The sequence below is a fragment of the Benincasa hispida genome, chromosome 9 (genome assembly GCF_009727055.1).
Source record: "Benincasa hispida cultivar B227 chromosome 9, ASM972705v1, whole genome shotgun sequence".
NCBI classification, from domain to species: Eukaryota; Viridiplantae; Streptophyta; class Magnoliopsida; order Cucurbitales; family Cucurbitaceae; genus Benincasa; species Benincasa hispida.
The window spans coordinates 87319769-87391857 of record NC_052357.1 but is presented as its reverse complement, the minus strand read 5'-3'; the positions used below and the strand labels follow the sequence as shown (position 1 = coordinate 87391857).

The window sequence follows — 72089 nt, the reverse complement described above, 5'->3', positions numbered from 1 at the left end:
CAAAAAAAGATCTTTTAGTCATTTGACCCTCAAGACAAGATTCACATGACGGTAATGAATTGTCTTCTAACTGATTTAGATGACTGTTCTTAATCAATCTCTCAATCTTGTTGATATTGACCCAGTCTCAAGTGTTAAAGATAGAAATTTGGAGAAACTTTAATTTTCTTATTACGAGTCTCAGTTTTTTTAAATATCTCTATGTTCAAAACAGCTTTAACCTCAGTCGGTTTTAACAAGTACAAGTTATTTTCTAATTTTGTGGAACAAATTTTGATATTCATTGAAGTAATGAACACTTCATCATTTTTGAAAGAAACCTCCAGCAAACAAGAGATAGATATTAGATTCCGTTTTCATAGAAGGAATGTAATAAACATTCTTAAGAAAAATGTATTTATCTTCTATAAATAACTTCATATCTTTCACTGTTTTAGCTGAAACAACCTCTCTGGTCCCTACCTTAAAGATTGCTTAGTCTTCTGTAAATTGTCTCCAGGAACTTGTTTCTTGTGAGAAAGTACAAATATGCTTAACGGGACCTGAATCCATTATCGAGGTTTTATCGTTTTCCACTAAACATGTTTCGATAACAAGTAAATTATATTTATCTTGTTCTTCAAATTTTATATTCTCATTTATTGAGTTTAAAATTTTAGATGAGTTGGGGGATAGAGGTCAATCCTCTGTTAAAACTCTTTTAGAACCATCAAGTGCTAGTAATTTGTACATTGAATTTATTTTACTATTGACTAACTCGGAAGCGAGTATTCTAGAAGAATTCGACAAGCCGAAACTTTAAATAAATTCTAATTTAGTAAAATTGCATCTAAATCCAAAATCAAGTTTTAACAAAACAAGTAATAATGTACCTATAACCATTATTTATTTGCAACGATACTATAGTGAGTTAGAATAAGTACTATTGAGGGGCAGTCAAATACTCCTTCACTAAAGCAAAACAATTTTGACCAAACACTATCTTTAGAATAACTCTTATCCCTATAGTCGTTTAGTTACCATTTTCGATCAGAAATTACTAATACTTTAGTAATTCTGTAAGTGTAACCCTTTGTTTTAAGACCTCAGAGGTCAGTCGGCCCCAACGATGCTACTAAAATGAAAAGTCAAGGTTGTGAATGGACCTAAGAAATCCTATCCATTTCTGGAGTTTGACTTGCTCCGAATCCTATGTTACAACCCTCCGAGGGGATAATCGTCGTTAAACGACTAGAAAAGGCTGCCTAAAGCAAACCAGCGAGCGCAACATAGAAATCTCACAGTCCAAACTAATGGAAGAGGCTGCAGGATACATTGACACACATCCTTCACCCACTTACTATGAACTACTTCCCCCATTCAGTTTGCTCTTGACTCATACAAACACTTTCCGAATTGAGGTCACTCCCAGGGTGACACAAAGCATCATATGAATCTCACGGTGTGAACTTTGTAGGGACATGAAAGTTGAAATCAATATATCATATATTTGATTTTTGTTTGAATGACTTCCTCTTATTAACCAGAATCTTGATTTATGCAAATACTTTTCGATGGAGGTCACTCCCAGGGTGAACGAAGTACCGTGTAAATCTCGATCGTGAACTCTTAGGAACTTGAGAGCTAAAAATAATGTATCGTATATGTTACTAATCTCTCTCTAAAGTGTTCTAATAACTTTATCATATAAGTGAAGGAACTCTTATCAAAGAGTACTTATGAGTGGAAGCAAGATCGTTCTAAATTCATTGTGATAGAATTACAAGCATTCGTAAACATACATATAAGTTATGCATTTCAGAACAAATTACGACATGCTTTGAAAACTTAAATACAAAGAAATGAAAGACTCACCTTTAAAGAACTCTTCCTCTGTCTTTCTCTCGCTCTCGTAAAAAACAGTACCTCTCGCTGTCGCTTCGCACACGAACAATACCTTGGTATTCTCGGAGTGAGAATCCAGTTATGCATGTTAACTTATTCGTAAACATACATATAAGTTATGCATTTCAGAACAAATTACGACATGCTTTGAAAACTTAAATACAAAGAAATGAAAGACTCACCTTTAAAGAACTCTTCCTCTGTCTTTCTCTCGCTCTCGTAAAAAACAGTACCTCTCGCTGTCGCTTCGCACATGAACAATACCTTGGTATTCTCGGAGTGAGAATCCAGAAGGTATGGGTTCTATTGGATTTGGTAGAGGGCATGAGGAAAGAACGATCGTCTTCAACGACCAAGCAAGTGGGAGAGGTTAGTCTATCGTATAGACTGGTGCTTGATCGTTTAGAAAAGGTAGACGATCGTTTAGGAAAAGCATCTTGATCATTTACACGATCGTTTAATAAATCTAGCTCAAGCGCGCAATTGTTTAGTAAAACAACACGATCGTTTAGACATATGCGCGTGTACACGATCGTTTAGGAAAACACTTTGAGCTGTCATGTAGGCTCTCGTGAGCTAAATAATAGGCAATGTACAATTATGAAGCGATTAAACAATTCACTTTCAAAATGAAAACATTTTTCATTCTATCCTTTCAGTTATGAAAATTGAATGTAACTTCTCACTTTCACGCACGGTTATGGAGAAAACCACCAACAATTATCTCATAATTGTTTAACTATAAATAAATATAATAACTAACTTATCATATTATATTTATAACATATAGTTTTAATATCACATCATATGCAACATTTAAACCATAGCCTTTTTCTCCTTTATTTGATATAAATCATATTTATATCATTTTCCTCCAAATAATGTATCTCATACATCATGTCAACTATATCGTATATAATTGACTAGTTTAATCATATCATATATAATCAAACTCCCTCTTGTCAATTTGAACACTTCAAACTGAAACTGATTCTCAACTTAAATCCATTGAGCTACCAAGGGGACCTTATGGACCTGTAGCTTGAAGCTTCAACGGTACGTGAATAGCTGACTAAACTCTTTAGCCACGAGTTTCACCATCCATTAACTATCAGGAACTCCACTAAAGATCGAAAGTTGTACTCTTCTCACCACATATATATTTATGTGTCCATCGAATATAACCAGTCAACAGTACGATAACCCTTCACATATGCTCGTATGTACAGTTGGGTCAATTTACCATTTTGCTCCTGTAGTTTCATCTAACTTCTTAAGTACCACTGATCCCTCTAATGAACAATACATCATAGTTCTACTATGAGTGGACACCTCTCGGGCCATGAAAAGGTGTGTGGCGCCACATTGTTCAAGCCCCGAAATCAGCCCTTAAGGGAGCAATCTATCTACTTACCCCTGCTTCGGGGAAGGAGTGAATTCCATCTTGTGTACCTGAGTGAATTCCATCTTGTGTACCTGAGTGAATTCCATCTTGTGTACCTGAGTTCCTTGCTCCCCAATCATACGAATCCCCAAAGTAGTAGGTTTGAGTCGGCGATTTGGCCACTCACACCCATGCAAATCAAAGGACCGTCCTCAAAGGCAGGAGTTCCCAACTCACTCAGGATTAAGATCATGTTACCTATGCTCATCCTAGTGAAGTGAAGTCTCTGTCATGAACGATGTTATATAATGAGACTATACATTTCGTAGTCCAGTCTTATACAAACTCCTTTGTATAGAACGCCCCTGCTCGCATGTCTCCGCATGAATTATTATGATCAGACCATCTGTAGCACGTCACAACACTTGTAACTCTCTACAAAGCGGGCCGCATTTGTAGTGTCACCTGGATAAGGTTTCCCTCCTACATCCATATACTACAGACCATTTTGGTTATCACTTAAGGCATGATCAACTTGTATATCTCCACATACATGCTTAAGTTACAACGACAACCAGGGATCTTAATTTATTGGTTTGTGGTAAAGCAAAATAAACATCTCATGTTTCATAGACAACAGTGAAGAAAATATCTCATATTATTACATCACAAGCGTTTGTTCAATACAAGTGTTTATAAACTATAGGACCCAACGAGAGTTTAAGGAAAGACCTCCAACGATTTGAGATTAATTGGCTAAACTCTTTAAACTGAATTGACAATATTCATTAACTACCGTGACATACCACTATAGCTCAGTAGTTGCACTCTTCTCATTGTAGATATATTTCTGTCCACTTAATTTAACCATAATCAATAAATCAATCCTTTATAGATCGTTTATATTTACAGCTAGATCAAAATTATCATTTTACCCTTGTAATACATCTTGCTTCTCAAGTTTCCACTGATACTCTAATGAACAATTAATTTATGGTCATACCAATAAATCGAATTCCCTCTCAGCCACGAGAGGGCGGGGTCCCTTTGTTTAAGACCAGCAGTCAGTACTTAAGGGAACAACCTATCTACTAACCTTGAAAAGGGTAGGAGTAAATTTCATCTTGCAGAACTATGTCCTCAACTATCTAATTGGTCTTACCCCTAAAATGGGAGGCTTATTGAGCGATGATGTTTAACCACTCTCACCTATGTAGATTAAAGGATAATCCTGAATAAACAGGAGTTCATAGTTAACTCAGGATTAAGATCGAGTTACCTTAGGTCATCAAATTGAAATAGTCAGTTTTAACAATAAGCGGTCGTTATAAAGAAAAGCTTTATGCAAACATCTTTTGCATAGGATGCCTCTACTCACATGTCTCCACATAGGATCATATCGTTTGTATCAATATACAAAGCGAGTTGCATCCATAATGTCCCCAGGATAAGGTATCAAACCTTATCCATATACTTATAGACCTTTTGGCTATATACTAAAACCCGATCATCTTTTATGTCTCTACATAAACTTTAAGTATTCGTGTTATAGCCATGGGTTAGTTTATTGGATTTAGTAATGAATGCAATTCAATAACATCTTTGTTGAAATAAATCTCAATAGTATCTTTATTGTGATTAAAATATGTTTAAACTTTATAAAATGCGGGTTTTAGGACATTCTCAACAAGGGATACCTTACATATTGGTATGAGAGCAAGTTCATCTTGCGAAATTTTAGAAGTTATGGTGGATTGACGTTGTCGATCGTGAGATAGAGTCGATCAAAGACAGAAAGAAGTTACCAGAGATAGAGGGAACCTTATGGGAAGTGGCTGAACATCAGCAGAAACGGTTCGGGGAGACTCAAAACATATTTGTGAAGCTGACGCCAAAATGATACTAAATCATCGAGGGGGAGAATCATCAATGATGGAAGAATTTTCTGTACAATCGAAGTCGGATGGGGAAGAGGAAACCTCTCTACGATTGAAGGCGGTGCTGAAGTATGTGGTAAAGGAGAAGTTAGAGGAAGAAGAGGCGATTCAGAGTAAGTTTAATAAGGTAGAGATGTCGATGTTTAAGGGGGAGGATTCGGACGCCTGGCTTTTCTAAGCTGACAGGTATTTCCAAATTCACAAACTCTCTAATACTGAAAAAACTTAATGTTGCAATCATTAGTGACTTTGGACTGGTATCGATCCAAGAGGAAAGCGAGCCATTCTTTGATTGGAAGGATCTTAAGATGAGGTTGCTGATACGTTTTCGATCATCTCGAAAAGGAACGGTATGCGAAAAATTCTTGCGTATCAAACAAGAAATGACAGTGGAAGAATATCGAAATTTATTTGACAAGTTGATGGCACTGTTGACGCAATTGACAGACGAAGTGTTGGAGGACACGTTCCTAAAAGGGTTGAACCTGGTAATTTGGGTTGAGCTCTAGAACCCAAAAGGGTTGACCTAAATGCGACTAGCCTAGAAAATAGAAGACTAGTACCTATTGTGTAAGGAAGAAAAGAATAATGGGTCGTTTGGGGGAAAGACCCATGATTAGAACTCTAAAACCATGCTGTCGGGGGTGATGTAAGAGACATCTAAGCCTCAGGATTCATTCTTGATGAGAATGATTACGTTGTAATCGGCGAGAGCTTGAGGGGTTAAGAAAGAAGGACCAAATGCCGACTTCCAGACGTAAAGTTCCAAGTGAAAAGAGAAAAAGGACTATGTTTCCGATGCGAAGAGAAGTTCACCCCAGGTCATCGATGTAAATGGCAGGCAGTTCATGAACTAAGGTTTTTCATGGTGCAACCAGAAGTTGAGAAGTTAGAGTTAGATGATGAAATGAGTGAAGAAGGAGGAATGGTAGAGTTGTAGGCCGCTAAAGTAACCACAATAGTCGAGGTTAAAGATGTGATGGAATTATGTTTGAATTTGACGATATGGCTATGTAATCTGGGAACCCTAAAGTTGAAAGGTACCATTAAGGACTGATCTATGATCATTCTAATTGATTGTGGAGTGACTCACAAGTTTGTTGGTAAAAAAGTAGTTGAAAAAATGGATTGCCAATATCGAAGACGACCAATATGGAGTTATCTTGGGAACTGGAAAGGTAGTTAGAAGTCATGGTGTGTGCAAATGAGTGGTGCTTAAGGTGGGAGAGTTGACCATAGTGGAGATATTTTTACCAATACAGTTGAAAAAGGTGGATGTAGTGTTGAGGATGCAGTGACAGTTTACTCTTGGAGTTATGGAAGTGGATTAGAAGGGATTACTGATGACCGTGAAGATAGGGGACGCAAAGGTAGTTCTTAAAGGTGATCCTGGCCTGACAGAAACCCAGGTGACATTGAAAAGATTGGCCAAGTCTTGGGAAAGCGAAGATCAAGGCTTCTTCATTGAATGTCGGACACTAACGATTACCGAACTAGAGAGGAATGGCAAGGAACAAGGACAATTGGGATCCCGGCTCATCCAGATTTGGAAACTTTACTAAAAGAATTTACTAACTTGTTCCAATGGCCCAACACCTTACCTCCTCAACAAAAAGTTTATCATTGGATTCATTTAAAAGAGGAAAAACCTCCAGTGAATGTCAGTCTGTACCGTTATGGTTATACATAAAAGAAGAAAATTGAAAAGCTAGTGAACGAAATGCTAATTGTTGGGATTATAGCACTACCCCGTACTCCTAGTGCAAAAGAAAGATGGAGGTTGACACTTCTGTGTCGACTACAGAGCCCTGAATCGCGTCATAATACCATATAAGTTTCCTATCCTTGTTGTAGAAGAGTTATTTGATGAATTACATGGTGCTAACTTATTTTCGAAGGTAGATCTCAAATTCGGCTACCACCATATTAGGGTGAAAACAACTAACAATGAGAAAACAACTCTTCGAACCAATGGAGGCCACTATGAATTTTTGGTGATGCCCTTTGGTTTGACCAACGCACCGGCCACCTTCCAGTCATTGATGAACAGAATTTCCAAGCCATATTTGAGGAAATTCATCTTGGTATTTTTTTTTTTATAACATCCTCATATACAGCACAATTTTGGAGGATCACTACCAACACTTACGAATGGTGCTTGGAGTGCTACAAGGTAATCAGTTATATATTAATCAAGCCAAATGCCAATTTGTGCAAGATAAGATCGAATATCTGGGGCACTTTATGTCGGAAAAAGGTGTAGAAGTCGACCCTGCCAAATTGAAAGCTATGATTGAATGGCCCCACGCGACAGATTAAGGAGGTGCAGGCATTTTTGGGTCTCACCGGTTATTAATGTAAGTTCGTTGAGGGCTATAACAGTCGTGCACCACCGTTATATGCTATGTTGAAGAAATAAGTATTTGAATGGACGACAGAAGCAATTGAGGCATTCAAGAGACTAAAGAAGCAAATGGTGTTAGTATCGATGTTAACTCTACCAAATTTCGATCAGCCTTTTATAATCAAAACTGATGCTTCGGGAACAGGCCTGGGGGCAATGTTGTCCCAAAACCATTGCCCGATTTTTTTTTACAACCAATATCTATCAGCAAAGGCACGAGTTAAACCTATATATGAATGAGAATTGATGGCAATGGTGAATGTTGTGCAGTGCTGGCGTTATTATTTGTTAGGGCAATTTTTCATTATACGAACATATCAACGGGCCCTTTGATTCTTATTAAAGCAAAGGGTGGTTCCATCCCAATATCAAAAGTGGCTATTGAAGCTTATGGGATATGTTTTTGAAGTTCAATACAGACCCGGGCTAGAGATTAAGGCAGCTGATGCCCTTTCCTGTCTTCCTTGTCCAGTGTAACTAGTTGCCATCTCATGTATTAATTTGGTTAATCTTGACAAGGCCCATGAGAAGGTGCTCAACTATCCAAAACTAATGAAGATCATTAAAAGATTGCAGGAAGATGAGGGAGGTGCACCCAGATTCTCTCTTCAGCGAGGTCGATTAAGGTATAATGGACGAATTGTTATGTCCAGTAAATCTTCCTCATTCCAGCAATTTTACATTATTATCACGATTCAATAATGGGAGGCCACTCGAGGGTGTTACAGACTTATAAACGTCTCATTAGTGACCTGTTGGGTTGTGTATCCTAAAACTTGTGGTTTATAAACATTAAACATATTCTATTTGACAATAAAGTTGTTATTAAGTTATTAAGTAAAAATGTTATTGAATATATGAATTGCACTTTTTTCAACTATAAATCCAATAAACTAAGAACCCTTGACTATAGTATGAATACCTGTACTTTATGTAGAGACATAAAAAGATCAAGTTCCAGTAATAGCCAAAACGGTTTATAGTATAGGGATAAGATAGTATACCTTAACCTGGGGATACTATGGATACAACACATTTTGTATTTGATATAAACAATATGATCCTGAATCGTTCATATGGAAATATGCGAGTGGAGACATCCTATGCAATGAGTTTTCATAAGATCGGACCACGAAATAGTCACTTTTACTTTATAAAACCATTTAATGTTAAGATTGACTATTTTAATTCAATGACCTAAGTAACTCGATCTTAATCCTGAGCTAACTATGAACTCCTATTTACTCGGGATTATCCTTTAATCTGTAGGGGTAAGAGTGGCTCTATTAGAGTTATTGTCCTAAATCTCGTAAGGTCCTGTAGTTTGTAATTGTATTGTACAAATATTTTATTTATTTAATAGAATATAAGATGTTTTATTTAACATTTATTAGTATTAAAACCATAAACCAATAAACTAACATCAAAAGTTATCATCTGTAGCTTAAATGTATATGTAGAGACATACAAGTGGATTGTGTTTAAGTGATAATCTAAATGGTCTATAGTAGATGAATAAGGTTGGATACCTTATCCTAGTGACATTATGAATACGATCCGCTTTGTAGATGTTACAATTGTTGTAAAGTGCTACAAATGATCTGATTCTGATCATTCATATGGAGACATGTGAGTGGAGGTATTATGTACAAAGGAGTTTGTATAAGATTAGACCACGAAATGACTGGTCTCATTATATAATGCCGTTTATAATTGAGACTTACCTTTCATCAGGATGATCATAGGTGACATAACCTGAATCCTGAGTGAGTTGTGAACTTTTGCCTATGAAGGTGATCCTTTGATTTGTATGGGTGAGAGTGGCCAGATCGCTGACTCAATAAGCCTACTATTTTGGGAATTCGTCTGATTGTGGAGCGGGGAACACAACTACACAAGACGGAATTCACCCATTCCCCGACGTCGGGGTAAGTAGATAAATTGCTCTCTTAAGGGTAATTCTGGGGCTTGAACATTGTGATGTCATATCCTCTCCTGGTCCGATAGTTGGACTATGACTTGTTGTTCATTAGAGGGATCAATGGTACTTAAAAAGTTAAATGTAACTACAAGGGCAAAACAGTAATTTTGTTCCAGTTGTACTTACGAGCAATTTTTGAATGGTCATCACGTTGTTGACTGGTTATATCTAATGAACACAAAAATATATTTGTAGTGCGAATAGTGCAACTATCAGTCTTTAGTGGAGTGCTCGACAGTTAATGGATGTTGAATAATTTGGTTAAATGAGTTTAATTAATTATTCAAGTACCATTGGAGCTTCAAGCTACAGGTCCATGAGGTCCTCTCTATAGCTCAATAGGGATTAATTGAGAATCAATTTTGGATTATTTGAATTGTTCAAATTAATTGAAAGAATTAATTATATATGATATAATTAATTTAATTTAATTTAATTATATATGATAATATAATTATAATGTACATGATACATATAATATAAAGTTTATTTGAGAGAAAATAAATATTTGAATATGATTCAAATATTAATCATGTGAATTGGATTCATATAACTAAATTTAGTAAAATGATATTTATATTAAATAACCATGCATTAAAGAGAGAATGAAAACTATAGGTTATATTGTATTTGATACAATTAAAATATAGATTATATGTTATACTTGATATAGCATAAAGTTTAATATATATTGATAAAATGGTTATCATATAATATATATTTAAATGTTTTAATAAAATTCCTCTCAGGATTACCAAAGTTTATTTGTTAAAAAGGTACGCCGAACAATAAGACAAACTTATCAAGGTACAATTCCTTTTGATAATCTAACCTATGGTGAACTAATTACTTTATCAACAATGAAAGTTTAACCTTATGTACAGACCTTAAATTAAAGGCAAAAATGAAAAATGAATTTCATAAGCAAATGTAGGAATTTGGATTATTTTTGTAGTCAAATTGGTTATGAGAAAATACAAGCTTCAACAGCACAAATCAACCCAAGAAATTTAAAAAGAAGGTTTTACAAAAAAAAAAAAAAAAAAAAAAAAAAAAAAAAAAAAAAAAAAAAAAAAAATATAGAACCCAAGGATATTTTCAAAATAAACAAAATAAACAAAATTATAAATCAAAACCAAAAAGAAGATTTAAAAATTATAAAACTACTAAGAAGAGAAAAGAAATTAATTGTTATAAATGTAGGCAAAAAGAACATATAGCTCCCAATTGTCCGATGAAAAAAAAAAAACTTAGAAATAGAAGAAGACTTAAAAATTCAATTATTAAAGACCCTTCCTCTTCGTCAAACAACAATAAAGAATCTTCTTATGACCAAAATTTTGAAATCCAATAAAATACTGATAATTCTTATTCTAAAACATCATTATCTTCTAGTGATAATCAAATAGAAACATATACATATAATAAAACTATAAATATCATTTCAAGAGATCAATAAATTCTTTTTAAAGCCATTAGTCAAATTGAAGATCCATAAATTAAAAATAAATATTTTGAAAAACTTAAAGACTTGTTATAAAAGAACCTAAACAACAATTTTTTCAACATTACAATTTTAAAGATACATTTTCTCGCTTTGAACCTAAAACAAACCGTAACTATTCCTGACCTTCAAAAAGATATAAATACAATAAAAGAGAAAATATCTAACATTAAAAAAGAAAATTCTCAAATTAAATTTGAACTCTTATCACTTCAAACTCAACAAATAATTGGTCAACCTTCCACTTCTGAAAATCCTGAAATCATTGAAATTGATAACAAAGCCCATGAAATTTCTCATGAATCTTTTATCAATCTTATCAATAAAGTTCAATTACAAAAATGGTAATCTATTATTAACCTTGTCATAAATAAGGAATACCATTTAACGTCGAAGGTTTTAATCGACTTAGGAGCTGATCAAAATTGTATAAAAAAAATGTTTAATACCTACCAAATACTTTGAAAAAACCTTAGAAAACTTACATGGTGCCAATGGTCAAAGATTAAAAATCTGCTATAAACTCTCGATGCACATATTTGGAATCAAGGATATTGTTTCAAAAATACTTTTATATTAGTTAAGGACTTAGTTGAAGAAATAATATTAGGAACTTCATTCCCATCCCAACTTTATCCATTCTCCATAAATGAGAAAGGAATAATTTCAAAAAATTTAGATCAAGATATTACCTTTAAATTTGTAAATCTCATATCTATTAAAACAATAAATTCTATTCAATATTCCTCAATATTTAAAACTGATAATTCTATTAAAAGAAAGACACAACAAATACAATTTCTAAAAGAAAAAATAAATCATAAAAGAATTGAAAAACAATTAAATGATTCTTATATTAAAAAAAATAATTCATTGAAAAAGAAATATATACTTCTATTCCTAATGCCTTATGAGAAAGAAAGCAACACATAGTTAGTCTACCATATATATTAGAAGTTTTTATGAATGAAAAATTTATACCAAAGTAAGACCTATGTAGATGAATCATAAACTATTAAAATACTGTCATAAAAAAATTCAATAACTTTTAGAAAAAGGACTCATACGACCTACTAAATCACCTTGAAGTTGTGTAGCTTTTAATGTTAATAATCAAGTAGAAATTGGATGAGGAGTGCCTCGTCTTGTAATCAATTACAAATCTTTAAATTTTGTTTTAGATAGATACGTTATCCCACACCAAACAAAAAGGATTTAATCAATCGAATACAAAATATCGTAGTCTTCTAAAAATTCGATATGAAATCTGAATTTTGGCAAATTCAAATTGTTGAAAACGATAAGTATAAAACAACATTTAATGTTCCATTTGGACAAATGGAACGTAATGTCATTCAGACTAAAAAATGTCCCTTCTGAATTTCAAAATATTATGAATGATATTTTTAACCCAAATCAAGAATTCACAATTGTTTATATTGATGATGTTTTAATCTTTTCACAATCCATAGAACAATATTTTAAATGTTTAAAAATATTTTACAAAATAATTAAACAAAATGGTTTAGTTGTTTCTCTGCCTAAACTAAAACTATTTGAACAAAAAATAAAGTTATTTGGATACGATATTTTTCAAGGAAAAATAAAACCAATCCAAAGATCGATAAAACTCGCTAACAAATTTACATATAAAATCACCAATAAAAATCAATTACAAAGATTTTTAGGTTGTTTAAATTATATATAAGACTTTATTCTAAATTTGAGACAAACATGTGAACCTTCATATCAAAGACTTGGGAAAACTCCCCCTCTATGGACTCATCAATATACATGCATTATTAAAACCATCAAATGACTAGTCAAGAGTCTTCCATGTTTATCCATTGTCAATCCACATGCATCACTCATTGTAGAAACCGATGCATCAGACATAAGATATGGTGACATCCTCAAATAGTTCGTCAATGGTCAAGAACAACTAGTTAGATATTATTCGGGTGTCCGGCTAGGATCTTAACAAAATTATTCAACCATAAAAAATGAGATTTTATCCAATTGTTTTATGTACAAACAAATTCCAAAGTGATTTAATCAACAAAAGCTTTTTAATACGTATTGATTGCAAAACAGCTATAGATGTTTTACAAAAGGATGTTAAAATTTGGTTTCTCGACAATTTTTTGCTAGATGGCAAATAATACTTTATTGTTTTGACTTTAAAATTGAAGCTATGAAAGGAAGTACAAACTCCCTTTCTGATTAGTTCATAAGAGAATTTCTTCAAGAAAAGAGTGAAAAAGAGAAAGAAAAGAAAAATAAATTCTACTTGCAGGAAAGAAGAAAAGAATGATCATGATCAACACCTTTGCAAACCAAAGTCTCGTACTCTCAAGCGTTTCAATTTCTCAAAGAAGAATCATCACAAGCAATGGAGATTCGAAAAGGGAAAAATCCTCAAACAATATCGTATCAAATAAATTTCAAATTTTAGATTAATGTATCCCTTCAAGGCCTCCTGCCTTGACAATCAACTCTTCTCTTATCAAAACTAAGGAGTTATCTATTCTTTCAATCACTTATGTCCAAGTCATTACAAACTCAAACTCTCGAAATATAGAAGTTATATCCTCAAACAAAACCTTTAATTATCGACCATCTTCATCTACCTCTTACCATAATAAAACCCAAACTTCATATATTACAACTCTTGAGCCAAAATTCCTATGTAAATTTATTCCCGAAACAATCCAAAAAATATTTCCGTCAAATTTTCATTTTATTTCAAATTATTCACAAAAAACTCATTTATTCTATGAATTTATTCTTGTCGATACCGTCTCAATTGAAATCACTCATAACAGAAACAAAGACGACCCTAATAGAATTGCCTTTTCAAAAGTTAGGATTCTTCGTGTTCTAACTTGGGATACTAATTGTTGATACCGAAAATTGCACCAATGGTAAATTTGTATTTGGAGGAGAATAACTGGATATCCTGTAAGAAAGGTGAGTAAAGCTAACACCGGTATGGTGTTGAGTCAAATCTACTCCGACGCTCAAGTTAGAATTGGGTTTGAATTTGAGTCAACTAGTAACAATTAGAATAGGTTGAAAAATATACCTCTCTTTGACGGTACCCCTTGAATTATATAGGTTGTCCATGTAATAACCGAACATAGCTCGTCTCTTCGACTTCCAAACCATCATTAATCATTACTTTATCCGTTTTCCACCTGAACCATCATTATCTGGGCTGTTACAAACTTCAACCCTTGATGTGCTCGACTTTTGGGTGGAAATATAACTTTTGATTTACCAATAGTTATTCTTAATGCGTTATGCTTCTTTAATAATGCAATAATTGAGCTCCACAAAGGGTAAATAAATAGTCTTTAAATTAACCATCTTAAGAGAGATTTCTATTAATTTTCCATTTATTGAAAGACTAATGCATGGCTAAAATTCCATGCAAAATTCTTAACAACAATTGGGGTAGTCCGACTGCCACCTCATCTCCTTCATTCTTTTATATATATGTATACATATATATTTCTTCAATATTTATTCCTTTATTTAAATATACACATATATATACTTGTTTACTTAAATAAATAAATATATATATATTCTTAAATATATATATATACATATATATTTATTTATTTAAATATATATTCCTTACTTATGTATATATCATTCTATATGCCCAAGATATAATATTGCTTTAGTCAAAAGTCATTTGAAAGTCTATTAGTTTGGCTTCTACTTTAGGATTGTCTGTCTAGCTTGACTGACTTTCCTTAACTCACCTTTTTATCTCAACTGTCTTTATCCAAACCTTAGATTTAATTATGCTATCGGGGTTTAATTTCACCATCCCCACTAATAAACTTAATTTGGAGGTAAAAGGGTTGCATAAATATTTGTAGTATCTATAAAATTTACATCTAGATATCATTTTGACCATCATATTTTATTCCTATAAAGTAGATTATAATTTATTGTTTTTTTATTACAAAAAAAAGTAATGAAAATTAGGAGGCCCAATATTGAACCCATACCTCTGTTCATCGGAAGTTCGGAACCACATCAATATCCAATGGGCCAAATCTTAGAGCTTCTTCTCACGTCAACAATGGCAGTGATCGTGTCCTTTCCGTACTGGAAGATGGAAGAATTTAGTGGCAAAAGGCGGTTCCCATTTTTCTCAAATTCAAGCTACTTCAACCGTGGCGGAATCCTTTCACCGTTGAAGCTGAGGCGGAAGACGGGAGCTAAGGAGCGTCGAGCGGCGGAAAAGAACGATGGGACGGGTTTTTGTTGTGGAAAGGGAAGGGAGGTCCTACAGATGCAAGTACTGCAACACCCAGTTAGCTCTCTTCGACGACCTTGCATCTCGGGTCTGTATTGCTATATGTTCTCTTTTTCTACATTTTTCTACCGCAGACTTTGTTTAAACATCAGTTGCTTGTATTATATCTTAATTGAACAATTGAAGTTTTAGATGCTCTCAACTATGTTAGTTCTAGTTCTTAGAGCAGAATCTTCGCGGGCTTTTGATTGCAATTGTTTTTTTTCAAATGAAATTGGTCGACAATTGCGAGTTATTCAATTTCTCAGGGTTGAAGATTCTTTGGCACTGCTAGATTTCGTAGCAGTTATTTTAACACTCAGTCTTTGAGCTTGAATTTACTCTTCATAGTCTTGTAATCTGAGATGGGAAAACGATTTCAATTGACGTTAACAGCCATGATTTTGATGAGAGTTTGTTATAGAAGATAGAAAGCTGTTTTACATTTCAAGCAGCTCCTCGTGTTTTGTTTTTCCGAAGTTCGTCTAACTTTTTCACTCTTATTTGATCAGGCCTTTCATTGCCGCCGTGGAAAAGCATACCTTTTCAATAATGCGTGAGTTCTCTGTCTTTTGGTCGGAACTGCTGTTCGTTTTTCTTTGTGGATTTACAATTCCTATTACTATGCACCCAAAGTGTCCGCAGATTGAACTAATTTATATATTAATGCCATAGCTCCTCAAGTATTTTAGTCATGGTTCATGTACACTGTAGGTAGCCAAAACATACCCCATAGAAATTGACCTTAATTGCTAAGGGCTTATTTGATGTAATTGTATTATTTTAGTGTGCAGAAGAATGAAACTACATTTATAATTTTAAGCGGCAAAACGGCACTGGTCAGTTTGTGTTCGATTAATTTCCTACTTGAGCTAGCTAAGAAAGGCAGTCATATATTCTAAGTTATGCGTGCTATCATCTATTTTGGATCATAACTACTTGTTAGAAGTCTAATATTAAGCATGTTTCATAATGCATAAGTGTGAACAAGGAGTTTCAGGGCCCTGACAACTGCCTAACCATTCTAGTAATCCAATGATCTGGTGGCGACACGTCTTCCTAATTTTAGTTGAAGTTAAAATAGTGATGACAATGTGTACAGATATGAATTTTGAAGTTTGTATAGAGACAGTGCTATGAAAGTGTGTATTGTAAAATTGAGTAGAGTGTGTTCAGAGAGCATGTAGAGGGATATTAGAGAAATAGTAATGTAAAAGTAGGTGGATACAATGATCTGACTTTTCTACAAATTGGGGTGGGGGGACATTGTTGACTACAATCTCTTCGAATTTTGGAATTTGATAGACTAAAGAACAGATAGAAAACACACCAACTAATTGTTTTTAGTCATTTTTCTCTAAGGCCTTGGGTCCAGGCATCTGGGTAGAAAGTTTGATAATTGAAAATCTTTAATATCTTTTGGAGCCAGCGTGTGAAGGTTTCTTGTGGAGTTGTAGAGCTGGCAATATCACAAATATGATAAATTAAAAACTACAGAAAGAAAACAGACCAAGCTATTGGCAGTGGCACATAATATTCTCTCTTAGAGAGAAATGGGGGTAGGAAATTATGTGATCCATGCATCGGAGGCAATCCTCCAAATAACCTCACTCCAAAAGTGTTGAGCCTTTTGGAGGCTCCAACTTCTCTGTGGGAGGTGAGCCGGAGAGAGAGAAAAGCATCTTTTCTTCCATCTGTTATGTACAAATTAGTAATGCCTATCGTTTTCCATGTTTTATCATTACAAAGCATTCCAATTGGGATTATGCTCACTTACATTTTGGAGTTCTTCATATAGGATAAACATTTCTTTTGGAGCATTGGAAGAGAGGATGATGCTCTCAGGATTGCATACTGTAGCAGACATATTTTGTTGCACATGTGGACAAATTGTCGGGTGGAAATATGTAAGCTTTCTCTATTATCCTCCAGACACTGCATAAGAAATTGCATTTAGTTACCAATATGTATTTTCTCCATTATGCAATTTGCCAAACATTTCTCTTTTTCTTCTATATAACTCATAGTTTCGTTCAGGAAGCAGCACATGAGAAGAGCCAAAAGTACAAGGAGGGAAAGTATGTTCTTGAAAGGTGAGACTCTCTTGCCTACAAGTTGGTTAACTTGTATTACTTTTTCTTCTCAACTGTTTTTACTTGAATATTTTATATACATTTCTTGAACCAGGGGGAGGATAGTCGACGACATTGAATTCTCTACGGGCTTCTTTATAGACTCTCGGTCTAGTATCAGTGATAGCGAAGATAATTAGAGTGCACTATTATCATGTAGTATACAGTAAACCATAATAACTACCTAATGATGATGTTCTGGTCTGCATATAATCTAATAATGTTTGGACCATGTAAATGCAGAGTTATCTAGATGGGCATGCTTTTTTCTTTCTTCCTTCTTCCACCCTTCTAGTTCATCAGTCCATTTCGTTAATTATTTTCAGTGCAACAATTTCACTAACTTTCCGTTGCTGGCTGATTCTCCCTTTCTAACTCTTTCGACCCATTTGACTCTGTAGTTGAGTGAATGCCTCTATAGTCATATAATGCTGCTGCAGGCACCCAAACTCGGCTGTAAGTTTTTGGTCATTGATGTTGTTGTTGAGACTTGAACTTTCAGAATGATGAATAAATGTATGAACTTGTTTTTAAATTTTGTTCAGGTTTACCAAATTCTTGAACAATATAAGAGACATTTAACTAAACCATCATGGTTTGGTTTAGTGATCATTTGTCAATAATGACCATAGATATAATAAGGACTTAAAGAGAATGAGTTAATTCATGTTGGCCATCTACCTAAGATTTAATATTGTTGAAATTAGGGTTTTGTATTCTAGGGGCATTTTTGTCTTTTTCATTGTACCCTAGGGTTTCCCTTTTTTCTATTTAAGCTGGTGGTCTGTTGTATTTCTTTGTATCAGTCTTCTAATAAGAATCCTTTTATCCCGTAGTTTTTTCTCCCTGATTAGGGTTTTCCACGTATAATCTTGGTGTGCTATTTTTCTTTATCCACTCTGTTTTTCATCATGGTATCAGAGCATAGAGACGAAACCCTGGCCACCATTGAGGAAAATCCAATAGGAGAATCCCAAACCAATAACCTAGATATAACCAGTATTATCCAAAAAGCCATTGACATATATTTTCAGTCTCTTCTTCCCCACTTTCGTGACGATCACCTAACCCATTCCAACCAGCCGATCCGGACGACCAGCCAGCAGACGAGCCGCCGCCGCCCTGCGACTTGCCGCCCGAAGAAGGAGCGACCAGCCGCAAGACCCAGCTGCGATTGACGCCCAGTCACGTTCAGACGGAGACGAACGGAGCTGCCCAGACACGATCAGATCCGGTCGCTATTAGACAGAGTCGAACGGCGCTGCCCAGTTCGTCTCGTCTGTTCCCGTCGCAACCTGTCTTCCCTCCTCAGCCGTTGCCACACCAAAAAACGGATGAAAGATGTGTAGGTGTCTTTCAGCCGAATATGAGCAATAGAATGGGACAGTTTTCGTCGATCATGGGTGAGTTTGGAGGGGGAGATTCTTCATCATACCACCAGGACCAAGGGAGTATAATCCAAGATCAAGTTACCCAGTTGCAGCTGCAGATTAAACGACAGAACGAGATGTTCCAGCAGCAGATAGCTGCTATTGGGGAAGCCCTGGGATCGATATCCAATATTCAACCAGATCTAAACCCATATCCTAAAAATTTGGTAACTTCGTTCCCTACTTACTCCTCAAATTTATGTTCTGGAGCTATAGGCAATTCTTCTAGTTTTATTATAGGAGAAAAGTTGAATGGTGATAATTACTTTTCTTGATCCCAATCCATTAAAATAGCCCTTGAGGGCCGTCACAAATTTGGATACCTGACAGGTGAAATACCAAAACCAAGGATAGGTGATCCCCAAGAGCGAATTTGGAAAGGAGAGGATTCTTTGTTGAGATCGATTTTGATTGAAAGTATGGAACCTCAGGTTGGAAAACCATTATTATATGTAGCCACATCCCGTGATATTTGGGATACAGCCCAAAAACTCTACTCAGGAGACAGAATGCCTCTCATTTATATACCCTACGTAAGCAGGTCCATGAATGTAAACAGGGGACAATGGACGTTACTGCTTGCTTTAACAAGCTGTCTCTCTTGTGGTAAGAGTGGATTTGTGCCGTGAAATGATTTGGAACTGTCCTTGTGGAGGAGTTTTACATTATCAGTCTGAGGAAACTGACCGCATGTATGACTTTCTTACCAGACTCAACTCTAAATTTGATACAGTACGAAGTCGTATATTGGGGACCAGACCTATACCATCCCTAATGGAAGTCTGTTCTGAAGTTCGCCTGGAGGAAGATAGGTCGAGGGCCATGAACAGTACACCTGTAACACCGACAGATTCCGCTGCTTTCAAAATATCTGGCCCTGTCCAAGATAAACAAAACAGTAAGCTGCCCCCACTATGTGAACATTGCAAGAAACTCTGGCACACGAAAGATCAGTGCTGAAAGCTTCACGGCCGACCGTCAAATGGTAAGAAACGACAGCCAAGCCGGGCTCTTGTAGGTGAATCTGTTACTGGAGATACTCAGCCTTAGAATCAGGAAACCACTCAGAGCACTACTACTACAATTTGAGTGAGTGCAATCGCTCAATCAGGTACTTTTCACTCCTTTGACCTTGTGAGTATAACCGGTAATAAACCATGGATATTAGATTCAGGAGCCACAAACCACTTAGCTGGTTCCTCTGATCAATTTTTGTCTTATCAACCCGGTATTGGAAATGAAAGAATCAGAATTGCAGATGGGTTCTTTGCCCCCGTTGCTGGAAAAGGACGGGTGTTGCCCTTTGCAGGCTTAATCCTCCAAGATGTGTTGCATGTACCAAAAGTTTCTTACAATTTGTTATCTATTAGTAAAATTATAAGGGATTTGAAGTGTCATGTTATCTTTTCACCTGATGCTGTTGTTTTACAGGATCTGAACTCGGGGATGACGATTGGCACTGTCCGGCATGACAGGGGACTCTATTTCCTCACTGAAGAAGCCTTCTTTAGGATATGTGATAGGACTAGTTTGTTTTCTTCTCATTTTTCTGTTTCTGAAACTGATTATATATTATGGCATTATCGCCTAGGCCATCCTAATTTCCAGTATATGAATTATTTGTTTCCTCATCTTTTTCACAATATTAATATTTTTAAGTTGAAATGCGATATGTGTGGCTAAGCCAAACAACCTCGTGTTTCCTTTCTTTTCTCAGCCTTATAAGCCTCTAAACCATTCACCCTATTCCATAAGATGTTTGGGGTCCGTCATCTGTTACTACATAACTGGGAAGCAGTAGTTTGTTTTTCTTCTCATTTTTCTGTTTCTGAAACTGATTAATATATTATGGTCGCCTAGGCCATCCTAATTTTTCAGTATAATGAATTATTTGTTTCCTCATCTTTTTCCACAATATTAATATTTTTAAGTTGAAATGCGATATGTGTGGCTAAGCCAAACACCTCGTGTTTCTTTCTCTTCTTCAGCCTTATAAGCCCCTCTAAACCATTCACCCTAATTCCATAGAGATGTTTGGGGTCCGTCATCTGTTACTAATACTGGGAAGCAGTAGTTTGTAACCTTTATTGACAATCATACTAGACTAACCTAGGTCTTCCTTCCGACAGACAAATCAGAAGTTACTTCGGTCTTCCAACAATTCTACAGTTCTATAGAAATCCAGTTCAACGCCAAAATCGCAATTCTCTTGAGTAATAATGGTTGAGAATACCTTAATAACGCCTTACGAGAATTCCTAATCTTAAAAGGAGTTGTCCATCAGAGTTCTTGTGCATACATCCCTCAACAAAATGGAGTGGCTGAACAGAAAAACCGTCACCTAGTCGAAGTTGCCCGATCTCTTATGTTGTCAACTTCCTTTCCTTCTTATTTGTGGGGTGATGCTATCTTGACAGCAGCCCATCTAATAAATCGCATGCCAATCCCGGATCCTAAAATTCCAAATCCCTTTAGATTTCTTCAAAGAGTCCTACCCAAATTCCAGACTTCTTTCTGATGTACCCCTTCGTGTCTTTGGCTGTGTGGTGTTCGTCCATACTCACGGCCCTAACCGTACTTGTGGGTACAAGTGTTATCATCCGTCTTCCAGAAAATACTTTGTCTCTATGGATGTGACATTCTTTGAAGATCATCCATTCTTTCCCAATGGTTCTCTTTAGGGGGAGCATACTAGTGAAGAAACCAATTGGGGTCCCAGTCTTTCTGTCTTACCTGAACCCATCCTTGATATTAGTGTCAGTACCAGATACTCTAGAGTCCCTTGGATCACATACTATAGGAAGAATCTCAAGAAGGAAATAGCGTCGCCTGTTATCTCTCCGGCTCCAGTCCATGAGTCTAAACAGAGATCAGTTCCAGGTACTAATAGTCCTATCCTTGATCATGATAATAAATGTGATAAAATTGATGCTTGTGTTGAAAATGTTGAGAGCAAAAGCAGGGAAGATAATGATAGCAAAGATGTAATCGAGGTCGGTGATGGTGCAGAGACAGATGATTGTGTGACTCTTGAGAACATGGTAGAACTTGGAAAAGAAGTGTCTCTTACTCCCGCTGAAAAAACCATTGAAAGTGGGAAAATAACAGAACGGGAGGGTGAGTGCAGTATGTCAGAAGGAAGTAAAGATAGAGATGAATCCCTTGATCTTCCGATTGTCCTAAGGAAAGGTATTAGATCATGTACAAAATATCCGCTGCAGAGTTACTTGTCCTATAGTAATTTGTCTCTTGAGTTCAAGGCCCTTACTACAAATCTAGACATAATGGTGATACCAAACAGTATACACACAACTTTGGAAAGCCTTGAATGGAAAGTTGCAGTCATGGAAGAAAAATCATACGTGGGATCAAGTCAATCTTCCAAGTGGTGTAAAGCAGTCGGATGTAAATGGGTGTTCACAATAAAGTATAGGCCCGATGGAACAATTGATAGATACAAAGCCAGATTAGTTGCCAGAGGATTTACTCAGACTTTCGGGGTTGATTATTCCAAGACTTTTTCGCTGGTTGCAAAGCTAAATACAGTTTGGGTTCTCCTTTCTGTTGCAGTTAATAAGGATTGGCCCCTTTACCAGCTTGATGTGAAGAATGTCTTTCTTAATGGAGAGTTGGAAGAAAAAGTCTATGAGTCCTCCCCTAGGATTCGAGAAACAGTTTAATCACTGAGTTTGCAGATTAAGGAAGTTCTTATATGGGTTAAAACAGTCCCCAAGGGCTTGGTTTGGCAGGTTTACTATGTTTGTAAAGTCGCAAGGATATAAACAAGGTCATTCTGATCATACTCTTTTCACTAAAAGTTCAGTATCTGGGAAAATTGCAGTTTTGATTGTTTATGTTGATGACATTGTTATTTCAGGCGGTAATACCTCAGAGATTGACCGATTGAAGGCAAAGATGGCTGAGGAATTCGAAATCAAGGATCTTGGAAAACTAAGATACTTCCTTGGAATGGAAGTAACTCGATCGAAAGAAGGAATTTCAGTTTCCCAACGAAAGTATACTCTGAACTTGCTTAAGGAAACAGGTATGACAAGTTGCAAACCAATTGACACTCCTATAGAAGCAAATGCAAAGTTAAGTAATATGAGTAAAGGTGTTCCAGTTAGCAAAGAAAGATATCAACGACTTGTGAGAAATTAATATCTCTCTCTCATACTAGACCCGACATCTCTTATGCAGTGAGTATGGTAAGTCAGTTCATGCAATCTCCATAAGAAGAACACATGAGGGCAGTGGAGCGCATTTTGAGATATCTGAAAACCTCTCCAGGGAAAGACTTGATGTTCAGGAAAACTGAAAGGCGATGCATCGAAACTTACACAGATGCTGATTGGGCAGGATCTGTGGTAGACAGAAAATCAACATCAGGATATTGTACTTTTGTGTGGGGTAACCTTGTTACATGGAGAAGCAAAAAACAAGGTGTTGTTGCTAGAAGTAGTGCCGAAGCAGAATTCAGGGCTATGAGTTTGGGAATTTGTGAAGAGATTTGGCTTGAAAAAGTTTTAAGAGACCTTGATCAAGAACATACCGGTGATAATAAAGCTGTAATAAGCATAGCAAATAACCCAGTTCAACATGACAGAACAAAGCATGTGGAGATTGATCAGCATTTCATCAAGGAAAGACTTGATAGTGGCAACATTTGTGTTCCTTATATTCCTTCCAATCAACAAATTGCAGATGTCCTAACAAAGGGACTGCCCAGACAGCTGTTTGATGTATGTGTGAGCAAGTTGGGTCTTATTGACATCTACGCCCCAACTTGAGGGGGAGTGTTGAAATTAGGGTTTTGTACTTTAGGGGCATTTTTGTCGTTTTCATTGTACCCTAGGGTTTCCCTTTTTTCTATTTAAGCTGGTGGTCTGTTGTATTTCTTTGTATCAGTCTTCTAATAAGAATCCTTTTATCCTGTGGTTTTTTCTCCCTGATTAGGGTTTTCCACGTAAAATCTTGGAGTGCTATTTTTCTTTATCTACTCTGTTTTTCATCAAATAGTCTATGAGTTTCTTTGACATTCAAATATTGTAGGGTCAAACGGATTGTTTCGTGAAATTAGCCATGAACAACTTCACCATAAAATGGGCACCTTGATTTTGGTTTGGTTCAAATCTTGTACGGACTAATATGTTACCTTTTTCATATTCCTTTTATTGATATATTTGTACAGGCTGTTTACTGTGGTGGTAATATTATAATATTATCATTGTTTTTCCACTGCTATTTTTGTTATTTCATCGTGTATATAAATTTGCAGCCGCACACTTGGAGAAAGATTGATGGCTGTATAATTTTAATAGAACATTACAAATATATCCATTAAAAACAATGGTAAATGTAGTTTATGAATATGTTGGAATCGTTAATGTACAATATATGCTCATGTTAGCAGGTAACTATAGTCAATTAATGTTTAGGTTAATTATTCAATTTATGATTGTCATAAATTAGTATGTGGATCAATAGTTAACTAATAACTCATTAGATAGCATAAATATTCATAAAAGTATCTAATAGGTTATTGAACTCTAAATTTGGTCCACATACTAATTTAATCTTAGATTAGTATGTGGACTATTCGAGTTATCCCTTTTCCATCTTAACAAGTCTCTGAATTTTTTATTTTGTATTAATAAGTCATTCTTATATTTGATATTTTTTCTCCTTTTTTCCCTTAAGAAGCCACTCTAAACCTTTTATCCATTCTCATTAATGGTTGTCCTATGGCCATGATTTCTCCTACTCGAGGTCTTCGCTAAGGTGATCCTTTGTCTTCTTTATCTTTTCCTTTTTTGTACGGAAGGCTTATCAATTAAATTCAGTTTACTATGGTAAGATGATAATTGACTGGTATGTAATTCAGTTTACTATGGTAAGATGATAATTGACTGGTATGTAATTCAGTTTACTATGGTAAGACAATAATTGACTGGCATGTATCTGGTGAGAACTTATCTTCCTATTAGTCATCTTATTCTTTGCGGATGACAGTCTTATTTTTAAAGCGTCTGGTTAAGATTTTTTTGCTTTCTAACAGATTCTTAATGTTTATGAGAAAGTGTCTGGACAAAGCGTGAACTTCAACAAATCGTGCATGGTTCTCTCCTAATGTTCAGTCTGATAGTCATATTTTTTTATAGCAAATTCTTGAGGTTAGTGCAATGAAATCTCCTGGTATCTATCATGGGATGCCGTTAACCTTCTCCGGTTGTAAAATCTCAGGATTTTTGGTATACAAAGAACAAATTTGGAAATCTGCACAACGTTGGAAAGACAGTTAATTAAGAGTGTGGTTCATGCAATTCCTACGTTTGTGATGGGTTGTTTTAGATTGCCTAATAGGTTTTTGCAATGACATAATACATTTGAGTGCAAAATTCTAGTGGGAGTCTACGCAGGCGAAAGGTAAGATGCATTCGTTGACTTGGAATAAACTGTCTTCCTAAAGAGGTGGGTGGATTGAGTTTTAGGAACTTGGAGGTTTTCAACCAAGTTCTCTTAGCTAAACAAACTTGGCGTTTTGTAAACAATCCTTGCTCCTCCTTGGTTGCTAAGGTGTTACAAGGGAGAGATTGTTTTCTTCTAATCTTTTGCTAGCAGATTTTTTCTTTCTTCCAATCTTTTGCACGCTAAGGTTCCTCGAAATTGTTTGTTTCTTGGAAAGGTTTTGTTTTGGGTATTAATTTGTTGAAATTAGGACCCTGCAGGAGCAATGGTAATGGAGTATCAACGCATGTGTTTAGTGATCCATGGATTCCAAGGCTTTCTACTTTTCGTCCTATTACACCGAATTCTGGTGTTGTAGATCTCATGGTGTCTGATTTTATAATCACGAAAAGATAGAGAGAGATGGGTAAGCTTGAGCAGTCCCCTCATCTATTTACTGTGAGGTTATTCTTGATATCCCGCTTAGCCAAACTGTTCCTGAGGATGAGCCAGTACTCAGTTGAGAGTGGTTATAAGGCTGTTATGTTGCTTTACAAACATTCCTCTACCTCTAGTGAGGATGTTTAGGTTCGATGGTGGAAACGTTTATGGAGCTCAAAAATTCCTTCGAAGGTACAACATTTTGTTTGGAAAGCTGCTCGAAATTTGCTTGCCTACATGTTTTAATCTTTATAGTAGGCACATTGAGATTCAACCTTACTATATGGTGTGTGGATGTTCCATGAAAACAAGAGGATGCTTTATTTGGTTGGTACTGAACCCAACAAATTTGGTCTACCATTCTTCTTGATTGGAAACATTTAAATATCGATTCTTTTGGTTGTTTTCAATGGGTCGAGTTGTTTATGTCCCTTCCCCAATCTGATTTTGTTGTAGCTTGTATTGGGGCTCGAGTCATTTGGGAAAATCGTAATAAGATTTGGTTCCATTGGTATCGGTTCGAAGTGATTAGATTATTGAGCATGTTCACAATTATCAGGGATATTCCTCTTATGTGGTGTAGGGCAAGATGGGTATGAGTTTTTATAGTCCCTACCATCCTGGTTGCTTTGTTCTTTATGTCGATGCTTCTTATCGAGAGAGTCTCAATTCCACTAGTTTTGGATCTGTGGTGATGGATGATACAGGTTCTGTTCGAGCTGTGTCGCATGGTTTTAGAACCATTATTTGACTCCCTATTTGTGCTGAGGCAGTTGCTATTTTGGAAGGTCTTAAATTGGTTGCGAACCTAGGAATCAATTACTTAACTATCTGTTTTAATTCAATCATGTCGATCAATATGATCAATAAGGATGAGTTCCTTTGATGGAAGTTTCTACATTCTTAGTTGATATCATGGCTTAAGTGACTCAATTTCAAGAAGTCTACTTCATACATATTGTTCCTGAATTGAATAAGAGTGCTCATACTCTTGCTCATCAAAGTTCATGTAAAATTTCATTTGTTTCGCTTTTTTATTGTTATCTAGTTGTAAAATGGATTGGCTTAAATTTCAAGCTCATATGACTTCTTTTGTTTAATGTTAAGTTCCTCTATTTCTTTTAAAAAAAGAAAAAAGAAAAAAGAAAAAGATCATTTTAAGATTTAAAAAAAACACTTTTGGTATTTGTACATTCATTAAAATGACAAGTTAATCCATAAACTTTAATATCTAGGAATTTAGTACATGTTTCTAACAATTTAACTTCTAAAAGCACATAACATTTCAGTTTAATATTTTTCTATTAGGATTTGATAAAGTTTCATAGATTCGTAGATTAACAAACTTGCTGGGAGATACCCTAATCAAATATACTCAAATAAATGAAGCAAAATTTCTTTAGGTCAAAAGTAAAACATAATTTTGGTGTCGGCACTTTAGTGCATTTAACCTTTGAACAACTATTAAAGTGAGCTTAGTTTAACGATAATTGATATGATTTTCCTTTCTAGAGATTGAAGATTCAATCTTCATTATAATTTTTTATTCAAAAGAGAAAAAAAGAAAGAAATACGGAGACAACTTGATTAATAAAGGTGTTATACCCTTTTCCATCAAATTTGATATTCACGTTTTGACTTGCATATTGTTAAACCAAACAGGAAAAAAATAATAATAAAAGAAGCTTTTGGCACCCTGGACTTTACAAACAATTTAATTTAATGAATCTTATTTTGTGTTAATCCAGTTTATATGCTTTAAAAATTGTAATAATTTAGTCATTCAATTTTAATATGTAATAATTTAGTACATACGTATATCAAATTTTGTAATGATTTAGTCCGTAAAAAAATACTATTAAAATCCAATAGAATTTATTACTCAATTAATTAAGGACCAAACGTGTTTATAAAACTACACAAGATTTTTACGAAAATTAAAAAAAAAAAGATACACAATAGAATAAAAGTAATATGTTCATCTACTGTCGCTCTCTCTATGGTTTTACCACTGCTGTCGCCTTTACGGGTTGGTGTGGTTGACCTTCGTGGGTTGTCGCTTCAGACAACGTCGGTCGTCTTCGTCGGGGGGGCTTTCGTCGGTCGTCTTCTACGGGTTCGCGACTGGTGACATCCGTTTGTTCTACATTCCGTCGGTCGACTGGGTTCTTAGATTCAAAGTCGCGTCCGTTCATTCGCTGGTTCACCACCGTGTTTCGTCCGTTGTGTTTACGACTGAGGTTCTTGGATTCGTTCGTTGGGTTCTATGGGTTTCGTTCGCGACTGAGGTGACGATTTCGTTCTACGATTTCGCTAAGTTCTATGTGTTCGTCGAGTTTCGTTCTACGGGTTTCGGTTTAAGCAGCTGATTTGTTGGTAGACGGTGACGATTTTAGATATGGGGTGTTGACAGGTGACGGAGAGGTGTACTGTTGGTACGTTTCCAGCCGCGGCTTTGATCTGAGGTTCAGGCATTGATAGATTTGAGGTATTGAGGTGTGGGTTTAACCATGGTGAAAGCTGGTGACGATAGTGCGTAAGCGGTCGCCTTTAAGACCGAAGGAGAATAATGGAGGTCGAGTTGCTCGTCAATCCTTTCATCTGCTTAGATCGGAGATCAGTTTGGGATAGGGTGCTCATTCTTCGGAGGTGAAGGATTTTGGGTTGTCTGATGGTCGTTCTGAGGAAGGTGAAGGGTCTGGTATGAGGAGTGTTGGGTTGAAGAAGCCTCTGTCGTCTGACCTAGAACTGGAAGAAAATCAGGTTGTGAGGGATGAACGGGTGAGCTGGGTATTGGGTTAGTTGATGGGCAGGAAATGAAGAGTGTGTCTGGGAGCCTTGAGGGTGTTGGGGCCCGGATGAAAACCGGGTTGTGAGAGGTGTTGAGTTGGGCCTTGAGGGAGCTGGGATGAGTGGGTCTATTAGGAGTGGGCTGAGACTGAGTGAAGGGAGTGGACTGGTGTAGGGGGAGCTGGGGAAAGGGTCGAAAGGCGTGGGTGCTTTGGTCGGTGGGTCGGAGTTGGGAGGTTCGGGAGGGCAGAAGTCAGGCAGTGAGGAGGTTTCACGGGCTGAGATTTGTGGAAATGAGGGTCGTTCGGTGGACACACAGGTTCTTCGTGAGTGGGAGGAGTCGGTTCCCAAAATCGGTTTAGCTAGGGGGTTTGGTTCAAAGTCGGACCGGTTAGAGGAGGGGTGTGGTTCTGGTGGTTCTGGATCTGACGTGAAAGGGGGAAATTCGTGGGCGGCCCTTTTTGAGTCTAAGTTGAGGGGTAATTTAGAGTTCATTCCCCTATTGGTTGAAAATGATAAAGTTATTGTTGAACCTTGTGAGAGATTATTGATGAGGGTGTCTGTTTGTGGAAGAAATCTCTGGTTAGTCAGTTTGTGGATGCCAAACTCCCGTATTATGTTATTTGTTGACTTATTCAGAGAATTTGGGGATGTGTAGAGATGCCAACTATTACCTTGTTGGAGAACGGTTTGATTATCTTTAAATTTCAGAAGGTAGAGTCACAAGATTGGGTGTTGGAGAATGATCCGTGGTACTTGGGTGGCAAACCTATCTTATTACGATAATGGTCCCTAGGTATTGTTCCTGAAACCTTTGTTTTTTATTCTGTTCCTATCTGGATTAAACTGGAGCGTGTTCCCCTAGAGTTGTGGACGGATAGAGGTTTAGCAGTGTTAGCTAGTGTCGTGGGTAAACCTATCTCTTTTGATGTTGCAATAAGAGAGCGGCTGCGGTTATCGTATGCAAGTGTTTGTGTTCAGGTGGATGGTGATTCATTAATGCCCCATTCAGTCACTGTTAGAATGTGGGGTCAGTAGTTATTATTCTAGTAGTGTATGAGTGGTAACCTCGTAGGTGTACGTGTTGTGGTTCATTTAGGCATACTGAGGCTACGTGTGAGAAACAAGGTGTGGAAAAGGGTCGGGAGTTTTGTATTGTGGCAGTCAATGAGGGATGTTTGGGGGAGAATAGGGGAATTGAGAGTGTGAGGAAGGGGCAGGACTTGGGTATTGGTGTGAGGGGAGTTAGCCCAGTGGATGAGAATAAGGTCGCGTGGAGGGTTGACGAGTTTACTATGGCTAGTCGTCATAGGCGTGATAGAGGAGGTGTAGGGTATAGGGGTGGCAGTGAGTCACCGGGTTCAGCTCCTTTGAGGAGCAGAGTAGTTTATGGGTTCCTTGGAATTACGGGGTTTGTAAAGCATGTTGATGATCGTAATCAGTTTGATGTTTTGTAGACTCGTTGGCATTGGCACTAGTGCAGGCAGATCTTGATCCGTTATCTGTTATGGATGGGATGTACGGGAGTTCGGGCAAAGGCCCAGTGGGAGGTGGTAGGTGTGATTTCTTGCAAGGTTCATGATTTGGTGTTCCTGGAATGTTAGGGGGTTGAATGCTGTCTCTTATACACATCTAGATGTGTATAAGAGACAGGTTTTGGGTGGTGGCAGACTTTCTGGCTTCCTCCTCTGTTACTTTTTGCTGTTTGCTTGAGACGAGGGTTCGTCGCGAGAATTTTGGTATGGTGATGGGTAGGTTTGGTGATGCTTGGAGTTGTGTGTGTAGCTATAGTGTGCGGGGAGTTTGGAGGATCTGAGTGATGTGGCGGAAGAGTGAGTTTAGTTTAACGGATAATTGATATGATATTCCTTTTTAGAGATTGAAGATTTGATCCTCATTCATGTAATTTTTGTATTCAAAAGAGAGAGAAAAAAAAAAAAAAATACAGAGATAACTTGATTAATGAAGGTGTTATACCCTTTGCCATCAAATTTGATATTCACGTTTTGACTTGCATATTATTGAACCAAACGGGGAAAAAAAAAGTTAAAAAGAAGCTTTTGGCACCCTGGACTTTACAAACAATTTAATTTAATGAATCTTATTTCGTGTTAATTTAGTATATATGCTTTAAAATTTGTAATAATTTAGTCATTCAATTTTAATATGTAACAACTTAGTACATTTGTATATCAAATTTTGTAATGATTTACTCCGTAAAAAAATACTATTAAAATCTAATAGAATTTATTACTCAATTGATTAAGGACCATATGTGTTTATAAAACTACACGGGATTTTGTAATAAAAATTGACACTTATTTTTTATGAGAGGGGTTAAAGTGTGATAACTTTTGAAGCACAACTAAATTATTATATATTAAAATCTCGAATTAAATTGTTACAAATTTAAAGATACAATGTCTAAATCATCTCGAATGGACAAAAATATTACTTTCACGGTGAAGGTATAGTATGTAAAAAGAGGTGGAAGAATCGAACCTCTAACCTCATTGATAGTACAAGCTTGGTGCTAGTTGAACTATGTTTATATTAGTATTTAAGAGGGGATATCCATGTTTTAGAGGAAGTGAGTATATAGGCTAATGTAGATATGGTGGTGTAGAATGTTTTGAGATTATTATAAGTACTATTTCTCGAGAAAGATGATAGTTAATTTGTCAAAGATTATGAGTATTTATATAAAAAGATTAAATACCTATTTTTGATAAGTAGTGTGACCTATAGCAAAAGAAAATATAAAACATGAGCGGTTTAGTGACCAAAGAGTGAAAGTACAAAAGTTTGGGTACCCAAATAGAAAATTTTTTAGACAAATTGTGAAGAACATGAACACGGGTAGGCATCGAAGATAGAACAGACCTTTAGCGATGAGATCCTCCCGAAAAGCAGAGCAAACCCTGCATTAACCTCCAATTCCTTCACTCAATTTCAGTTTCTCAAACCTAATTCCCACTTTCGAAATCGATTCTTCTTTTGCATTCGATTTTGCCCTTTTCTTTTCATCTGTTTTTCTCTGTCTGGCGTGGATTTTGCAGGTTAAATCCAGATGGGAAAAGCCTCTTCTTCTCGCAAGAAGGAGCGTTCCAAGACTTCTTCATCCCAGGTACTTTCTTTTACCTCTCTCTCTCTCTCGCTGAATGTTTTCTTTTTCTTGATATCTCAATTGGGTTTTGGCTTTATTTGATTTCTCCCTTCTCTTGTTGGATGTTCTGTTTGGTTGTTGTGTAAAGTTCGTAGTTTAGGCTGTAATTTGGCATGGATTTGACGAATATCTCTGGGCAACCTTCTGTTAGTCGATTTATATGCTTCAATTTTAAGTTTGGGTGGAGGAGTTTCTTCTTCGTCTGTCTTTCACTTTCTTAGTAATTATTTTTTTCTCTCTCTCGGTTGGCAACTGGAAAATGTAATATTCGTATGTGGTTGCGGGTAAAATATGGATGTTTTCTCCCTCTTTTCCCCCTTTTACCTCATATAAGTTTGTTTTGATGCCGATGCGAATTTCTTTTGCATCCATTTTTTGTTGTGTTGTTTTATTTTTTTGGGTTGAACCATGAAGAGAAGTAGGAGAAAGAGTAAAAGTAGTAAGAAATTGAAGTCCAAGAAGCTGCGGTATCGCCATGATTCTCCCTCTTGCTCTGACACTGATTTTGAAAGTTCAACTTCAGTGTCTTCTAGCTCGGAGGATGACAAAAGAGTGAGAAGATCTCGATCCAAGACGCGAAAGAATGCGAAGCCTAGTAAAAAGAGATCCAAAAGGCAATCTCATGATCGTCAAAGTAGGGAACGCTCTCCTCATCCCAGAAAGAGGAAGCATTCAAAAAGAAACGACCATTGTGAGGCGAAGAAGGCAACCAAAAAGAAGCGTAGAAGAGATGCGAGTGTTGGTGCCTATAGTGACTCTTCGAGTTGCTCAACTTGTGGAAATGGGAGTACAACCAGCAATGAGAGTGAAGTTGTTAGGCGTAGGGGCAGGTCTGGAAAGAGGAAAGGAAATATGGGAAAGACTGAAAGAGGTAGATACAGGTCGAAGAGTCGTTCACCATGCTCTTTATCTAGTAAAGATAGTGATTATCAGAATGAAGTTGATGATGACAGTTATGTTAGAAACAACTTTAGACGACTAAGATCCATAATTGTTATAGCAGGGGAGGAAAATAAATTAAAGACGTTTGCTGGGAATGAACAACAAGAAGGGGCCACACATCAGCCTAATGATGTAGATGACCACCCTTCTCTTGGAGACATGGATAGTAAGGATGCGACGAGTAAAAGAGAATTAGATTACGTTATATCAAAAGAGGTGCCAGTGGTAGAAAAGAAAAAGGAAGTGGATGTACCTAACAATAGGAACTCTATGGTTGTAAAGGATGATGGAGTTCAAAATGAAGGAAGCAACAAAAACCTTGGAGGAGTTACTAATGATCATTCTTTAGATGAAAGGAAGAATGGATGTTCTGGAAAGACTGACAGCGTAAATGGTATTGATTTAGAGTCAATTTTAAGGCAGAGGGCTTTGGAGAACCTTAGAAAGTTCAAAGGGGCTCCCCCAAGGAATGTGGAAACTATTGCTAATTGCAAAGTTGACCATAATAATGATGCAAAACAATTGTCTTCTCCTGTCTCTAAGTCAGTTCATGTGACATCTCCTAGGGATGATGCCGAGATAAATAGTAAAGGGTTTTCTAGACAGGGTGGAGGGAATGCGGTAAATTCAATGATAGTTAAGGAGAATGGTGTTAAATCTACAGATGCAATAGATTCATCAGTCCCATCTATGCACGATCCTGTCTATTCTTCGCAGAATCTGGGTAAAATTTCCAATGGAAGCAATGGTATGAATGAACTGAAGCAGAATATTTCTTCATTAGACCAGGAGGTTATAAATGATAATATTTGCCAGAAGGCAGATGCAGATATTTGTTCTACAACTAACAGAAGCAATTTGGTTATTGCAGCTTTGAGGCCTGAGTCAAAAGTTGATTCTCTTATAAAGCAGGCACCTGCGGCTCAGGAATCTATCCAAACAAAGCCATCCATATCTGACATTGGTGTAGACGAGACTGCTCAAACTCAGACCCAAATGAGGAATAATGACGATCAAAATATTCGTAATGGTTTAGATTCTTCAGCTCACAAGCCTTCTTCCCTTAATTCTATTTCAGGAGAGAATAGCTTGAGTACGTCCAGACACGAGAGTGGAGACAGCTCACAGTTTGAACAGAAAACCATGTCTGTTATGCGGGGTGGTGAAATGGTGCAGGTGAGGATATTGACTACCGACTAAATTTATATGTTCAGCATCAAGTATAATGATGCTAGTTTATTAAGAACTTCTTAGCATGGATATGCAATTATTCATTTCAGGTGAACTACAAGGTCTACATCCCGAAGAGAGCTCCTGCTTTGACTAGGAGGCAACTCAAGCGGTAACGTAAGAGATCCCTGATTTTGCAGCCATGTAGGAAGATCCAGTTGCTTGCCATTGAAAAGATTGTAAAATTTTGGAAGTGATTGATCACTCACTTTCTATGCCAAGGATCTACATGCCTTAAAATATGAACAATAATTAGTGCAGTCAATTGTTAATATTTGTGTCCTTTAACATTTCCATCACAATGATCAAAATGACTTGTTGATCAAACGGAATCCCCTCGTGAGTTTTGATTGTGATGCCAAAGCCTGGTATAGGTTTGTTATGATCATAATTATTTTCACACTCTATTCTAACATGTTATTATGAATAAACAAAACCCTCTAGGTGGTGACTCCAGTATTAGTGCGAATTATCGAGTTTGGTTCCCGAGCCTTTCTTCTTGCTGTCTTCTAGAATTCGCATTGATGCTCTGGGAACTAATTGATTATATAACTATTTGACTCCAACTTCTAAATAACATTCAGAGGATATTTGGCCCTTGGTTCAAAATTTTAATAAGCTCGAGGTTGGAAATGTTGTGAAAATGACGATTTGTCAAAATATATCCTCGAAACTAGGGTCTTTGTAATGGTGTTTAATTTATAAATTTATGATTTGTATTAATAGATGGAATAAGTTGACGAGTTTTTGTTGAATGAGAAATTTCGGCAACTAAATTTCGTCACATCATTAGAAAAAATTAAAAATTGGATCGAACCGAGTAATTAAAGTAGTTCGAGTCTAACCCACTTCAAGTTTATGGTGATTGAGCTCAAGTTCAATATTTTAGTCCAACAACAAAAGGGCCTATGCTAATTTGGGCTCAATAAAATAATTAGACCAAAGTCCATGTAAGGTCCCTGGGAAACCTCTATAAATAGAGGCTCCATATCTTCATTTGGCGGTGGGGGATTGGAAGAATTGAAGGTCAAGGGCTCAAATTCTACATTCTTGAAACCAACGCTCTCAAGTGCTGAAGACTGAAACTTTTCTCAAGTTTCTCTCAAATTCTGAAGAATTGAAGATCTAAACTATTTGAAACTTCAAAGATTAGAAGATTATTAACAAATTAATTGTATCTTCACAACCTACAAGCTAAAGATTTAATCTCCTCAAACTTAAGAAAAGGTTCACAAGCCAATCAACAAGTCTAAAGGTTGCTCCAAGAAAATCAACAAAAAGGTCGATCCTCTAAAAAGATCAAAGCGGTTCATAAGCCAATCAACAAAAATGTCGATCCTCTAAAAAGATCAAAGCCTAAAGGTTGATCGTCTAAAAAGATCAACAAGCTTAATATTAGAGTTTATTTTTTGAGAGAAAGCATCATGCAATAGAGATTATACTCACTATACTGAAATTAATACAAATACAAGATTCAAATTCCACAAATTAAATTTCTCAGGAAATTAATACAAATACAAAGATCATTCGCTTCATCTCTCAAAGTCTGGCGTGACTAGTTTCATCTCTCAAAGTTTGGACGTGACTCGCTTCATCTCCATAGTCTGGCATGGCTCACTTCATCCCCTTAGTTTGACTTTTTATTTTTTCTATTTTTTAAAGTTTTTAATTCATCCATCTAAGATGATGGAAATTAGGGGTTTTCCTTCGTTTTTTAATTTCTTTTTATTTTTCTTTTCTTCTTTTTCTTTTCTTTTTTTCACCTTTTTTTTTTTCACTTTTTTTATATTTACATTTTTTCCTTTTTCTTCCTTTTTAATTGTATTGTTTTCACCTTTTTTTTCTTTTGTTTTTTTTCTTATTAACTGTTTTTTTTTGTTTCTTTACTTTTTCACACTCTTTTCCTTCCTTTTTTTTTTAAATTTTATTTTTCACCCTTTTTTATTTTAATTAATTTTTTCTTAAAATTCCCTACCATTTTTTTTTACTTTTCCATATATTTTTTTGTCCTTTTCCAATGGGGTCTATTTAAATATAAAAAAATATTTAAAATTATTTACATTTTATAACAAAAAGTTCCAGAAGTACAAAACACTATTGGAACCTTTTGTCATAAAGTATAAATATTTTTTAGATTTTTCTATTTATAAGAATTTCTCTTTTTCAATTTCATTTTTAGCTTTTTTTTCTCTCTCTCTCTTTACTTTTCTTTTCAATTTTCTTTTTTTTAAACACGTATTTTATATCTTTACATAAGATTTTATGAGAAATTTAATTCGTGGAATTTGAATTTTGTATTTGTATGAAATAGTGAGTACAATCTCTAATACATAATTTTTTCATGTTTTATCTCGAAAAGTAAACTCTAATGTTAAGCTTGTTAATCTTTTTGCACGATTGGCCTCTAGACTTGTTGATCTTCTTGGAGCAGCCTTTAGGCTTGTTGATCGATTGTGAACATTTTTTTAAGTTTGAGGAGATTGAATCTTTAGCTTGTAGGTTGTGAAGATACAATTAATTTGTTAAAGTCTTCTAATCTTTGAAGCTTCAAATAGTTTAGATCTTTAGTTCTTTAGAATTTGAGAGCTTCAGTCTTTGAAACTTCAAAAGTTTTAGTCTTCAACAATAGAGAGCTTGAAAGTGTTGGTTTTCAAGAATTGAGAGCTTCAATATTTGGATCTTGGGAGCTTCAGTATTCGGATCTTGGGAGCTTAAATCTTCAGAGCTTTAATATGTCTTCTGACATTTAAAGTTTTAATATGTTTTCTGATGTTTAGAGCTTTGGAAGAGTTGTGTTCAATCTTAGATTCAGAATTTCATATCTTTAGAAAGCTTTCGCCTTCAATTCTTCTAACCCCGCTCTTAAATGAAGAGATGGAACCTCTATTTATAGAGGTTTCTCATAGACCTTACATGGGCTTCGGCTTAATTGCTTTATTGGGCCCAAATTGGGCTTGGACTGTAGTTGGGCTTGGGTCTATTTGTTGTTGGATTGGAATATTGGGCTTCAGCTCAATCTTTAATTTGACCCAAAATTTCACCATGCACTTGAATTGGATTGGGCTTAAGCAACTTTAATTACTAAACCCAATCCAACTTATAATTTTTTCGATGGACTTGGACTTTCATTGATGATAGACAAAATTTAACTGGCCAAAATTTCAACAGTTTCATAAATATTATGCAAGTTTACATAGTTCTTCAATTAAATTACGAACTAAGTATTGTCTTAAAACTTAAAATAGGATAATTAGAACAGCTTACTAGAAACCTCTCCATTGTCAAAAAGTACGTAGAAACTGGACAGCAAGTTTCAAGTCAGGGAAGACTAAACTTAGGTAGGTGGCCTCATACACAATTTTCGTTCGAACATTACTAGTTCAGTTCCAGCAAACGAGCACTGAATAAATTATTTTTACAAACGCCAATTTGAAATACTTGACTACATTAAGTTACAGTTAAAATATGGCCAAGACTAAAAGCACATTTTTCTTATCCTCGTTCACTTATGAATTATGAATATGATCCTCTGGTTGAAGCATGGGAGAGGGGCTGATCTCATTCATAACTTCACATAATATTTCAGCTTTCAAAAGGGCTTAGTTGATTGCAGCATTTGGCACTTAAGTCGTCCTCTTCGAACAACACCTGGTTGTTGCCTGATCCTTGCAGCCTTCCCGAGAGCAAGAGTAAGATAAGAAAATTTCTGCAAACGTTGAAAATTTACTGGAAAAATGTAAAATACTCGACCTGTGCTGGTAACAAGAAAATACCTGAAAGAAAACATCATCTCAAGTAGAATGAGATAGTCAATATGATTTTACCCTCTCAGATTCCATGAAATTGAGGTCAAATGTCTGACAGGCCTACCTTGTTTCATAACTTCCTAAATTCCTAATACAGGTAGGGAAGGAGCGAAGAAGGGACAAGAGATGGATCACCCTTAGTCCATCTTAGACGTAAAATTATGAAAGCTTCTAGCTCTGCCCAACAATAAATGATCCAATTTTATTCATTTCATTAACCTCTCTCCATTGTCAAAGTAGCAAAGTCTGTAGAAATTGCACAACTTACCCGATAATTACTAGATATTCTTCGTTATGATGCTTTAATCAAATTAGTCATTCTTCCGTGAAAGTTATGGAAATAGCTGAGTGAGATTCTATCAGCTGCCAGAAAGCAGCCTTTTCTTTTTGCCACTCACACAGGCCCAATCATCCATAGTTGAGACTGATATGCCTTCCAAGTACTGTGAATATCGTTCTATAATAGCTGGAACCTGTAAATGTACACAAAACAAAATAAAACGTGGCCAAGTCAAACAATGTGTTTCCAATAGGTTATGGTACCCGTTCAGACTGATTTTATATATACATTCAGGCAAAAAATATATATATACCTAGTATCGACTATTAACTGAGCAAATGTTACCCAGTAGAAAAAATATTTTTACATGCATACAGATGGATGGGAGTCATGGGACCCTTGATCAAATTAGGTACTGGATTAGCACTTTACCAAGCTAAAATTTGTATTTTTGACCAATAGATTCTAGTCCTAGAAGATACCTGCTCGGATAGAAGACCGGAGAGAGCAACGACTGCCTCGGGTTTGGCATAAGAGACAACATAATCAGCCAAATCTAGCAGAGGATTTCGAAGTATATTAGCAATGACGATGTCAAAGTTCTCCTTTCCAGAGATATATATTTCACTAAATTTATATTCTGTAATATCACTAGGAACCAGATGAAGTTGCAATTTTTCGGGTTCTATATTGTTCAGAGCAGCATTTTGCTGGGCAGATTCAATAGCGTGCGGGTCTACATCGATTCCAATAGATAAGGCAGCCCCAAACTGCAAATGCAATCGTATATCAAGTTAAATAATGAACATCAATGGCTTAATAATGTGTCACTTCGAGTTGAGGTGTGAACAAAATAGAATCATATCGCATGCAGGGAAATATAATAGGCAGCCCTAATTGTGTACAGAAAATTGTTATATATATGTATATATATCAAGTTTTCATAGAGAGAAATGAAAGGATTTACAAGGTCACACATGAAACAAGGCCACCAACAAAAATAAACATAGACTAATTACAAGAATAGCAAGCTGATAATAACAAAGAGTTTGATTAATGGATGCCTATAAAGATAAGTTAAATCTAACGGACTTTCAAAGCATCCACATCAAACCTTGCATACACTCTACAGAGACTACTATTTCTCACACGCCAAATGTCCCACAAAATGGTGGAAAAACAAGTCTGTCACAAAACTCTCTTTCTCGCAAAAAGGAGGGTTCAAGCTCAATCATGAAAAAATACCCTGTTGTGAGCCATATCCACCCCCAAAGGTTTTGTAAAACTAACTCCAAAGGGGGAAAGCCAATGGACAATCCCGCAGAAGATGGTCTAGGTCCTGTTTCCTGCAAAGCATCGAACATTGTGGCTGCACAAAAAGGAGTCTTTGAAGAGTCTTGAGTTTTCACTCTCTCGTGCAAAACTTGTTAGGCAAAGAATTTCACTAGAAATTTTAATCTTCTAAAGAGGGAAGAACATATTGGTTCCTTGGAGGGAGGAGGGGCACAAATGATATGGAAGAAAGAGCTACAAGGGATTGGAAACCCAAAAACTAGAATCCCTTCTTCCAGGGTCATATGGTTAGAAATGATAGAAGGGAGGCCAACAACATGGAAATTCTGTAGGTACATAGATTTATTCACTAACAATCTTCTTTTAAAAGACTCCAAGCCACCCAGAGCCTATTTTTCCCCATAACAATCATGAAGAGCACCATGTGGTATTGGTGTATGTGTTAAGGATGTTGGATGACAGTCTCAGGCCTCATTGAAGTATGAGCTTGGTGGAAATATTTTGGACATTGTACCTTCAGTGATGCAATTGCAAGAACGCCAGATCCTGTGCCATAGTCCAAGAAATTTTCCCCTCCTTTCACTAAGCTGTGCAGCAGTAGCAGACACAACTTTGTAGTTGGGTGTTCCCCTGTTCCAAATGCCAATCCAGAATATAGAGTAATATTTGTCGCATGGACATCCTGTACAAATAAAGGTGCGATTCTATTAGGAATTTGAGATAGTATCAAAGAATCACAAGTATTTTTCTTATTTCCAATCAAAGTTTAAAGTTAAATTTCTTTGTGAGCCAATGATCAAAGCCTGAAAACTCTCTCCTAAGAGACTGGTTGAACCATCGAAGGATGTAACTAACTGCTAAGTTTACATGCAGTTTCTCAGTGCAGCTCTAAGTGTTCATATAAGTTCTCTATTTATGCCAACATTGATTATGAAGTAAACAAGAGAGCATGATACTCCCTACTATCAGGCCATCAGCTATTCTTCTAATCAAGGAGGGCATAGAATTTGAAGATTTATGAAGTAAGATCGTACATTTTTTTCATATCCGTGAGCGTTCAAGACAGCTCACACGCACCTCAACTAGTCTCAGAAGACTACCCGCTTGACCCTACAACATTTGGGTGTCAAATAAACTTGTAGGAGATATTAGGTAGGTGGTCACTATGGATTAATTTCATTCTCCCTAAGTCTTTTATTAAAGTCATGTCCCTTATTGACCACTAGGTCAATTAATGATGATTAACAAGATGATATTACGTGTACCCTCCCCATCCTTGATATGAACTCAAAACAAAATACAGATGCATTATGATCTGAACTTTCATATTCAAAGCTTCTGCCATTTAAAATTGATAAATATATGGACAGACAAGTACAGAAAGTTTGAAAGAGGATGCTTAGATCATTATACCGGGGGAGTTGTCCACTCGGGCACTATCCAAAGTCCCTCCATAACCTTAACTGGCTGAAATGATTCCTGTAATGCAAGAGAGAAGTTATATTTAAGTAGTAACTAAATTTGGAATGTCGAGCTTATCAACGCATGTAAAAGATGGACCATCTACCTTGAAGAGTGCAGTGTTTTTTAAGGAAAAAGGAGAAAAAAATTCCAAGAGATATTCTGTTTTAGACAGTAGTATTCAATATCTATTTTTCCACCGAAGGCAGTCACATGTGATATGAAATTGGACAGTTGATCAAGTTTCCAATCAAAAACACGATAGCAGGATTACTGAGCAAGCGAAATCAAGCAGGTATGCATCTTACACAAATCTGTTCTTCTCCTTAGAACTCAAGGACACAGATGTACAACCTATAGAACAGATCCTATTCAAGTAAGGTCGTAACAAATCTGTTCTTCTCCTGACCACTAAATAGTTAGAGCAAACTCCTAAGTGTCACAATGATATAAAACTCCCTTTCCTACCCATGGAAAGTCATTGCAGATATGGTCACAATGGCATAACAGCTATAAGGCTCAATCTCATAAGATCAGCAAGTTTAGCCAAATAGCTGAGCTTTGCTCATGGTCTACAATCACGTTACATTCCAGCAATATCCAGTCAATTGTTACCAATAAAAAGAACAGACAGGTAAAAAAAACCTGGGATTTCTTTAACCAATCATCTTGTTCACCAATTGTAACTTCGTATAAAGGTAACTCCTTCAAGCCTACAGAATCAGCCGCATATGAGATGCATTTACTTACATCTTGACCATCAGGGAATATTGTGTCAACATATATCTGCACAAAGCAAATTATCATTACATTTTGACAGTCAGGAACATAGTATCAAGATATTTATCTGCCGACGTAATTTATTTTTAAATTATTCTTTCTACATAACCACTTCCAATTACAAACATAGCATCCTTTTCAGCATCACATGGACAGGAAAAGGGGCAGAGATAGAGATATCCCTGGGACCTGACTGTAACTTTTGTGGGCTTATCTGGAAAGGAATTAAAGAAAGAGCACATAAAGTTATCGCATGAATTATCAACCAAATACAAACAATTCTGTAGAAATTTACTGAATTGAGCCCGGAAATCTTTTCATAACTAGGTGTCACTGAGATATAATGGAACCAGTGATAGAATAAAATTTATTTTACCTAATAGTTATATGAATCACTATAATATGCCTTTTATCTACTTTGAGATCCACTTTTCTATATGTATAACTCTATTTTGTACTAAAACAGGGTTTAGCTCACAGACTTTATTTTAGACCCTTTTTTCCCTTTCTAACACTTTCTATCATTGACAGTAATGAAGATTGCAAAACATTCCAAATCAAGTAACGGGTAGAGATCCATATACCACTCAAAATTTGAGGGGAAAACCCCCCATTAAGGATAAGAACCCCACCTCGTGAGAGCGACCACATGCATCGTCTTCATCAACACTAGTGGAGCTCGCACCAAAATTTAGCAGAGCTTCTGAAAGCAAATCCTGTATATCAGAAAAACAAAGATGTCACAGAATTTCCTCTCTTTAGCTCAAGTTGGGGAAAATTTCATTGCTCCGGTAATCCAGCAAGCTCCCAATTTGTTCTACATTTCCCATGATCTTGTATTGAATCAATGGTTTCGTTTCCTGGTATGTGTTTTCAGTCTAAATTCCTTTCCTATCGTTTCTATGTCTTAGTATTATGTTTTACAGTATGAGTACTCCACCCAAGTTGTAGTTGAACATTTGATGAACTAATAAATTAAAACAAAAAGCTCACCACGATATCTTTGCGGCACCGGATGCGTACAGATAGATACTTTGCAGAGGTGTAATGGGTAGGAGAAGAAGAGAATTGTGTAATAAGTGAAGGGGAAATGAGGAGCTGTCGTCTTATATGGATGGTGGAAGAGAAGGGGGAAGTGAGAACAGGAGAGAAAGGAAATATGGGGATGCGAATGCCTGAGGTGATACAGTGGGAAAAGTTTTTGAGGTATTTTCCGGCGGTGGCTGCCATTGATTTGGTTTTGGTGCTCTGGTTTTTGGAGGTAAAAGATGAACGGCCACTGTCTCAGCCTCACTCGCAACTTGCAAAATTTAATCCTCCGGAGGTTTTGGGTTTTTCGTAAAGATGTAGCCTAAAAGGGTCTACGTTTTGAAAAATTAAAAGTTTTTTTCGGTCTTTTGCTTTCGTCATTACTATTATTTCGGTCGTCTGAGGTTTTGAGTTGGTTGTCCGTGGTTATTATCGTTAATGAGTGTTATATAGTTAATATTTAGGATGGAGATTACTTTTATAAAGTTATAATAGCTTGTGTTTAAAGTGTAGACTATTTTTGTAATGAAAAAGAAAAGAGATGATGAGTGTAAAATAGTAAATATTGTAGTAAATAATAAATACTATAATAAATAGAGTTTTGAAATAATATTTACAGTATTTAATTGTACACACTACAATTCTATTTGGTGTCCCATACATGAAGTGGGCTACAATAACCCACTCTACCAACTAGTTGGTGCCTCGAATAGTCCCTATGAAAAGAACTTGTGGAGGCTTAGCTACAAAATATTCGCTCTAGTTTGATATCGATTCTAGTTGCTCACTCTAACTACTCGATACTCACTTTAATTTCTTGTTTTCTTAAAATTTTGTTATCAAAAATTGGATGAACGAAAATAATATCATATGTTTTGGAAAAATTATTTATGATATCAACAACAAAATCTTAAGAGAAAAAAAAATGAGAGTTAGAGTGAGAATCAAGTAGGTAGAGCAAGTATCAAAGTAACTGTGCCACCATGTGTGCTTTTTAGGATTGTTATGGCAATTTCACCTTGTGATGACATAAATAAAATATTTTTTTAAAAGACAAAACTTAGAGCTTAGCAAATTTTAAAGTTTCAAAAATGGCAAACAAGTTTCAAAGTTATAAAAATAGCAAAACAAATTTATATAATAGAAAATACTAATTAGTAAACGAAAAAACTATCCTAAAACAACAAAAATAAGTACGAATACGAATACAAAGATACACTACTTCAAAACACAACTCGAATACCACAAATACACTCTACCTAAACATTCTAGAACCACAAATACACAATATTCAAACATTCTAAAAACAAAAATTAAAAATCACCCAATATGGTCCTTGATGCTTCCAGTTGTTTATAGAACACATGTATGCGAAGGAAGATGACGACCAGGTGGTGGGGTTCATTAGAAACTTATGGATATCTACGACGATGGACTTCCTCCAAGGTGAGAAAGAGTAAAGTTGATTACACCAGTAAAGTTGTTGCTGGCAAGTGAGTATTTGAAGGAATTGCAACTTCATGCGATGTAACTATTAGAAATATGATTGTACTTGACATCAAATAAGTTGTAGGGAGTTCCATCGTCTTCATTCCATGTGACCATTTTGCTCGTAGGATCTTGAAAGCCAACTTTAAATACTATAAATCACAGAATGTCATTGTTGAAAACGATGCTCAAAGTAGAAACAAAGAAATATGCGTGCGACGAAAAAGGTCGGCGACCTAGTAAAGGTGATCATAAAAAATTAGCCAAGATATGAAATTCAAGAAAGGGTTGCTGAGCCAACGATCATAGACATGAGATTGAGAAGGAGAAAAAGAGATTTTTGGGGTAGTTAAGTGATGAAGATGAAGAATATGATATTTAGGATTTTTTATTATTTTATTTAATAATGATGATGATGATGATGATAATGATAATATTAATATTAATAATAAATTGATCAATACATACATACATATATACATACATATATACATACATATATATATGTTTCAAACATTTAAAGTTCAGTTCTCATCTATATCTTTCTTTTTAAGTACAATAAGTCATTTTTATGTGCTTCTTTATGAAAAACTGAAAATACCGAAAATCTGAAAGAAAAAAAAATAAATTAATTTGATAACAATATGTATAAAATAATTAATACAATTGAATTTGTAACAAAGATTTAAGCAAATCGAAAGTTAGTTAGATAATCAAATTTGATAACAAAAGATAAATTGAAGAGAAAAAATCAAGAAGTTTTTGTTTATTGTGATTAATTCGATAAGTAGTTAGATAAAATCTAACTTGATAATAAAATATAAATTCAAATATCATTTTGAGAGAAAAATCAAGAAAGGGGCTCGTTTATTTATAATCACACCGTATTCATAATTCTATTTTCATTTAAGCTTCAATAATTACACTCTATTTATAACTTCATCAACCACGAGACCACGAAAGAAGCCTAGCAAAAACAACAATATTGCAAAAGTTGATACTTATTTATTTGTAAAAAAAGAAAATATAATGGATTAATAATATAATAAGATGATAATGAATAAAACGTGATTAAAAAATACAAAAAAAAAATGATAAAACGTAAACGAGATATATAGTTTGTTAGATGATAGTATGTATAAAATATTAAGTAAAACCCTAATCAAGATAAAAAATAATAATAATAATAATCTAAATTTAAAATAACAAAAATAAAATAAAATAATGTAAAATCTAAAGATATATTATAAATTAAAATCAAAATAGTGATAAACAAATTAAAAATTGATTAATTTTGAATATTTTCGAAAAGTGGTTAAATCAAATCAAAACAGATATGAAACTGCTAATTAAAATTTTAAAATGAGAGAAAATTCTGGCACATTTATCTCTAGAATTCGTTAGATTGAAGTCTCATAACCGACAATTCCATTTACACTATATTTCTATTGAGAATTGATACACGGTCTCATAACAGACGATTTCGTACTGTACTTCTATTGAGAATTTATACACAACATACCAATTACACAATACTCGAAAAACTGTTAATCGACCATACCAGGGGTAATTTGGGGATTAAAAAATATATGTCATGTATGCGGCACACTTTTGACAAAAATCTTATTATTTACGTTTGTTGACAAAAATCAAAAGGAACCCCCAATTTTGCTATTTCCTTTAATTTTTAAAAACTTAACTGATGTACACACAAGTAAAGGAAAATTACCTCAAATTTTATTCAGCTCTCAAATGATACAAAGTTGTCCTTTATATAGGGAGGCAACCAGTTACCTTCTGTTAAAGGTGACCGATCGGTTTAGTAGGTAGCCGATTATGCAACAAGTTTAAAAGAAAATACAGTTAAAAAATAACCAACAAGAGATTATGTTCCTACATCAAATCCTTTCCTTAGGAAGAATAACACGTCCTAGTGTTAAGTAGCTAGGTTGAAGTCATCTGGTGGGTTGTATGGGAATATGTCAGTTACATTGAAGGTTGGACTTGTCCAAAGGTCAGGGGAAGGTCCACCTTATAAGCATTGTTGCCATATTTTTCCACGATGTAAAAATGTCCTATTTTCTTGTTTGTTAATTTGTTATGTGAGCCAGCTGGTAGCTAGATTTCTTTAAATGAATCATGAATAAGTCTCCATTGACAAAGGATTTTGGTTTTCGATGAGCATTAACAACTTCTTTATACTTGGTTGGCTTCCTCCAAATGAGCTCGAACTTTATTATGTATGTCTTTGATTTGTTGAGCCATGAAATGTGCTTCTCCTCTAAGATTAACATTAGAAGGCAAATTAGAAAGATCAAAAGTGAGTTTAGGTAATTTAGTGTATATGATTTCAAAAGGAGACTTCCCTGTTAAACGATTGACCATATGATTGAATGCAAATTCTGCTTGAGCTAAAGCAATGTCCCACTGTTTTGGTTTGTCTCCACTAAGACAGCGGTTAAATTGCCAAGAGTGTGGTTTGTTACTTCAGTTCGTCCATCCATTTTTGGATGACTGGTTTTGCTATAGAGTAGTCCTGTACCAAACCTTTTCCGTAGAGATTTTCAAAAGAAGCTCATAAATTTTACATCCCTATCGAAAACTATAGTTTTAGGAATTTCATGGAGATGAACAATTTCTTTGAAGAACAAGTTTGTTATATTTAAAACCTGTAGTTTTTTTACATACAAGGAAGTGTGCCATTTTACTAAAACGATCTACTACAACTAACATCGAATCATTACCATGTTGAGTTTTAGGGAGACCAAGTATGAAATCCATTGAGAGGTCTTCCCAAATAGTGTGTGGTATAAGTAAAAGTGTATATAAACTGTGTTTTAGCTAGACCCTTTAGAAGTTTGGCAAATATAGCACCTTTCAACAAAGTTGGTTACATCTTTTTGCAACTGAGGCCAATAGAAACTAGAGTTGATTAAAATGATTGTTTTATCCCTACCAAAATGTCCAACAAGACCACTAGCATGAGCCTCCCTAATGATAGATTTTCTAAGTGATGTGTGAGGTACGCAAATAGTTTCTCCTTTAAATATATACCCATCTACAATGTGAAAGTCTTTCGAAGGAATGTGGTGAGCAAAATCATTCCAGATTTTTTCAAAATCAGGGTCGGCAGAGTATAAATCTCAAATATGGTCAAAAGCTATTATTTCACCTTTGAGAAGAGAGAGAAGAGTACCTTTTCAGCTTAAGGCATATGCGACTTTACTATCATTGCTTTTAGTGTATTTAATGATGAAATCAAACCTTTGAAGAAATTGTAATCAACAAGCGTGCATCCTGCTGATCGATTTTTGGGATTGTAGAAACTTAAGAGAAAAATGATCAGTGAGAAGAACAAATTCTTTTCCTAGTAAATAATGTTCCCAAGTCTTAAGGGCCCTAACTAGAGCATATAATTCTTACTCACATGTGGACCATTTCTGCCTAACACTACTTAACTTTTCACTAAAAAATTCAATGGGATATTTTTTTTGTGACAAGACAGCTCCAATGCCAAGGCTAGAGACATCAACATTGGCTTCAAATGGTATTTGGAAGTTAGGTAAGGCTAGAACTGGGCTAGAAGCAAGAAGTTATTTAAGTATATGGAAACTGTCATTTTGATCATTGCCCCAATGAAAATTGTTCTTTTTTAAGACAATCAGTAGGTGGTATTGCAAAGGAACTAAAATTTTTAATGAAATTTCTATAAAAAGAAGTTCATCCTAAAAACATTGGACTTCCTTAATTGTGGTAGGTTGCTGCCATTTATTAATGGCCTCAAGTTTCTTATGGTCTACTGCTATTCCATCTTTGCTAATTAAAAATCCTTGAAAATGAATTTGAGAACTTAAAAAACAAATTTTTTTAAGATTGATGACTAATTTATTATCGTGCAGTACCTTAAAAACTAAATGTCAATGTAACATATGATCATTATAGCTACAACTATAAATAAGAATATCATAAAAAAAAAAAAAAAACAAAAACAAAAAAACAACTACGGATTTATTTATAAATGGTTGTAAGACTTGATTCATTAATCTTATAAATGTACTTGGTGCGTTAGATAATCCAAACGGCATAAAAAGCCATTCAGATAAACCATCATTAGTTTTAAAGGACATTTTCCACTCTTCTCCTAGCTTAATTCGAATTTAGTGGTATCCACTTTTTAAATCTACTTTTGAAAATAGAGAAGCTCCTCGTAATTGATCTAGAAGGTCACTAAGTCAAGGTATAGGAAAATCTATATTTTATTGTGATCTTGTTGACAACCCTACTATCGACACATAATCTCAAAGACCTATCCTTTTTAGGAGCTAACAAAGCAGGGACTGCACAAGGGCTCAAACTAGATTGAATAAGGCCTTTACTTAGTAAATCCTGAATTTGTTCATGTAAAATGGTGTATTCTTTAGGGCTCATCCTATAGTGGGGTAGATTAGGTAACGCACTATAGGGAATGAGGTCTACTTGGTGTTGAATGTTTCACAACAGTGGTAAAGAAGAGAGTTCTAACTAGGAAACTTGCCCAACAAAGATTGTACTTCGAAAGGCATGGGGACAGAGGATTCTTTAAAGATATCTTGCTTTACTACTAAGGCAACTGGAGGTTCTTTAATTTTCAAGAAATCAGCTTTGGTAGTTAGTGTAAAAAGTTTTGATTGATGTTTTGTAGATTTCTTATTTTCCCCCATTTCCTAAGGTAGAAGGACAATTTTCTTACCTAGCCACATTAACTCATAGGTGTTGCTTCTTCCTTTGTGGATCATTTGGTTATCGTACTGCCATGATCTACCTAACAATATATGGCAAACGACCATGTCAATAATATCACAAACTACTTGGTCTTTATATTGATTTCCTATAGATAGGGAAAAAAGCATCGTTCATGAACTGAAGCTTCTCCACCTTTTTTAATCCAGCTTATTTTATAAGGATCAGGATGAGCTTCCGTCTTAAGGTTAAGCGTGTTTACCAGTTTTTTTATACAATATTTCCATAGCTACCACTATCAATTATTACTTGGCATACTTTTGAAGGAACTTTTAACAAAGAGACCCATGAGCGGAAGCGAGATCGTTCCAAACCCCATTATGACAGAACATATACATTTACAATCTAACAGTAATAGTTTTGCAAAAATCTAAATTACAACATGCTTTCAAAAGGGAAATACTAAGGTTTAAGTGAACTTACCCTTGAAGAACTATTCTTCTCGTTCCCTTGAACTCACTACACGATCGTTCACCAACATCAACGAATCTACACTTGAACAGCAATCTCCTCGAACAAGGACAAATCTACAGTCGTACCTCAAACAACAAGAAGACACCACTAGCAGGCTACCTTGATATTCTCGATGTGAGAATCCAGGAGTTGTGGGCTCTGTAGGATTTGGTAGAGGGTAGGAGAAATTTTCAGATCGTGTAGACGATCAAGTAAGTTGAAGATAGATTTAGTCTATCATATAGACAGTGTCCTCGATCGTTTAGAAGATAAATGACTGTCGTAAAGAAACCTTGTTACACGATCGTGTATGCTCTCAAACTATCGTATAGCTATATCTTTTGATCGCACGATTCACAAATTCGTAATGATCGCTTCGTGTAAAAAATGAAAACAATTTTCCTTTTATCCATGAATTATCATAACTAATCACAACTTCCCACTAAGTTGGTTATGGGAGAAAAAACCATAACCAATTATCCTATAATTGATTTAATTACAAATATAATCAATATATTCATAACCTATAATTTTAATATCACATCTCATGCAATATATAAACCATTGTTCTTTTTCTCCTTTATAGCATTTAATAATAATTTCTCCAATTAATGTATCTAATACATTAAGTCGATTATATCTCATATAATCGATACAATTTAATTATATCATATATAATCAAATTTTCTCTTGTTAATTTGAACACTTCAAACTAACCCAAAAATTGATTCTCAACATGAGTCTATTGAGCTACCAAGGGAACTTTATGCACTTGTAGCTTGAAGCTCCAACGGTATGTGAATAACTGACTAAACTCTTTAATCACGATATCCACCATCCGTTAATTATCGGGCATTCTACTAAAGACCGACAGCTGCACGCTTCACGCTATAGATATATTTATGTGTATATTAGATATAACCAATCAACAGTATGATGACCCTTCACAAATCACTTATAAATATAGTCAGGTCAATTTACCGTTTTACCCCTGTAATTACATCTAACTTCTTAAGTACCACTGATTCCTCTAATGAACAATACATCATAATCCTACTATGAGTAAATCCTTCTCGAGCCAAAAGAATGTATGGCGTCACATTATTCAAGTCTCGGAATCAACCCTTAAGGGAGCAATTTATCTACTTACCTCTAAATCGGGGAAGGAGTGAATTTTGTCTTGTGTAGCTGAGTTCCTAGCTCCCCAATCAGACGAATCCATAAAGTGGTAGGTTTGAGTCGGCGATCTGGCCACTCGCACCCATACAAATCAAAGGACTGCCCTCATAGGTAGGAGTTTCCAACTCACTCAGGATTAAGGTCATGTTACTTATGGTCATTCTAGTGAAATGAAAGTCTCTGTCATGAACGGCGTTATATAACGAGACTAAACATTTCGTGGTCCGATCTTATACAAATTCTTTTATATAGAGTATCCCCATTTGCATGTCTAATACATGAATGGTCAGGATTAGACGCTCGTAATACTTTACAACACTTGCAACATCTATAAAGTGGGCCACACTCGTAGTGTCAATAGGATAAGGTTTCCTTCATTTATCCATCTACTATAGACTATTTAGGTTATCACTTAAAGCACGATCCACTTGTATGTCATCATATACATACTTAAGGTACAACGATAACCAGGGATTTTAGTTTATTGTTTTGTGGTTAATGCAACAAAATATCTCATATATCAAAGACTGTAGTGGAGAAAATATTTCATATTATTATATCACATAATTTTATTCATATACATGTTTACAAACTACTGAACCCTACAAGATTTAGGGCATCAACCCCAATAATCTCTCACTTGTTCTAAAGCTAGTGGGGTGTACAAGAAAATTACAAGTACTAATCAATAAACTAGGGCATAAAAGCCCAGTACAACAATACTCCCACTTGCCCTAGTCCAGCCGCAGACGGTCCCGTAGACCTATGCTTTGAAGGTGACCCTCAAACACTATAGCCGTGAGAGCCTTCGTAAACGAATCAACAACATTGTGCTCCGAAGCTATCTTCATGACAATCATGTCTCCTCGATGCACAATCTTTCTGATAAGATGATATTTTCGCTCAATATGTTTGCCGCGCTTGTGACTCCTAGGCTCTCTGGAATTCGCCACAACACCACTATTATCATAGTAAAGGGATGGGCCTAGACATGTCTGGAACAACTTTGAGATCAGTCAGAAATTTTCGGAGCCAAACGGCCTCCTTAACAGCTTCACAAGCCGCTATATACTCGGCCTCCATAGTGGAGTCAACGATGCACCCTTGCTTAGTGCTTCGCCATATTACAACTCCTCCGTTAAGAGTGAACACTTATCCCGAAATGGATTTTCTAGAATCCTTATCAATCTGGAAATCAGAATGTGTGTATCTAGTAAGGATCAAATCCTTAGATCCATACACAAGCATGTAGTCCCTCGTTCTCCGAAGATACTTGAGGATATTCTTAGCGGTAGTCTAATGACCATGTCCTGGATTAGACTGATATCTACTAATTATCCCCACAACGTAGCAGATGTCAGGTCTAGTACATAACATCAAATACATCAAACTACCAGCGGCAGATGCATAGGGGACTCGTCTCGTTTCCTCAACCTCTTGAGGTGTCTTAGGACATTGCTCTTTAGACAATGTAACTCCATAACGAAAAGGCAAAAGGTCCTCTTGAAGTTCTGCATCAAGTACTTGATCAACATCTTGTCAATGACGATGCCTGACAGTGCTAGCACTTTATTCTTTTGATCACGGAAGATTTGAATACCAAGAACAAACTGAGCCTATCCCAAATCTTTCATTTGGAATTGGGTCGCTAGCCAGTTCTTAATTGAAGTCAGTAAACCTACATCATTCCCAATGAGTAGGATATCGTCTACATATAACACTAGGAATACTACTGAACTGTTGATGATTTTTCTTGTAGACACAAGGCTCATCAACGTTTTGGTCAAAGCCATAATATTTGATCATAGTATCAAACCTTATGTTTCAAGATTGAGATGCCTGTTTCAATCCATAAATGGACCTATTCAGTTTGCAAACTTTTTGCTCCTGATCTTGAGCTATGAATCCCTCAGGTTGCACCATATAAATGGTCTCCTCAAGATTCGATTCAGAAAGGCAGTTTTGACATCTATTTGTCATATCTCATAGTCATAATATGAGGCAATGGACAGGAGGATGCATATAGACTTAAGCATGGCAACAGGTGAGAAAGTCTCCTCATAGTCAACATCCTCCACCTGGATATAACCCTTTGCCACAAGTCTAGCCTTGAAGGTTTGCACCTTCTCATCAGCACCCCGTTTCCTCTTGTAGATCCATTTGCAACCTATAGGTTTAACTTCATCAGGTTGATCTACAAAATCCCATACTGAGTTGAAGTACATAGACTCTATCTCGAGATCCATGGCTTTGATTGATTCATCTCTGTCAACATCCTTCATTGTCTTCTTATAAGACAACGGATCCTCAACCTCGCCATCAGCTACCATAGCCAGGATTTTAGTTAAACCCATATAACGAACAGGTTATCACTTCTTGGACGATGCTCTCTTATATGATCCACCTTAAGGAAGGTAGCATTCGTCGACACAAACACTTTGTTTTCCTTAGGATCATAAAAGTAACCTTCTCGTGTCCCTTTGAGGTAGCCTACAAATAGGCACAGCCTCAAACATGGTTCTAATTTCTTAGGATTAGCCTCAAACACATGTGTTAGGCAACCCCAGATGTGGAAGTGACACAAACTAGCTTTACGCCCGTTCCACAACACCAAAGGTGTTATGACAACACTCTTGAAAGGAACACAGTTGAGGATATAGGCAGCAGTCTCTACTGCAAAACCCTAAAACGAGTCCGGTAAGGAAGCATAACTCATCATCGACCGAACCATGTCCAACAGGGTTCTGTTTCTCCTCTCCGATACACCATTCTGCTGAGGTGTACCAGGTGCTGAGAGTTGAGAAACGATTCCATGTTGTATCAGATAGTTTTGGAACTCAGAATCCTAAAACTCTCCAACCTGATCTGATCAAAGTGTCTTAATCCATTTATCTAATTCGTTTTCAACCTCAGCCTTGGACTCTTTGAACTTTTCAAAGGATTCCGACTTATGTTGCATTAAATAAGCATACCCATATCTTAAGTAATCATTAGTAAAAGTGATGAAATACTCGTAACCTCTCTTGGCTCGCACATTCATCGGACCACATAGGTCTGAATGTACTAACTCTAGAGGCACTTTGGCTTGATAACCTTTTCCAGTAAAAGGTATTTTAGCCTTCAAGGCATGACTCGCATACAGGTAAAGAATTTTCCTCTAACTCGTTTAAAAGTCCATTTTTCACCAATCTCTCAATTCTCTTGAGATTAATGTGCTCTAATCAAAGGTGTCAAAGTTAGATATTTTCTTTAGGAGAAAGTTTAAGTCGTTTATTTTGAGTTATGACAGATTTAAACATCTCTATATTATGAAGGAAATTTGTTGCTAACGATCTTAGCACATACAAATTATTTTCCAATAGAGCTGAACATATTTCAACACCATCTTTAAGAATAAAAACTTTATTCATTGAAAAGTTAAGGGTGTATTTACATTCAAGCAGACACATTACAGAAATTAAGTTCCTCTTTAATTCGGGAAAAACATATACATCATATAAAATGAGAAACCTATTATGTAAAGTTAACTAGAGGTCTCCCATTGCCACAGCTAAGACGACGTGCCCGATGCCTACTCGCATTGTTATCTCACCAGTCTCAAGTTACCGCTAGGATCTAATCCCCTGAAAAGAAGAACAAATGTGATTAGTGGCCCCATAGTCTATGATCCAGGTAGAAACATCATTCTCCACTAAACAAGTTTCCAGAACTAGTAAATCACATTTACCTTGTCTGTCCTTGGCCTTAGCTTTCTTCCTCTCCTTGAGCCAACATGGGCAGTTCCGCTTCCAGTGCTCGTACTGGTTGCAATGAAAATATTTTCCTTTTTTAATCGACACTGGTTGCCTACCCCGCTGTGCGGCAGGTTGTGGTTTAGATGGTGTCTTTCTCTACCCCTTACTATTCTTCTTCTTCTTCCACTTGTTAGTGTTGGAAAAAGAAGGTGCAGACTTAGTTTCAGAGGTCGAACCTTTATGGAACTTTTTAGATGATGAAACTACATTTGCCTCACTAAATGTCTTCTTCTTGCTTTTCAGCAAGGATTGGAACATCTGCAACTCGTTGAGAAGAGTTGTAAGGGCGTAATCAACCTTGTTCAGAACAACGTTGCTTACGAAGTGCATGAAGCTTTCTAGCAACGTTTGCAGAATAATGCTAACCTGGCTCCCCTCATCGATGCGAGCCTCGTTCATCTCCGCCACGTTAAAGTGGACCATCATGTTCAAAACATGTTCTCAAACAGATGTCATCTTGGAGTTGAAGATGCTTTTTAGAGCTTCATGCTTGAGCTGTCTAGACAGTTGTCCGAACATTCCCTTCAGGGACTCTATGATCTCACGTGTAGTACCATGGGCTCATGCTTCTTGGCAAAGACATCACTTATGCTGGTCAAGATGTAAGCTCGGGCCTTCTCGTTCGCCCGTGTTCATCGCTCATACGCGTCTCGAACATTTCAAGCAGTAGTAGGGGATGGAATAGGACACTCCTCCGTAAGGACGAATTGAAGATCATCGATGATTAAAATTGTAAGTATCGAGTTTTTCCAACTAGCGTAATTGTCGCCAGTTAATTTATCGGTGGCTAACAAAGCTAATGTCGCAGTTGCCATAATAAAAAGTTGTTGAAACAAACATAAACAAACTTAATAAGTCAATGCATTACCACTTTTAACACCAATTTTATGTTTTAGCAAAATAGTTTATTGTACCCTAAGTGAAAGACATCTATTTTGTAATGATACCCCAGCGAGGCAGGACAAAAGTCACCGGTGGGGTGATCAAGTGCCCCTTCACTGGGATGAGACGTTCTCAACCATTAGACAGAAACAACTCTTGTAACTTAATCTAACAGTTACAATTTTTCGGTCCAGAATATGTTAACCTTTAGCAATTTCGATAAGTGTAACCCTTCATTTTAGGCCCTAGAGTCTCGCCCTAATGCGCCCACTTTAGGGGAAAAGCAGATTAGGATAAGAGACTAAAGCGGCCTTATCCTATATAGGAGATCAGATGAAGAGTTGTGCAAAACTGCCATCCTTTAGGAGGACACTCCCAAGGTGCCTCGAGGTGATGGATAAAACGTTATCCAACCTAATGAGAGAGATCGTGAGATATGTTGTCACACGTCCCGCTCCTACTTACTATGAACATTCTCTCTATTCACCTTGGTATTGACTTACCCAAACACCATCTTTTAGAGGGACACTCTCTGGGTGCGATGAGGCCGAGGATAGATCTCACGGTGTGAATTTTAAGGAGAAACATGTAGAGGTTTAAGTGAAGTATCTTATACCCCAAGTACCTCCCACTGAATGTTCTACCTAGGGGTTCATTAACTTAGACAATCTAGCTACTAATTTTATCTAAGTATGAGTTTAATTTGCTAAAAAAACAACTCTTGCTTTTGACAATTAAACAAGTTCGAATCAAGTCTCATTAAATACTTTAATAGACTATCATCGAATTTGCATGCATGCATCAAATCTATCTAATTCACCTTTCTAGGTAGGTTCCCAAGTAGAGGTATTCTATTTCCATCACCTTAAATATCTCAGCCTAGTCAGAACCTGTCTTAGACAAAAGGTCCCTTATAGATAGATTTGCTACATATTTAATCTTTTATTAGTCAATTTGATCTTATTAAACTGATTAAAAGATTAAACTTACATTTCTAATCTCATTAGAACTGTGATATTAGGTCTATCTCCATCAAATTTTAAAACTCTTTTAAAACCTTATTAAACCTAAGTTTGCATGCAAGTCTTATTGATTTTAGTTCTAATTTCTAATATAACTCTTATAAACAGAAACAACTAAAACTATTCACATTGCTAAGCTAGACTAGGTATTTATAACTTTTATAAATTAACCTACGTATCATGCCTCATGCAATGTTCATTCATTACTATATATAACTCTTATATATTCATGTAATTAACCAAGCATACATGTTTTCATACACCTTTATACTATAACACTTATAATATAAAGATGATGCATGGATATGCTTAATGCATGCATAAATATAACTCTTATATTATATGATGCATGAGCATGCTTTAAAGTAATTTAGTCATGCAAGCTACTATATCCATAACTCTTACAATATAGAGATGATACATGACAAATGCATAATCTATGGTGGATTTTAAAACTATATGGCATACTTTATGACATATAAAAAATATATATATCACATGTACATTCATCAAGAATCAATGGACCAAGATGATTAGCCCCAAGAACCGAAAAAATAAAGCTAACTATTACAAATCAACGAGCTAACCGGTTCAAACAGGCGAACCAGGTCCTGAACCGCCCGGGTAAGCATCGTTCCTTTGATCGTATAACAGCTCCATGTGATCGTATAGTGACGCTAAACGAAAATAAATGATCGTATAGCACGGATCGCATGCTTATGACTATGCGATGAAGCATGAAAGCGACGAGATCGTGCAGCGCACATCGTGTAATGCACGTCTAAATGATCGTATAGACAACAACTATGCGGTGAAGCATGATCATCTAAATGATCGCGGAGCAAATGTCAAATATTGTATACCAAGTGATCGAATAACCAAGGACTATGCGATGAAGCATGCTAGCTAACTCAATCATTTAATGCACGCGCCTACCATGCAACGAGAATTAAAACCTCAACAATCGTTTACCTCATCGTCTACACGATTAGGTAGCCAATGCTACACCACCGAGTAAACACTTTATCCGATCGTTTACATCGGCCATGAAATCATTTAGCAAATGCTACACGATCAGGTAGAACTTTTCTATACAATTGTGTAGCTAAATCTAAACGATTGTTTAGCTTGGGCTACACGACACGACCAACTCTTGGTCTTCTTCCACGATGAGAATGGCATCTTCACGCTGAAGCTTCTTCATGAACGACTCTTACAGACTCAAACACTTTGAATACAGACTCGATAGCATTGCATTATGCCCAAAAACACAGGGGCCCTTACAAATGAACTTGAAATGTAAAGAAAGCTTTAAAGAACAGAGACAACCATCCCGAAACATCTATCGACTCAAATCCACAACTACATCTAACATTTAAACGTATTGCAGACTACATAAAACCCACCTCAACTGTAAATGTAATTCGATGCATCAATGGAATTTGGACTATCAGAACAACCTGACTCTGACACCAATTGAATGAACTCTTAACAAAGAGACCATAAGCGAAGCAAGATCGTTCCAAACCTCATTGTGACATAACATACACATTCACAATATAACAATAATAGTTATGCAAAACTCTAAATTACAACATGCTTTCAAAAGGGAAATACTAAGGTTCAAGTGAACTTACTCTTGAAGAACTATTCTTCTCGTTCCCTCGAACTCACTACACAATCATTCACCAACACGAACGAATCTACACTCAAACAACAATCTCCTCAAACAAGGACAAATCTACAGTCGTGCCTCGAACAACAAAAAGACACCACTAATATGCTATCTTGGTATTCTCGATGTGAGAATCTAGGAGTTGTGAGCTCTGTAGGATTTGATTGAGGGTAGGAGGAATTTTTCAGATCGTGTAGATGATGAGTAAGTGGGAGATAGTTTTAGTCTATCGTATAGACAATGTACTCGATCGTTTAGAAGATAAATGACTATCGTATTGAAACCTTGTTACACGATCGTGTATGCTCTCAAGCTATCGTATAACTATATCTTTTGATCACAGAATTCATAATGATTGTTTCATGTAAAAAATGAAAAAAAAAATCATTTTATCCATCAGTTATCATAACTGATCACAACTTCCCATTAAGTTGGTTATGGGTGAAAAAACAGTAACCAGTTATCCTATAATTGATTTAATTACAAATATAATCAATATATTCATAACCTATAGTTTTAATATCACATCTCATGCAATATATAAACCATAGTTCTTTTTCTCCCTTATAGCATTTAATAATAATTCCTCCAATTAATGTATCTTAAGTCAATTATATCTCATATAATTGACACATTTTAATTATATCATATATAATCAAATTTCCTCTTGTTAATTTGAACACTTCAAACTAACCCAAAAACTGATCCTCAACATGAATCCATGGAGCTGCCAAGGGGATCTTATGGACTTGTAGCTTGAAGCTCCAACGGTGCGTGAATATCTGACTAAACTCTTTAATCACAATATCCACCATTTGTTAACTACTGGACATTCTACTAAAGATCGATAATTGCACTCTTCCCGCTACAGATATATTTCTATGTCGATTGGATATAACCAATCAACAGTACAATGACCCTCACAAATCGCTCGTAAGTACAATCGGGCCAATCTACCGTTTTGCTCCTGTAATTATATCTCTCCTTAAGTACCACTGATTCCTCTAATGAACAATACATCATAGTCCTACTATGAGTAAATCTTTCTCGGGCTAAGAGAAGGTGTGGCGCCACATTGTTCAAATCCCGGAATCAGCTCTTAAGGAAGCAATTTATCTACTTACCCCTAAATTGGGGAAGAAGTGAATTTCATCTTGTGTAGCTGAGTTCCAGCTCCTCAATCAGACGAATCCCCAAAGTGGTAGGTTTGAGTCGGCGATCTAGTCACTCGCACCCATACAAATCAAAGGACCTCCCTCATAGATAGGAGTTCTTAACTCACTCAGGATCAAGGTCATGTTACCTATGGTCATTCTAGTGAAATAAAAGTCTCTGTCATAAACGACATTATATAACGAGATTAAACATTTCGTGGTCTGGTCTTATACAAACTCTTTTGTATAGAGCATCCTCGCTCGCATGTCTAATACATGAATGGTCAGGATCAGACCATTTGTAGTACTTTACAACACTTGTAATATTTATAAAGCAGGCCACACTCGTAGTGTCAACAGGATAAGGTTTCCCTCCTTTATCCATCTACTACAGACCATTTAGGCTATCACTTAAAGCACGATCTACTTGTATGTCATCACAAACATGCCTAAGTCACAATGATAACCAAAGATTTTAGTTTATTGGTTTGTGGTTAATGCAATGAAATATCTCATATATCAAAGACTGTAGTGAAGAAAATATCTCATATTATTATATCACATAATGTTTCTTCATATACATGTTTATAAACTACTGGACCCTACGAGATTTAGGGCATCAACCCCAACAACTTTACCATTTACCGTGCACCGAGTCCGAAAAAGGGTGTTTCTTTGTGGGTGCCTTTCTTGTTTAGGTGTGAGGAGGATCTTTTGAATTATGCAAGAAAGCTAGTCCCTTCATCGGCTTTGTAAAAAATTGGCTTCTTCATTGTAATCTTAGTGTTCTTGGGTCGAATCTTCCTCTTCATGAATAGTAAAAGTTATCCTCTATGGACGTTCATTTGTAAGATGTCTTTTGCAGTCCACACCAAAAGCATTTACCTAGAGTAGGACGATTATAGGGGTTATAATTTTTCTAGGAATAATACCATCATTACCTTTACTTGTGGATGCTATACCATCATTACCTTTACTTGTGGATGCTCCCTTCTTAGTTTGATCTTCTCTTCGGTTCATAGAACTTCTGTCTTGGGGAGTAGAAGATTTGTTGGGATCAAGATTTGTTTTCTTGTAGGCATTCTGGTTCTTTCCCCATGTGAAGCGATTGGAGGAATTCTTAATTGAAGTTGATTTTTCTTCTTCTTCAACCTTGGTGGCTAGGGCAATGGCGTCTACAAGATAGGCCAAAGGATGTAGATTAACGATTTTCTTGATGTCTTCTCGAAGTCCATACACAAATCTTGCAATTTGTTGTTGTCGGTTTCAGGCAAGTTATTTCTTGCACCTAGGAGATGGAATTCCTCGGTATAATCAACAATGGAGCGTTCGCCTTGACGACATTATTGGTATTTACTGTAAAGTATTTGTTTATAGTTCATGGGAAGGAATCGTTTCTTCATTAAACGCAACATTATATGCCAACTTCGAATGGGAGGTTTGCCATAATATCTCCGATTATTCTCAATTTGCTCTCACCAAGCGAAGGCACAACTTTGAAGCTTGTATGCAACCATGTGAACCTTCTTTTTCTCGATCGTGTTAATGTAAGTAAAGAAGTTTTCTACATTTTTAACCCAATCGAGGAGCCTTTCAATGTCCATTTGACCATTAAAAGGTGGTAAATCCATTTTAATATTGTAGTCGGGTTATTCTTGGAATTCTTGGCCTCCCAATTGCCTTCTTGGAAATCTTGGAAGCATTTCTTATACCGAAACTTCATTATTTCCGAGGAGTCAGAATCATATCCCATAAAACTAGGTAAAGAAAAGTCATTAGACCTTATCATTCTACATTCTTGAGGGCTTCTTAAAGATTGACCTTTCCTTCAGTGGGAATTCTTGGAGTCCTGTGGATGAAAGTGAGGGAATTCATCTGCAGTGTAAGGTTTTCTATGACTTTGGTGATTGTAGAGAGCTGTTTGTTGATGTCCACGACTGCAAGTTCAACATCATTTAAGTGGCCTTCAAGGGTAGAGGAAGCTTCCACAACCATGGTGATTGAAGGGGAAGAGATCCGAATTTGACAAGAGTCAACCTTGGATCGGGACTCTGATACCACTTGATGTATACAGAAGTAAACGAAAATTATCTCAAATCTTATTCAGCTCTCAAATGATACAAAGTTGTCCTTTATATAGGGAGGCAGACAGTTACATTCTGTTAAAGATGACCGGTTTAGTAGGTAACCAATTATGTAACAAGTTTGAAAGAAAATATAGTTAAAAAATACTAACATGTGATTATGTTTCTACATCATTAACTTTTCAAAACCTAGGCATTTTTTTGTTTGGATCCCTCAAAATGGGTCATCCGTACTACCTTTTTGTAAAGTGATTTTTTTTATTAAAAAAGAAAAAGAAAAAAGAAAAATTACAAAATTCGGAGTCAAATTAATATTCCAATGCGTGTTTGAGAGTGATCTTGAAATTGTTAGAATAAATATGACTTTAATCACTCAAAATTAATTTAATATTTAATTTTACGCTTTTCAATACAATTTTCATATCATAAAATCGATTTTGAATTATTAAAAGCATGTTGGAGAGTGATTTTGGAAACGACAAAAGTAACTTTAACTATTTTAGAATCACTTCCAAATATTCTATTGCATTAAGAATTAACTCTATAAATCCACCCAATAATAATCAACTTTTAAATGGAACCCTGTCTAGAATACAGTCCCAATGATCATTGATAGTCCAATTAGTCCTAATATCACAAAATGCCTCAAGTTACTGGGGCATTGGGAAAAAAATGTAAATATGAAAATTTCTAGCTCCACTCTTCTTGTTCACTGTCAATTCTCTCCTAATAAATCATATCATGTCAAATTAAGCCATGTTTTATAAATGGATGATATTCATATTGTCACAATATATGAAATCAAAATTCAACTTTTAGATTACAAATTAAAAAATAGATTTAATCTCTACATTTTTCTTAAATTAGAATTTAGTCTTTATAATTTAAAAAATTCCCAACTATTAATCGAGACAAAATTAAATTTGTAGTTAAAGAAAGAAAAAGAAAAACACTTTTTCTTAGGAGGGGGCTCAAAAGAACCCAATTACCCGGAGTCCGGGCCCGCCGGGAACCTTAACGGTGGCGTTGATGATTTTGATTGGCGAGACGGAGGAGAAAGCGTCACCCACCTCCCATATCTCTACAACAAAACAAACACAAACAATCTCAAATCAACAATCTTCAACCACAAGCCAATTCCAATCAACCCTTTATATATTACCCTTTTGTCTCTTTTGATTCTGAATTCGTTTTTGGGTTGTTGCGATTCGGAATGAGTTTCTCACCCAACCCACTCTCCCTCAGCGTTCCAGACGCCGCCTTCGATTCATGGCTTCGCGATTCCGGTTACCTTGAAATTCTCGATCAGCGGACCTCTGACCTCCACCGCCATTCTTCTGCCCCCGCAGCCGCTGCCCCCACCAGACCCACCCCTGCCGCTGCAGCTCCTTTAGCCACAGGTTTCTTCATCTCCCTCTTCTCTCGCATGGGGACCCTTCTCTCCATTTTTACCCTAAACCCCTTTGCCAAGCTCTCTGCTGCTGATTTTTCTGGGCCGACCCCTTCCTGGACTTCTGGGTTTGTTGGGTTTTTTGAGTCCTACTCGTTTCCTTCGTCGCCGGCTCAAGCTCGTCTTAGAGTCCACGAGAACGCCAAACGATATGCTCGCAATTACGCCTCCCTATTTGTTCTCTTCTTTGTCTGCACGCTGTATGTTCTTCTCTATCTCTCTTGTTATTTGTGTTTATTGATGGGGTGTGTGCTGGAGATTCTGTTCTTGAAGTTGAAGTTGTTATTTTTCATGGGGGTTGCGAATTGGGTTCTGTTTGGTTTTACTTGAAGGAGAGGGGAAGAGTACAAGCTATGAAAAAAATCGATTTGTTAAAGCGTTTTGATCAAGATATGATATGATGATGGGTTTAGTAATTTGATTTGATTTTTGAAGCTCATGGGATTATACACTTTTGGACCCTACTCGAATGCTGATCCCAATGTCAAACATATAGAAAGAATTACCAGCATGCCTTCTAAATTCTGTGCAACGAAAATTGTGACTTGCCTTTGACACATTTCAAATGGCTGGATTAAACGAAACTATCAGGCAGTTGCATTTGGGTTCTTATGTATTCCTTTTGTGGATTCAAGTGGTTTGACTGAATAGTGAATCACTGTTGCCATTGTTGGTCATTTCACTAGAGCACTATTCCATTACTAGTTTATGATTTTGCATGGAATGAACATAAGAAATGTTGGCTAGACATTTATGGCAGTATCCCGACCTTTATTTTACCAATTTCTTGTTTCTGAAGTCTAAATTCTTCTGTGGATGATTTCAGGTACCAGATGCCTCTTGCCCTCCTTGGATTGATATCTTGTTTAGCACTTTGGGACGTTGTTAAATTTTGTGGTGATAGGTGGGGATTAGATAAATATCCAGTTCTTTGGCAGTGTTTGGTTCGCATTGCTCAATGTGGTATGTTACTGATGTTTTAAAATCGTGTTTATTTACACACCTGAGAAGTTCCTCCCAATTCTTCCCTTTAAACATGTATTAATTAGTTGGTAATTTGTTTCATTGTTGCATTTTCACGTAGAGAACTTCACTTGAAAAATGATACACTTATTTTTGGATATCGGTAGATATACTGATTACTATAGTATAGATCACCAGTGTAGATGTGGAGTTTTGGATCTCAAATTGAAAGCATACGAAGCTGTTGCATTTCTCATTTTTCAGCTAGCATTTTTTTATGCATTCAATGAGATATGCACTGTAATTGCTGCTTGTTGAATGGTTATTGTTTTGCCTGTTCCATTTGGTTAAGATTACAAGCCCTAAGGCTATTGTTTTCTCAATTTAAGATGATTGAGAACTTTAGATAAGTTGTCCTTAGTTCTGGAAATGGAGCCAAGCCAATAAGTCGGCCAAGTGTGTAGCAAAGCATAATGCCTGCATGTTTGATGCTGGAAAAGTTTTACTGCTACTTGGGATCTGGGATCTTTCAAAACCCTTCTTTTTGAGACAGCTTTGTCGAATTATTGGACGTAAAATTCTTTCTACTGAACCCAGCTATATGCATTTATCAATCTTTTCCATGTAAATTACCATGCATGAGCTCACAATTGTTGCAACTGCTATTGTTATTTAATTACATAATATCTTATTTAATCTATTTTTTCTTCCGAATACTTAAACAAGTGTAATGTTTTGCAGTGACTGTCATCATCCTTTTATTTTGCAACTTTCAAATGGCAATCTTCTGTGCCCTTGGCATTGGATATACAGGTGACTCCAGAATTCTAGGCCATATTATACAGTTCATTATTATCAGTTGTTCTTATTGCGTTTGAAATCTTGACAGGCATGATTTTGCATGCGGCATTTCGGAAGCTGACTCTCACCAAGCCCCCAGCTGCAGTAAGTCGGAAATAGCCAGTTACAGGCAACGATATTCGTCCTCCTATATTGCAAGTTATGTTCGACCAAGCTTACCGCAAAAGGTACCGAAATCTGATTCTGTGATGAGACGAAAAGTGTTGGTAATGCTGATTGCTATACCTTTGCATACCTCTTGCTTGAAACTTGAAAGCATGACTGATGTCCCTCAGAGGCCACTGTGCCTTGCTTGAAAAATCATATAATGGCATGGGGCTCTCTGACCGTCGGATTACCCGTTTCATGGTTTCATCTTCCTTTGTTAGAGGCTAGAACCAAGTAACAAGTCAAGCTCAAATCATGTGTAATTTGTTTGTTTTGTTGGTTATTGCATCAAGTATGGTTAGTTTGTAGGTTATACTATTATTACATGATATTTAGTTCCAGCTTATGACTTGTACCACAAATATAGCATTTTGTACTCGCATTTTCTATTAATGAGAGTTCATCAGATTTCAGATGAAGTACAGAAAGCTCTAATTTTTCATGTCTCATAATAAGAAGCCTGAATCAATCCTTATCCATTTTGTGTACTTGGATATTATCATTTTGATAAAGGATATAATTGAAAATCTCAAAGTTCATGTTCTGGTTGCCCGATGTTATCCAATTCTGCACCTTCTTTTTGTTAAAGATGGCTCAAGAGTTTCTAATTCCCAATACTATTTGAGATGAAATATCAAAAGATGCAAGTGAGAATATCAAGTCAACCTTGTTAATTGTTTATAGATTAATTATTGGTGCTCTACAACATTAGAGCGATGACACTGGATAGATAAAAGTTTCACAATTTATGCATTCTCCATTCCTTCATCATTGAAGTTCTGTTAAACACATTTCATATTAATTTAAAGGCGACCCTTTCAACAGGGTTTGTGAATTTATAATTCTTCTAATCTTCGTTTGAAGCGTTTCACCGATGTGATTTTATAATTCTTCTATGACTAGGTTAGACGAATTATTTTAAGATCAGACCTTATAGGACAAAAACCAAGTTTCTTGGCTCGAGTCGAACACTGTACAAGATAATATAGATAATATAATTAGTCATATTTGATTGTTTTTTACATGTAACTCAACCCAAGAATAGCAAAAGTTCAAACCTAAACTTCATTCACTATTATCTCTTCGTAGAATTAAACTTGAGCTGGACTTTCTTTAAGTTTTTTATTTCTTTTAAAACATATAAACTACATAAACAAAAATTTGTTAGGTAACTCTTTTTGTTTTTATATTTTTCTGTAAAAAGAAAAATGAACTTTGTTTTACCATCCATATTAATATTTATATAAACATTGATAATTGTTGGTAAATTATTTAACTAATAAAAGTTGAAAAAATAATGATTAATGTTGTGTTCGACGAGTTTGGAGAACAAAAAATACCGACTTCAAGCTTGTAAGCTTTTCTTTTCTTTTCTTTTCTATTAACATGATACAAAAAGATTGATATTGGAATCTCTTACATTTGAGTTGTCATTACGTGCCTAGATATATTAATAAAATAATATTTTACAACCCCTTTGTTTTTTATAACGAACATTTAAAATAACAGTAGAAATTGCTTATGTCAATTGTATAAGTTCATATTTTTCCAAAATTCAACGTTCTTAAAAAAATAAAAATAAAAACAAACAATAAAGTATAAAAATCTCAATAGGATGTAACCTAAAGTTATGAAAATGAGTGATACCAACATGATTGATGTCGTATCCAATCCAAGTATCACTTAGTGGATATGACTATTATGTTAGAAGTGAATGGTTTTGATCTCTGACCTGAAATTATCGAGAGAGAGAGAGAGAGAGAGAGAGAGAGAAAAAATCTATCCACAAGTGTTCAAAATTCAAACTCTCCACTATTCACAGCATTTCAATAGCAATTATTCATCAATCTCAGGTTTTAATAATAATACAAATGTCAATGCAATGAATAGCAAAACAAAAATTTCATAAGGAAAAATCACAATTAATAATTAATACACCATTTCTTACAACGACGTATGTACATCAACTCAAATAATGCACTGTCAAGAATAAAAAATATCAAACAAATACACAATTTTTCTCCCTTTTAAGCTGGACTCAGATCCCTCGACACCTGACCTTGCCATCTGATCAACAAATCAATGCAATTTTTAGCTTAAGGGCATTTGGCATTTACTCAGAAACAATGTATGATGTCTGTTAGAGGGGGAAAAAATGGAGTTTCAAACCTTCCATTTTTGTCCCTTAGTTTTCTAATGTGTAGTCACTCCATAATAATTTGAATTAATATGAAAACTTTGTGGTTTCGTTTCTCCAGAACTTGTTTAAACAGAAACAAAAAATCTCTCATGTTTCTAGATTTTGTCAAGTGTTCTCTATGCTGAGAATTCTAAATACCTAAACAAGTGCATGAACATGGGCGAGGCTAAAAGAGATGGGTGATGGATGAGCTGAAGATTCCCTAGTGTAATAATAGCAGACGAAAATGGTGCTTCATACAATTTGCGTAGAACCAAATACTTTCCTACTGCTTGATACAAAAAGAATGACGATTTTCATAAAACAAACCTGGAGAGTAAAAATCTAGCAAGCGAGCTCAAATTAGAATTTGAATGAAGTTCCCTGTTCGGTTGCTTTTTGCTGCTATCAGAATCTGTGACATTTTGTGCATCTTCAGGAACTGTCTTTGCCTTAGTGAATAAGCGAGTTGCCAAGTCTTGTAAATCCTTCAGTGAAGATTCCTTGGAACTGCTGAGATGTTTGTCGAGTAAATTTCGAGAACTCAAGGGAGTAGGATAGGAAAGTAAAATAACTAACAAACCTGGCCAATTTCTGAAGCAACTTGGTAACAAGAACCTCACATGATCCAGGCTTTACATGTTCCAGGTTTATAAGTGCATTAATTACATTACGAGCAGGCGATCCTTCCGAATCATCTGCAACTACCTGAGTCATGACAACGTGCACGAGCAGGTTGCATTTTTAGCACGTTGTACTAAGAAACTAAATGTCATAAAATAAACAGAAAAATGTTGCGCACATCGGTTATCACTCTGACAGGACAATGTGCAAGGGAATCAAATCTGAACCCGTGTGGTATAATAAATACATCACAAAAGGCTTATATGGAGACAAAAAAAATATTGAGGCCCGTGGATGAGAAGAGAGAGAGAGAGAGAGTTCAAGCCGAATAAGTACCTCGTTCAAAGAGTAAAATGAATAAGTTTGTTAAGTAGTGGGATATCTAATCGTAACGGAAGGAGGAAGGTTGGATGCCAAAGGAGTGGCTAGAATCGAAGAGATGAAAGACTTAAATTTACATTGTATTTCTGTTTCATATATTGTTAGTAAATCAAATTTACAGTAGAACAGCTCTCTCATTGATATCAGAGCAGTTTGATTCTTGGGAACCGTCGATGTGAAATATGTAGAAGCAAGACTGGAAAAGAAAATCGCTAGGATCCAATCCTCTTTGGAACAGCAGCTCAAACAGGGGAGAAAGATAGCATGATCACTGAAGAATTCAGCTCAGACAGGACCAAAGGTGATGGGAATGGGTAGGCAGTTGTGCATACATTAGCTGCATAGGAAGAGTTTTCTTGGAGGCCATTTTACAGGTATAAGCCATCAACATCTGCAGACGCCAATTCTAGATGGAGATGATCTGGTGGATGCAAGTGGGTTGAAGGTTGTGCAGAAGCTGGAAGAGAAATTAGCAATTCACTTTCCTCCCTCGCCAGAAGGACCCTTTGTGAGAAGTTCTTGGCCTTCTCCATAGGTTCAACTGTTAAAGAACACTGTTTGAAAATTGAGACTTTGGCCTCACAGTTAGGCAACATCTCTAATGATGTGTTGGAATGGATTGTAAAATTTCTATCACAGGGCCATAGGACATCAAGGTTGAATTCCATCTTTTACCACAGGGTGCCTAGTTTAAAAGATAGGAATGACCCAATATTTAGAAGACAAGAAGAACATAGCCCTGCACTGCAGCTTGCAAAAAGAGTCTTTGGATCTTTCCCAACCCACAGCCCATAGTTATTAGGTCAGCCGTCAGCAAACGAACAAAAGTAGAATGTGAATAACAATATCGATTATGGGGAGAATGGAGCTATTCCCATCGGTAACTTTGTGAATAGGATAGGGGAAGCATGAAGGATGATTGATGTGAGCATATGAAAATATCTTAAAGGACTCTATTTTCAATTTGACAACGTACAATCTTTGGGGGTGAGATTGATAGGCTCATATTTAAAAAATTTGAACGGAGGAATAGTAATACAAAAGAAGAGAAAATGCCAAGTCGGATAAGAAAGAATTATATGAGATTAGTTAGCATGTGGCGGGGAGTAAAATGTGCAAGTTTTTTTATACATGGAATGATCAATTGTTGAGAAAATAAATAAAGATAGGAGGGAAATGAGAATGAGATGGGATGTTAATGAAAGTAAGGAACAGTTTAGTCGAGAGATTCAAGACTCAAATTTCTAAATATGCATCGTGTTTCTTTTCCTTTTTTTTTTTTTTTTTTGTTGGACATTAAAAATAAAAGCTCTAACAAAGACGTAGTAGACAAAGGATTGGTCAAACAACAGGAAAGAGAAATATAAGGTAAGCATTAGCAATTGTGCCAATAGTAGTAAGTGGTAACGGCTTTTCTCCCTCCTAAGCAAGGGTGATTTGACGTCTAACTCCCACATCCTAATATAACTGGATAAAACAGAGACCGAGATAGCAGAGCTAGATGGAAACTCACAAAAGTACCATGCAGCTGTTGCAGTTACCATTAATGCAGACAAATTATTAGATCAGCCATGTTCACTTTGGCTGCACATATTTTATATATATATATATAAACAAAAAGACAATACAATGGACTCACGAACTCATATCAGCTTCAAACTTACCTCTTTCAAGGATGACATAAACAAAACTGATAATGGTGCAGAAGACGATGCTATTTTTGCACTTTCTTCCTCATCAATTGATAGAGATGGTTTCAACGCTCTTGGCGCATCAAAGAATTCACGAGAATGCCTGGAGAAATTATCAATATCAGGCACCAGTCCAACATTCTGTGGAGCAAAATTCATTCTGGCAATTACTTAGATGTACCTTGAAGAGTCAGAGCTACTCACTGTTTGCTCTGTTCTTCTATTTTCCTTCCTGTCGTTGAGTTTATTAGCTGATCTATCCCTTGCATTAGCTTTCTTCAATCCTGCTTGAATCGCAGCTTTTGCCTACACATCAAATTGGACTGATTAATAATTGCACAGCACTAAAACATATTTTGATTTGCGGTAGTAAGGAACAAACGAATTATTATTCTGCAGGAGATCCATTTAAATGCTACTATAAAACCAAAATGCTAAAAAAAATGAGTGAGGATTGCTATCCTGAATAATCTTAGAACTTCAACAAAAATTACTAAAAAAAGGCATATTTAAAAAGAGAAGATACAATGTCATGTTTAAATCTAACCTCCACCAATCTGCCCTTCCTAGGATAACAAAAGAACATTCATCCCAATCTTTAAAGATACATGTTCCCGACTGAATTTAGACCAAATTTAAAATAAGTAGAATATGACAAAAACCAACAGTAACTGCTACATTGAATCATGATAAGAGCACAAATCAGAAGACTTAAAAGCAACCTCCGCAAGATTTGATGCACTATCTTCAGGAGAAAAACTTGAAGTCCTTTCTTGAATTCCCAATCTGGATTTTGGAGTCTGAGGAGAATCAGAATCATCACGTTGACCACGCATAACAACAGTACCACTAAAAGATGTGTCCTCGATATATGCTTGCGCACTTCCAGACTGCATCACATCATTTGATTTCATGAACATATATGCATAGCAAAGCTCAAAATGATGAAGAGCATCACTATATTTAAGATAATTCTACCGGACTGCTTTCATTATGAAATTGAGTAGATGCTTGAGATCGCCTTGGAGACCGGATCACAACGGTTCCTGAACCACTTACAGATAACTCTTCCTGGAAGTTGAGCATTGAAATAAAAAAATAAGAAGAAGAAAGGTAAAAGAACATTATCCACAGCCGATGTTCAAGCTATCATAACAAGATCAATGAACAGCCATAATATTTAATTGAGTCATATCATTATGGTTATTAAATCTTTTTGCAGGTTTCCATACTAAACTTCGCTGCAAGAGCTAGGATACTTCAGAACTTCTGGAACAAGTGAAGTCTTTGAAGCCTTGCTATTGCAGCCAAATTTACTCTGTAAATCTACAATCGCACAGATGATTAGCTTTTTGCTCAATTGAATGTCTAGCTTTTTGCTCAATTTTTATAATAAAAAAGGAGGTATCATTTAAGTCAGATCCTTATGATGCACTAAGTTGCAAACTTCTATAACAAGTGAAAGTCCTTGAAGTCATAAGGATCGTTGTCAAGCAAGATTGTTCTAATAATCTAGTTGATTGACAAACTGGCAAATGTGATCGTAAAATGCACTTGTAGCTAAGAGAAATAGATTGAGGAGAATTTACATCATCACTAGCATCTCCAGTACTGTATGAATCTCTAGTGTTTTCTGATACATCGCGTGGTGCATATCCTGACGCAGCTAGCCAGTTACCACTCTCTGCAACTCTACTAGGTGCAGCCTGACCATAAGGAATTTCTGGTTTTCTTTCCCTAATTTGAGGTGGTTTTACTACACTTCGAACAGTACCTGTACTATGTGGTCCCCCAATACTAAAGTCCCATCCAGCATTCTTTGGAGTTTTACTCTGGTTGCTGCAATTTTAGGTAGTCAGAATTCAACACAGCTCAATGAGGATAGCCTTAACAACTTTTGGGGTTTTTTTAAAACAAGAACTGGGATGTGTCTTTGGTTTTACCCACCTGGCACGAACAGTTTCTTCTCTAACATTTCTTGAAACTTTCACAGTGTCTGATGTTTCACCTATAGCTCTAGGGCCATTTGTTGCTGCATCTTCTTCCTTTATTTGGTACTTCGGACGTTCTCTATCAATATCAACAAATAAGATCAATGATAAATCACCTTATACAAAGGCATCTTTATACCATTTGGCTTTCCTCGATTCTTCAGACACATTAATACATAAATGTAGGAACGGCCTATAAATTAGAAAATAATTCACAAAGTCAAGAGGAACACTAAATTCCATATCCATGCCTGGGACTGTACCGATGAAAGAGAAAAATAATAATAACATGATAACACAATTATCAGAAAACTACCATATAAAAGTAGCAGAAATCGAGTATCCTGACAAACCTTATTCTCTCCAGAAGCCTAGGACTCTTCCTGGCATTCTTAATGAATCGGTGCTTCAGAAGCTCTTTCGCACTGGGTCTCTAAAATTAAAAGGGAAAGATGTACTAAACTGATTCACAAACAAAAAGGATACTAAACAGATGGAGATAAATCCACACATCATAAAAATCATAACTTCAAAAGGGCAGGACACATGAAGAATTATAATGCTTGCATCAAGTTTAAACAAGAGAGTAGGAGAATACAAATTATTTAACATAAATAGAAGGAAGAGCGTGTACATTAGAGAGAACAAATAAAAGA

At 35.9% G+C, this 72089-nt stretch overlaps 5 protein-coding genes across 19 annotated transcripts in view; 3 read left to right on the top strand and 2 right to left on the bottom strand.

Annotated features, from left to right (window-relative positions):
• Positions 1-15159: 15159 nt before the first annotated feature.
• LOC120086720 (protein yippee-like At5g53940) lies at positions 15160-17821 on the top strand. Its single transcript, XM_039043499.1, has 5 exons — positions 15160-15458; positions 15922-15965; positions 17208-17316; positions 17447-17502; positions 17597-17821. The coding sequence occupies exons 1-5, from the start codon at positions 15363-15365 to the stop codon at positions 17679-17681; spliced, it is 390 nt and encodes a 129-aa protein (XP_038899427.1). The 5' UTR covers positions 15160-15362; the 3' UTR covers positions 17682-17821.
• A 13610-nt stretch (positions 17822-31431) lies between these two features.
• LOC120085771 (histone-lysine N-methyltransferase SETD2) lies at positions 31432-34443 on the top strand. 2 transcript variants are annotated; one of them, XM_039041953.1, is made up of 4 exons: positions 31432-31776; positions 32230-33505; positions 33629-33933; positions 34038-34443. In XM_039041953.1, exons 1-4 carry the CDS (start codon positions 31720-31722, stop codon positions 34101-34103), a joined length of 1704 nt encoding a protein of 567 aa, XP_038897881.1. In that variant the 5' UTR covers positions 31432-31719; the 3' UTR covers positions 34104-34443. The 2 variants fall into 2 exon arrangements, with proteins under 2 accessions (XP_038897881.1, XP_038897880.1); XM_039041952.1 differs by having other exon boundaries at positions 31434-31776; positions 32230-33933.
• A 2878-nt stretch (positions 34444-37321) lies between these two features.
• LOC120086083 (ribosomal protein L11 methyltransferase) lies at positions 37322-43417 on the bottom strand. Of its 12 annotated transcripts, none has more exons than XR_005484145.1 (9): positions 42601-43410; positions 42240-42323; positions 41473-41613; positions 40780-40845; positions 39881-40048; positions 38556-38843; positions 38062-38266; positions 37858-37970; positions 37322-37760 (listed from the first exon to the last, which is right to left on the bottom strand). XR_005484145.1 is itself a non-coding variant. In XM_039042519.1 (8 exons), exons 1-8 carry the CDS (start codon positions 42835-42837, stop codon positions 38251-38253), a joined length of 897 nt encoding a protein of 298 aa, XP_038898447.1. In that variant the 5' UTR covers positions 42838-43417; the 3' UTR covers positions 37322-38250. The 12 variants fall into 12 exon arrangements, 2 of the variants coding, with proteins under 2 accessions (XP_038898447.1, XP_038898446.1); XR_005484150.1 differs by having other exon boundaries at positions 37322-37693; XR_005484152.1 differs by having other exon boundaries at positions 37322-37660.
• An 18732-nt stretch (positions 43418-62149) lies between these two features.
• Positions 62150-64986, top strand: LOC120086084 (PRA1 family protein H). Its single transcript, XM_039042520.1, has 4 exons — positions 62150-62796; positions 63423-63559; positions 64301-64372; positions 64449-64986. The coding sequence occupies exons 1-4, from the start codon at positions 62360-62362 to the stop codon at positions 64517-64519; spliced, it is 717 nt and encodes a 238-aa protein (XP_038898448.1). The 5' UTR covers positions 62150-62359; the 3' UTR covers positions 64520-64986.
• A 1371-nt stretch (positions 64987-66357) lies between these two features.
• The window catches only part of LOC120085619 (germinal center kinase 1), a 14391-nt gene continuing 8659 nt past the window's right edge, over positions 66358-72089 (bottom strand). For 2 of the 3 annotated variants that reach the window (XM_039041698.1, XM_039041700.1), the window contains 10 exons: positions 71787-71866; positions 71390-71512; positions 71032-71281; positions 70421-70513; positions 70165-70332; positions 69624-69748; positions 69416-69545; positions 67330-67454; positions 67077-67259; positions 66358-66634 (listed from right to left, as the gene is read on the bottom strand). In XM_039041698.1, coding sequence (XP_038897626.1) covers positions 66595-66634; positions 67077-67259; positions 67330-67454; positions 69416-69545; positions 69624-69748; positions 70165-70332; positions 70421-70513; positions 71032-71281; positions 71390-71512; positions 71787-71866 — 1317 coding nt within the window. In that variant the 3' untranslated portion in view covers positions 66358-66594. The remainder of the gene's footprint in view (positions 66635-67076; positions 67260-67329; positions 67455-69415; positions 69546-69623; positions 69749-70164; positions 70333-70420; positions 70514-71031; positions 71282-71389; positions 71513-71786; positions 71867-72089) is intronic. The other variant, XM_039041699.1, reaches the window with a different exon arrangement.

Coding starts and splice junctions, on each gene's coding strand:
- LOC120085771 (XM_039041952.1), top strand. CDS start 31,720: ATGGGAAAAGCCTCTTCTTCTCGCAAGAAGGAGCGTTCCAAGACTTCT. Junction 31,777..32,229: donor CCAAGACTTCTTCATCCCAG/GTACTTTCTTTT, acceptor TGAACCATGAAG/AGAAGTAGGAGAAAGAGTAA. Junction 33,934..34,037: donor GGGGTGGTGAAATGGTGCAG/GTGAGGATATTG, acceptor TATTCATTTCAG/GTGAACTACAAGGTCTACAT.
- LOC120086083 (XM_039042518.1), bottom strand. CDS start 42,837: ATGGCAGCCACCGCCGGAAAATACCTCAAAAACTTTTCCCACTGTATC. Junction 38,844..39,880: donor TTGCAATTGCATCACTGAAG/GTACAATGTCCA, acceptor TTGCATTTGCAG/TTTGGGGCTGCCTTATCTAT. Junction 38,267..38,555: donor CCGGTCTTCTATCCGAGCAG/GTATCTTCTAGG, acceptor GTACATTTACAG/GTTCCAGCTATTATAGAACG.
- LOC120086720 (XM_039043499.1), top strand. CDS start 15,363: ATGGGACGGGTTTTTGTTGTGGAAAGGGAAGGGAGGTCCTACAGATGC. Junction 15,459..15,921: donor TCGACGACCTTGCATCTCGG/GTCTGTATTGCT, acceptor TTATTTGATCAG/GCCTTTCATTGCCGCCGTGG. Junction 17,503..17,596: donor GGAAAGTATGTTCTTGAAAG/GTGAGACTCTCT, acceptor TTCTTGAACCAG/GGGGAGGATAGTCGACGACA.
- LOC120086084 (XM_039042520.1), top strand. CDS start 62,360: ATGAGTTTCTCACCCAACCCACTCTCCCTCAGCGTTCCAGACGCCGCC. Junction 62,797..63,422: donor CTCTTCTTTGTCTGCACGCT/GTATGTTCTTCT, acceptor GGATGATTTCAG/GTACCAGATGCCTCTTGCCC. Junction 63,560..64,300: donor GGTTCGCATTGCTCAATGTG/GTATGTTACTGA, acceptor AATGTTTTGCAG/TGACTGTCATCATCCTTTTA.